This window comes from Porites lutea, chromosome 1 (assembly GCF_958299795.1).
Source record: "Porites lutea chromosome 1, jaPorLute2.1, whole genome shotgun sequence".
Lineage (NCBI taxonomy): Eukaryota > Metazoa > Cnidaria > Anthozoa > Scleractinia > Poritidae > Porites > Porites lutea.
In genome coordinates, this window is record NC_133201.1 from 4,943,671 (window position 1) to 5,015,759 (window position 72,089).

A 72,089-nucleotide genomic window follows, 5' to 3' on the forward strand; every position below is an offset into this window, starting at 1 on the left:
CGTATATAGGTCTTTCTTAGAATGATTACAGTCCCCAATAAGACACTCTACATAGAAAATAAGGCAAATACCTAGAACTCTATACAGAGTTATTGGAATGAAGATTTTTAATCGTCAAGCTGTATGTTTACACTGGTGAAGGTATAGTCTTTTTTTGGGGGGGGGAGGGGAAGAAGTTATGGGGAATTTGAGATAGCGCTTCTTATACTGTTCAGAGTTAGAAAGAGAATTGTTAAGGTTGCATTCCTGAACTGATGCGTGCGATGTCTAACAAGGCATTATATAATGTATATTTCAAGAAACTTTTCCCATGCGCGTTACGATTACGATACTGGAGTTAACTCAAGCCGACTCAAGTTCTAACCTTGCTTTGCTTCGTGCACGACATTGGTTTTCAATGACGGAAGACGTGACGTCATACTAGAAGTCTGAAATTCCTTTGAGACGTATAATCCCTCCTGGTTTCCATGGAAATTACTCGAGCGAATGTAATCCACAGTAAGCTGTAGAATCTTTGCCTGTCTTAACCGCTGGCCTTCCGATAACTGATGACGTAAATGTTCAGGTCAATGACCATAGGTTCTTATACTACCAGGCGTGTCTAAAAGCCCTACCCCTACTGAATTCTAAAATTAACCTTCAGTTGTACCCGAATCCTGCAACTGCAAATTAAACCATGCGGCAAAGAAGGACATAGGTTATATTATTACTGATAGGAAAGGCCGAGGCTATGTTAAAACATAGTTCCCGCAGCCGCAAACACCTAATTTAAGATCAATGACAATACGTACTTTTCTATACACATTACCGGAGCGTTAAAAATTTGTTTGTGGTTGTGACTAAAGGTCCCGTTACTCGATCCGATCCTTAATGAACCCTAAAACTTTCAGTTCCGCCTGCACCTGCCAATTAAACCCTGCGTAATTTACGAGGCATAATCTAACTAGTAGGAAAGTCTGAGATTCGTCGAACCCCCCCCCCCCCACCCCTGCCACAACCCCCTTGTTTCGTAAAAGAACATTTTCTCACTTCCCCTACTTTTAACTCGCCTCCCTCCCCCTGCTTGTTCCCTTGTTCCCTCTCCTGCCTCCTCTTTCCCACTAATAGAATCCCCTCACTCTTATTTAAATGCAAAATGACCTTATAAGAAACTCGGACCGGTACGGAAGATGAAAGAGTGTAACGAAAAGTCAGAGTTAAGTTTCATACTACATTCGATTACCAGCCGCTGTTCGGGAAATGAGCCCGCGCTCCTCCCCCAAACAGTCTCTTCTTCTCATGCTTCTCGGGGAAGACCGAGAAGGTGCCAGAAATCGAGCCTAGTTTCTAATCTGGTACCCAGATCTCCCACGGCCAAGGGAGACACTTTTCAGAATAAGACAGAGTGAGATCTGGGTACGAGATAAACAAGGTCGTTGCTTGTGTCTTAACGCACGACGACACAAAGAATGGATCGACTATGTAGTAGGCTATCTGTTTTCCATGATCTTCTTGTTTTTCCATATCCTGGATCTGCCTTCACTGTACGTGGTTTAACAAGAGAATTCGGAAAAGCTAAGCTGAGGTTGTTACTTTCACTTATTCAAACACTAATATAAAGTTACAGTTACGATCGAGTTGCCTGCTGCTTTTTGGAAGAAATGGTATCTGATCTGTGTAAGGCGAAGCAAAAGAAAAGAAAATAGTTTAAAGCTAGCTAAAGCTCTTCTCTTTGAGTATAATTAACCATTCTTTTTGAAGGGAAAATTCAAATGATTATATTAATTCACGCAAGTTTTCATTATTACCGGGGCCCAGCCGAAGGCTGGCACCGGTCTTAAAATGCAGACGGTTTCTGTCTTTTTTTCAACGTTACATTGTTAGGGATATATCGCTGACTGAGATATATCGCTGGCTCACTGAAATCTTATCCGCCATTTTGAAAAGCACAAGGCATGGAGGACAGTCAAGAGAAAGATTATAGAAACCTTTACGATGCACTAGTTTATGAGCGAAAGTTTAAGAGTGAATATTTGGAGAGACAAATTTACGAGCGATCACTTAAGAGTTAATCACTTATCAAAGCTATCTACATTGAGTGAACCTTCCATCGTGAAATTTATCGAGAATCAAAGCGAACACTTATCAAAGCTAACTTTATATCATCTTAAAAAAACGTGCTACAAGGCGATGTAGACGTGCTCGTGAACCGAGCAGAATTCCACTGCTATTTCTTAGAGGTCTCAACAAGAAGATTAGCATGTTGAAGAAATTTGTCTTCAAAAAGATTTCAACGATTGACATACCGAAGTCTTCAAAGCTCCATCGCTATGTTAATAAGGTGAGAAAACTTTATCGTGCACGATATAAATGTAATAACAAATGCGATCCAAAGATAATTAACTTAAATAAAATGGCTATACCCAAGAAAGCTTATTTGTTGTCTTTCTTTAGCAGACATTATCAGAGGATAATGAAAAAATGTAAAGCACGTCGATATTTATCATTGTTTTCTTGCAATTGTGTGAGTCATATGACCAATTATTTGATTTCAAACTAAGTAAAGATGTTGAGAAGAATGCCAGGACCTACTCAATACAACACTGATCATCCTGAAGTAATAATTAGACCTTTTATGCAAAATCACAGCTCAACAATGCAGTTGATCTCTCCTATTTCCTCTGAGAATTTGATGCAGTCAAGATTAGGTGAACTTGCTTTACAATCAATAGATGTTGACAGTGCAGATGATTGTTTCTGTAGATCTGTATCACATCAATTATATGGCAATAGCAACCATCATATGCATATACGTACTGCAGGGGTTCAATTTATGAGAGACAACCCAGAGAGATTTATTGGAAGCAATACCGAAAATTCATGGCTAAGATATCTGAATAATATGTGTATTCAAGGTACATGGGCTGATGCACTTATCATTCAAGCAGTTGCAGATGCATTAAATGTTACTATACAAATAGTAGAATCTAATCAAGGCCAGTTTGCACCACTTACTACTGCTTACCCAGTTCAGGAAAGAAATACTTCATCTACAATTACTATAGGTCATATTGATGAATGTCACTATGTATCAACCACTGCCTTACAATCAAATGCCTCCATTTCAATGTGCAGTGAATTAACAAATGATACTTAGTCATCAATAAATAAGAATTTTATTATGTCCATATATCCAGTTTGTTTCTCTGTCATCAAATCATGCACTTACTGGGATTCTTCAACACTAAAGGCTCTCCATGAACATGCATGTTTGTTCTATGAGAAGTGTAATGCAGACCGTGTAGGCAAAATTGTGATAATTCTGTAACAAACTTCTTTGCAAACTTTGTCATTACCATTCAACCCAAAACTGTCAGTGATTTTTGCTCTTTCACTCAAACTTAAAAACAAATAAAAACCTTATACAGATCACACTTATTGACATCACAGTGTAAAAACAGTACTATAACACAGACCGTTATAACAACATCCTCCTTTCTCATGCATTTTGTTGCTTTTCTTCTGCATGAGTTAATTCAGACTAAGTATTAGCCTCCACAGAGGAGGGGGGAGGGGTGCGAGAGGTAAACTATGCAGTCCCGTGTCCCACTGGGCCCCGGTAAGTTCCACGTAGTGGTTCTAGTTTTGTACGGAAAAAGAGAGAGATCTGTAACCTGTTTTCTAGCTTCCGGAACAAGAAGGGATAGTTCATCCAAACTTTTCTTGATCTTGTCTCTTCGTCGTTTTTCTACGCCTTGCTTTCTCTTCTTTTGCTTTGCAGCCTTCTGTATCTCCTAAATTAAGCAAAACAAAGACTTTTCATTCAAAAGTAAGTTCTTCGGACGAGTGAAAAATGACACATTGCACAAATTAAAATAGATATGGGTGATTTTGCTGATCGTACCTACCTCAAATAGGGTGTTTTCCATTTTCAAAGGTTGAAGCAGACAACGAATTCACTGCAGATTGGGGAGTATATTGATATGTTCACCTGAAGTGGCAGTGTTATTAAACTTTAACAGGTTAAACGTCAACTTCATTCATTTCAACTTGCGCACGCCTCTCGGCGGAAAGCAGAAACAAGAGATACCCGTGGGAAATTCGGTTCGCATTGCTTAAAAAGGGACTCCTTAGTGTATTTCATATTCTAACTCTAAAAACGTGTGACAGGCAATCAGAAGCCAATATATAACGAGGTGAGAAAGTCGCTAACAGATAAGAGAAAACGTAAATGTAGGTGTATGATTGAGTTTCGACAATAAACTTGAAACCTTACGCGTGCGAGAATTTAACATGAACGACTGGTTTTACATCGGCAGTGGCAGTAGACAACTGTAAACGATCTCAAGCCTCTTCACGCAAACTAAAGTGTTGCGTTTGTACTTGTGAACACAGTTGCGTGTTATGGTGGTGGTGGGGGGGGGGGGGAGGGACGGGGTGAAAGGATGAATATAAATAATAAAATAGCTACAAGCCCTGGATTATTTCAAAGATCAGTATCCTTCATTTTTGCGTTTCAATGGAACTATAGGAATGGAGGATTTTTGTGTACATTTTTTGCGCATTGGCGAACGCTTCTCTTTTTCTAAAAGAGTAACAAAAAATTACCGTTTCTCTCAGTCGGATATACCAGATACTCTTGCAGCATGCGATGCCAGTTAAAATCTCTAAATTTTACGAAGTATGTACAGACTTATTAACACTTCTGCTACCCAGAAGTTTCTCATTTTTTGATGACTGATTTTTCTCAAAGTATTACTTGCAGAGCTGAATATTGCACAAGTTGCTAAGTTTAACAACCTCTCTCAGACATTGAAGTCAATTTTTCTGCACCGTTTCCTTTTCTCTATGAAATAAATGCAAGGTATACCGGTAAAGCAAAATGTACACAATAACGTCATCAAAGATTCGCCCTAAATACAGAATTTATACATTTTGAAATTTTGTAAGTAGTAAGTCGATTGCGTTTAGTATTGCCTCAACCAACTTTTATTTCCCACGTGCTATAAAGCACGCGCCAAGTAAGAGCAATGGTAACACCTGTTTACAATCTGCTGAAAAGTAAACGACGACCTAAATAAAACAGAAAAGAAATAGCTGTATACAGAGGTGCAAATTGATGTTAAGGTAGGGTGGGTTTTGACCTCGAGAGTCTACAAATGGGACATTTCTTTAGACACTACCAGTAAGAACGGTTTCTTGAACTGGTTTCCCAAAACTGTAGGATCTACGTCCAGTCTCCACAGATGAATGCGATTACCTTAACTAGACTCAAGCCCTTATACATTAAATCCTGTACATAAACTTCAATTACAAACCAAATAAATTACAATTTCCTTGCTGTACGTCTTGCGCACACCAGGGGGAACCTAGTTCTCCATCCGGGACCATTTGCTCAGAGGAAAAAAGAGTTGATTAATGGAGCTGTATGTGACACGGCTGTACAGTTATTTTGTTAAAATTTCCAATTATGCTTCAGCTCTTTATAGGCTATGGAACTTAATGATGTAAACGAAGAAATTAATTCCAAACGACAAAATCACATCTTCTTTCCCAACTAGTTATTTCCCAAGCATTACATCAAACGTTACACACACCAAAAACGAACCTTGAGAAACTGCTAGGCTAGCACGTTTTCAAAAACCCACTATTTCAATCTGTTTTAATTAATCTTCTTCAAGTTTGTTCATCCGCGCCTTCTTTTGTCCTAGTTTGTTGTGTTATCTAAACCTTCTTTTAATGTCTTGAGCATTTTTTTTTTATTTCACTCAGTTTGGTGGCAGTTGCCACTGTTAGAATTTTGTCAAGATTCTTAACACAGCTCCTTAAAGAACTTGTGTTTACTCACTACGTAGGGATGTTTGCTTGTAAAGGCTATGAACGATTGGAGTCAGCTATCGAGGAAAGAACTGCCGAGGAATTAATTGTGTTTTTTGTTAATAGAAACCTCACCAATATAAAGGCAGAACATAGGGAAAATAATATTGCTTTTTATAGCTAAAATCAGGTTAGCTGCAAGGCAGTGTTTACTTACTCGCGAATTCAAGCGCAAAATCCTCCTTCTACAGCGCAGTAGATGGTAAAAACGCAATACCTTTTATAATCCATAGAAAGCAAGTCATAATTAGCTGGCTCCAGTCGTTTAAAGGGTCCAAGATAACGTGATCCACTGGATAATGCATATTGGTTTCCCTCATATTTACATACTGGCTGGTAATTTATCTAGTTCAAGGATAGCGGTTTACATCTTTTGAACAAATGGGGCTGGGACTTCATCATAAATAGTATCACAGAAAAATAAAGGTCCGTCCAAGGACACGATAGTTAGAAATATAGTGTACCTTGAACAGTTCAATACTGAAAATGCACCACAGTTAAGTACTACTCATAACGTAGCTTCACCCTACACCAAAATAAATGTTAAAAGTCAAGCGTAAGCTCCGGAATTTAATTTTTGCGCTTTGAAAATATAGAAAGACTCGCACGTTTACGTCTTACACCTTTCCTTTTATAGAATGGTTTATTATATATATATGATACTCTAAAATTCCGTACTTAATTACCTGAAGAAGGAATTTTACGTATTGAAGATTACACCAACCACAAATATGATAATAAATCACTGGCTGAAACGTATCCTTCAGCTTCAACTTGAACAGCCAAGTATTCAGCGTGTACAAATGAAGGCGTGATTGTTTCGTTTGATAATTACGTTAATAGCTTTACAATGTCCGCAACAACATGTACAATCACTAGGTGGCTTCGTCTTATGTTCTAACCACAAAACTCCACAACAAATCGAGATCCAAAGAGAGAGAACATGTGAAAAAAATCTCCGATCTTTGCTCCATTGTAGCACCTTCGCTATAACTTTCCTACTTTTCATTGTTTAAAGACTCTATAAATTGTTCCAAACTTTCCTGAATGTGTCTCACACGTTCTGAAAATGAAACCAGAAACAAATATCATCGATTTTAAAGCAGGAGACTAAAAGTTGAATACATTAGACAGAGGTACATTAAAAACTACATTGGGGGCATTAAAACTATACTGTTACACAGGAAACATATTTTTTTCTAAACTGCTAGAAATACAAACGTTCAATAGCATTCCTATCATTTTGAACTTACTGACCAATAGAAACATCGCATTAATTTATTCAATCACAATTTGAGAACAAAAAATAAAGGACTATGCACGGTCAGGGAGATTTCAACATAAACTACAGTACCATTGTTTTCAACTTTGATGTTTGCCGGCTTTCCTAACCAGTCTCCTCTACTAACTATGGTGTCACTCAGGAAAGGAAAGAATTTTCTTTTCGCGAGAAGAGACCTGAAATGGCCAAATCTTCATTTTTAGGTTCTATAAATTTTTAGCTCTCTGTGACGTCACACTGCACGAACAGACCAATTCCGATATATTAAAATTCATACTTGGCTGCGAGGCTTGGGGAATTAAACAAAAGAAATCATCTTGAGGCTCAGCAATGAATAATCCATTTTGTTTTGTTTTATTCCCCCAAGCCAAGGAGCCAAGTATGAATTTTAATATATCGAAAATGGTCTATTGCCACAACGTGCGCGCGACGACTGCATTTGCATTTTACTCACTTAATTCTTCAGCTAGATCAACTTGTCTTCCACGAATAAGTTTTTCTTTAGCTGCCGAGTCGTAACTTATTTCATCTAGAACTTGTTTCACCTCTTTTTCTAATCGGCGAGCTAAAACAAAGAGTGAAATATTTGAGATCAACGGAGGTTAATAAAACATTTACTGCTAGCAGGTAAGAATTTTTGAATAAAGAAAATAATGGAATCCCTTCCGAAAAAAGAAAACGTTGGAACGATAATCCTTCACAGGGTAGGCACTCTTTTGACCTCTTAGAATTCTATGACTTTCAATGACTTTTTTCATGAGCCTTTCAAAGTTTTCCATTTTGAAAGTTTGAAAGTTAACTATTCTTTTTTTTTCAGAATATTTTTTGACCTAACTCTTTTCAACAGGCAAACTCTGATATTCACTAAAATGCGTGCCCTTCGCGCAGTGTAATTACTTGTCTCTATTTTACTTTGTCTTTGATTTGACATCAGTAACTAATCTACCAAACGTAGTTTCCATGACTTTCCAAGACAGACTACTAAATTCCATGATTTTCCAGGGGTCCATTTAATAAAACTTTTACAAGTGTAATTTACAAGTGTAGCCATTGTTTTAGGGTCTCAAAACAATAGCTACAAGGCTGTAAATTACACTTGTAGAAGTTTTATTAAATTAACCCCAGCCTTGGAAATTGAAATTCGTACATTTCAAGAATTTCCAGGTTTTCCATGACCCGTACGAACCCGTACGAACCCTGTCCGATCCCAGAAGCATCCATGGAGGGAATACTGAACAATACTCTAAGCAAAGGCAGCTGGCACGGCGTTTTCCCGCCACTACCGGTGGCACCTCAAGGATTAAATTTTCCTGCCACTGGCATTCGCACGCTGAATGCGGCAGAGAAATGATTGGCTGCGCCCGTTCAGTAAAAAAATTGCAAATGATCGCTGACAGGACTAAATTTTCGGTTGGTTGTTAGAATCTTTAGTAACTTCAGTGCAGATTAACGTTTTACCTTCATGATTCATTACTTGTTGCCTGATGGCGTTGCTCGTCGTTTGAAGCATTTTCTGAATTCTCCAGAAAAGGACCACGTCGTTGCAGCCCAGCTGAACAGAGAAGGAAAATACAAATAAGGGGCTATGTCACGCTGTCCGCTACCCTTTAAGCCCTAATATCCACATACAAATTCTCCAAACTGATCTCCATACATTTCCTTTAAGAATCAGTTGTGAGAATTTAATAAAAGACCTGGCATTTTCTCTTTGGTGATCATTTTATTAATTCTCATAACCCCATCTCTTGTCAATGTATGGATACCGTTAGGAGAAAATTGATGTCGGTCACTATTGGGAATAAGGGGGTTAAAAAGCTAAAACCTGTCTTTCGTCCCATGTAAGCTTATCCGGATTTGGGAATCCGGGAAAATTTTGCTTGTGCAGTCAGGAATCAGGAAAATTTGCTTTGTAAAATCCGGAATCCTGGGCTTTAGATTCCGGAATACAGCTCAAGGAATCCAGAATCCCACTAGCGATTGAACGGAATCCCAATTCCACTGACAAAGAATATAGAATCCAGTATCTGGAATCAAGAATATAGGGTGAGGAATCCAGAATCCAAGACAGTCTTGGATTCTGGAATCCAGGAAGTTTTTGCTTGTGGAATCCAGAATCCTGGAAATATTTGTGGATTTTGGAATCTTGGGCTTTGGAATACGGAATACAAATGAAGGAATCCGGAATCTCACTACTGATTGGAATCTGGAATCCAGTGCCTTGAATCCTGGATTCAAGGGGTGGAATCCAGAATCCAAGACTGTCTTGGATTCCCTTTCAAGGGGCGATGTCTCCACATTAATTGAATTCTGAAAATAATGGTCCAGTTTAGTGATTTAAGACTATGATTAGGCATGGACCCTTTTAATGTCCTCTGTTGGGGCGGATGGCAAGGATGAATATGGATTCAGAAACTTGAAATAGTGGGGCCAACTTTTTCAAGTTTTAATGATATGCCAGCAAAAACTATCAGCAAGAAATTATGGTTAGTGCTTCCTGATGAAATTCGTTCGATATCTTCTTCCTAACTCCACAGCAGCTTAAATTTTGTGAACAGCTGAAGGCATTAATTAATGACTTCAGCACAGAACTGACCCAGAACAGCAATATCCCCTTTAACCCGTTGTTATTTGGGCGATTCACTAACAAAGACGCATTTTAAAGTGCTCAGATTAGAGAGTTTACCTCGTTCTTAACTAGATCTCGTCTGTAGAAAGCATTTCTGCACTCTTGAACATTATTTAACGACTGCTTTAGAAAATGCTCGCGGTACAATTGACTCCAAGTTTCATTAACCTACGAGGTAGAAAAAAGTAATTTCAGCTCACACCACCACCACCAACAAAAACCTTTACTTAATATTAGTGATAAATCTCCTAGAAGCGTAGCAAACTGGCCATTCTGCATTCAAAATAGCCCTTGTCTCATTTTTTTGTATAACGTTTTCAATGGCGACAAACTGCCATAATCCTCCACCGCGGACAACCGTACAAGGCGTCAAACGGTAACCACAACGTACCAAAACAAAGGTATGACGCAGACTGGGCCCCCCTAGCCTCCCACGCAGGCGTTTTTAGGGGCGCTCGTATTTCGTTCCTCCCTGCGTGGAGGGACGAAATACCAGCTCCCCTAAAAACCCCTGCGTGGGAGGCTAGGGCCCCCTGGCCGGGGGGGGAGTATGACAGGGATCTTTAGTTAGGTCGTCAGCTGCGCAAATTACCTTACTGTGGACACAGTTAGTAAAGGAGACTGGTTATGAATGCCGGCAAACATCAAAGTTGAAAACAATGGTGCTGTAGTTTATGTTGGAAGCTTCCTGACCGTGTACAATGCTCTGTTTTTTGTTCATAAATTGTGACTGAATAAATTGATGCGATGTTTCTATTCAATTGGTCAGTAAGTTTAAATGATAGGAATGCTATTGAACGTTGCGCACGGTCAGGTTCAAAAAGCTAACAAAAACATATAACAAAGGAATCTAACGGGTTTCATAACCAGCCATTCCACTTAAATAACTATACTTTGGCAAACTCCATCCTTATCGTACCCACAAAAGTCGTTAAATAAATGGGAGCACACATGAGGAAGGATAATTTACAGTTACGGATTACAAAGATAAATCTACGCACCAGATCTGAGGAAACCTCCACGTTAATCGTTTCTAGATTTTTCCGGACGGTGGTCAGTTCATCATCGGCAAGAGTGGGTCCGTGATGCTGTGGGGAAATTTAAACAAACACATAAATAAAAGCGACACAGTTCTCTCACAATAACATCCATTTTCTTACTTCACTCAGATGTGCATAAACAACAATCCTAACGCAGAGAAAACTACCTAGACTATTGAAAGCCTATGCTGAAACATCTTACTTACATCGTTTGCTTGAAGCAATCGTTGAAGCTCGTCTTTAATATAACAGCGACATTGCTAAAAGAACAAGAAAAAAAAAAGAAAACAGGAAAAGAGTTTCCAAAAGGTAGCAAAAAGACTTCTTTGTATATCATTGTTTCTATTTCTCTGTCCCTCGCCATAAATCAACCAAAGCCTGCCACACAGAATCAAGATACCAAGGAAAAAAAGGTTTTAAGTAATGTTTAGAACACTGCGTTGTTGAGTTAAATTTTCATGAAATTTCTGTATGGAAACCAATGAATATAGTTGACGAAAAATATTTCGAAGAAGATATTTAAAGTGAACGGAGACAAAAAACAGCGTTTTTTCCCCGAAGTTAAAAGATAAACTTACTTGCTCTCTTGTTCTTGATCTCCAGTATAGCCATCTTTCAGCTGCCCCGGGTCCAAGCAACTCGTACATTTTCTGGGAGGCTAAAATATCAGAAAAGTTATCAAGCATATTAGTTAGTGTGCTTCATTTTTCAACAGCAAACTTCTGACATTTCACAACTTTCCTCTGGAAGTATTTATTTTCCTGTAGACGGTGGTTGGAAGTTTTGCCTGCGTGGACGAAATCCGACAGTGTGTCACGATTCGAATTACTGAGCAGTACTTTCCTGTGGTACTGTTTATTATGCTGTACAAGGTGGTTTTAACTTTTGAGTCTGTGGATGAAATCCTATGGTGTGACCATTCAAGTGAAGCTACTGAGCAGTACTTTCCTGTGGTACGGTGTCACCATTCACATGAAAGCTACTACTAGCCTTTTGCTAAATAAATGTTCCCCCCCTTCCGTCCCTCCTATTCAATATTCGAATGTTGGCAAATAACAGAACAATTACGCTCACAAACACTTAGTTTTGTACAACATTGGGTCGGGTACGGGAGGGGAAGGGGGGGCGGTGAAGAAGGACAAAAAGAGGTTAACAGTGGTAGCCTTCCCAACACTGTTGACTATCAGTAGTGACTTTACTACGCTCAGTAATATGTTGTTTCAAACTCAAGGAAATTTAAGTCTCCATTTTGATCTAGGACCCCTTGAGAGCTAATGATGTTAGTATATTAGTATTCCAACAAATCGTTATTACCTTTATCCAATTCTCCCTGCAGGGTATTTTCCATGAATTTCACTGCAGAGTCCCATTGCTGTTTTTCACTTACAGACCAGTCTTCAAGCGCCGTCAGTTGAATTACACGCTATGTACATTAAAAAGGTAGTAAATTCGGCGTAAATAAAACCTTTATACACAAAATCTACAAAGTCAAGGCTTAAAAATAGAATAATAAGTTAACAGAATATTGCCAGGGCAGATTCACCAATATCAAATTGAATCATTATTTTTTTTCTTTGTTTGTAGGCCTTGCAGGAATAAAGTCTGTAAGTTTATCATAGTTTTGATCTTCAGCATAAAAAAAAACAACAACAACAACACCAAAAGTTATTTACACTCGTTTTAATCTTACCAGGCTGTCGACTGCTTTGGGCTGCCACACATGACTCTTTTTACATTCATCAGATAGTTCGGATTTCAACTCTTCAAACAAATGACTGTGTCCATTCTCATTCTTTTGCTCCTAAACCATGACAACAAACAACTGAGTTACTTTTCGAAAAAAAGCCTGTCCCCCTCCTACCCGGAGGCTCCCACTGGGTATTCCAACAAAAATAACAATAATCCATTTGTCCAGCCTCCCTAGGACACCAAAGGGAGCTTAAGCAAAGACGACGGCGACGGCAACGAGAACGGCAAAAAACCAATAGGTTGATATTAGCAAAACAACAACTTTGCACGTGCATCACGCATTTTTGTACATTTCTAAGCCGTCGTTGCACGATTACAACGTGAAAGTGTGTAATTTCACGCTTTGTCGAGGACGGGAACACAAGACAACAACCTTCTTTTTTTTTCTTGAACTTTGATACAGTCTTAGAATTCAACTCCACAAAAATTTGCCAACATTTGACGAATTCAACGAGTTGAAATATGCGCGATAAAGTTTGAGGCAGCACGAATTCAGTTTTTAAGTGACGTTTTCGTAACCGTCGCCGTCGCCGCCGTTGTTGCTTAAACTCCCTAAAGAGGCCTCTGTGGGGGAATGAGGGCCCGCCTTGGGCAGCTTAGCAACATATTTCACTTCCAGTCTTAATACATTACGGCCACAACAACAAATGAAGTGTAAAATCTAATAAAATCCAATATAATCTCTTCACCCTTTTCTTCCGGCAAGATTTGTGAGAGGGCAGAGGTAAAAACTATTTCCTATATTTTCAACGAATCTCCACAGAACTAACAATAACAGGACCAAAACAATTTAACAAACGTCTACCTGCATCGCCTTGTAGAACTCCCCGAACAACGTTTCCCAACCAACCTACAAGAGAAGAAACAACCTTTTAATACAAGTGTGTTGTACGTATAAGCCGCGCTTCGGAATAAGCATCCAAAGAAGAAGAAGAAGAAGAAGACTTTTATTTTTACAGGAAAATGATAAAACCAACAAGCTTGTGGGGTTGGGTGTAATATAAGGAAATGTATTGACTAAAACAGAAAATAAAACAGCTAACATCAGATATGTGCAATATTTACCGTAAAAAATGATCAATTATTGTAAAATAAAATCATCATTTTGATACCGGACAGTTTAAGGTGACACAACATTGAATTCAGTCAATGGCACATCTCATTCTGGTTTCTATTGGAGACTCCATGCTCATTCAAACTGATAGTTTTCCACAAGATTGCACCTCTATAAGCAAGGGAATCCTTCAAGAATGAGAAAATAAATGGGTATTACTTACGCCCTAAACCTAAGTGTGTCACGTTTAGGTCAACAGAAAAGAGGCAAGAATAAAAACAAGGACATTCCACGACGTCCATTAGCTCTAAGAAGATAGGTGCCTGGGACTCAGGGTCAGACAGGTCACGTGGTCATTACGCAGAGATAACGGCCATTTTCCTGTTACGTAACAGGAATAGCACAGAAAATAAGGTAAACAGATGCTAAAGTTAAAATGAATTCAATACGCTTCACATACCTTGACTGAAATATTCGGAAGCGTTCTGTCCGCCCACTGTTTAAGCTTGATGTCCACAGAAGTACTGAAATTACTGGGATTATTCGCTTGCGCCGCGGGAAGGTAAATGTTTTCTATGAAGTGTGAAGCGACCTCTGACCACAGATGCTTAGTGATGATGTCTTCCCACATCTGAGGTGTGATTTCACTGAGTGTAAGCACCTCATCCAGGATTTCATTACGAGCTTTATCAAACAGCTCATTCTGTAAAGAGACCAATATAGAATATCATTATGAAACTAATTCGCTCTGTTAACCCTTTCATTCCCAAAGTGAATGATGCCATCTTGTAAGGTGGAAATTTGGAAATTTTGTTTCAATTGACCCTGGTCACGTTTGAGTGTGAGGCTTCAGGGACACATGTACATGGGTAAACCCCGCTATCAACTTGCTAATTCTACACACTTTTCTACAGATATTCACGGCACTAATTTACTTGAAATCAAAACATAATGTATTGTTCAGTGATGGCCTTTGTCTTTATGATCCTGACGTTTTACTTCAGCAGTGATTTGATAATAAGAAATAAGACAGTGCTCGCTCGTCACACCCAGTTTACAACAAAGTTGAGAGGCAAAGGAGACACAGGACACCCACCTAGCTGAAGCAGAGATGGCTTACTCGACTATAATATTCCCTCGTCACATGGAGTAAGTATGACAGAATATATAACTTACCCTGTCCAATTCTCGTAGCTTTGGAAAGAAGTTTTTCCATTCTGTTTCAAGGTTAAACCTTTTGGCTGAAACAAAAAACACACGCTTTTATTACTACACGCTTATTAACTAACACCGAGTAAACACCCCTTTTACGATGTGTCTTTTGTTTGGCTAATAGTTCATCCCACTTCACATTCTTTAGTGTCATTTTTTTCTTATTGTTACTGCCCTTGTTATAGTCTACGAGCAGTCTCTCTTTTTTTTCTACGTCCATCAAGAAAAACGCGCGAGACACGAAAATGACAACGTGCGTTTAAGGCTCACGCCCTCCTCAGTCATGACAGAAACACTTATCCAATAATTTGATACACAGAACCACCGCTCTAGCAATCCACCAAACTATAGATCTACTGATCCACTGATCTACAGATCCACCGCTCTGGCAATCTACCATAGATCCACTGATCTAGTGATCCACTGATCCTTCGATTTACAGATCTACTGATTCATTGATCTACAGATCCACCGATCTAGCGATCCACAGATCTAATGATCCATTAATCTACAGTTCCACCGATGTAGCATTCCACCGAACTAGAGATCTACTGAACCACTGATCTTCAGATTCACCGATCTACAGATCTACAAATCCACCGATCCATCGATCTACAGAATGAGATCTACTCATCCATTGACCTACACTGAGTTCAACCGATGTAGCGATCAATCCACCGTTTCACAGATCTACTAGGAGGAAGGATTAGCGTAGTTGTTTAGTGCGCGGCCTTCTGTACAGGAAGTCTCGGGTTCGATTCCCAGGTGTGACCTCAAATCCTTCTTTCGACTTCTTTAAGTAGGTTTAAACACCCGTAAAACGAAGCACTGATGGAGAGACAGGGGTAAAACGAGCGAACCGTCGGCCTAAGTGTTGTCAGACAGATGACTATTACGAACTACCAACTACCAACTTTATTCTCTACTGATCCACTGATCTTTAGATCGAGCGATCTAGCGATCTACAGATCCAGCAATCTGCCGATCTACAGATCCTGCGATCTACCGATCTACCGATCCAGCGATCAACAGATCCACCGATCTACAAATCCAGCGATCTATACATCCACTGATCTAGCGATCTACAGATTCAGCGATCTACATACTATATACCAGATATATCGCTATACTGGGTTATTCCAATTTTTTAATCTGTTCCGATCTAGCGATCTATCGATCCAGAGATCTACAGCTCGACCGATCTAGCGATCTACGGATCCAACGATCTAGCGATCCAGCGATCTAGGAATCTACAGATCCATCAATCTCCAGATCCAGCGATCTACTGATCTACACATCCAGCGATCTAGCGATCTAACGATCCAGCGATCTACAAATCCAGCGATCTACAGATCCAGCGATCTATAGATCCAGCGATCTAGCGATCTACAGATCCAGCGATCTACAGATCCAGCGATCTAGCGATCTACAATTGCAGCGATCTACCTATCCAGCGATCTACTGTTCCACCGATCTAGCGATCTACAGATCCAGCGATCTACGTTACAGCGATCTACAGATCCAGCGATCTAGCGATCTACAAATGGAGCGATCTACCTATCCAGCGATCTACTGTTCCACCGATCTAGCGATCTACAGATCCGGCGTTCTACCAATCTAGCGATCTACAAATCCACCATCTACCGATCAACCGATCAACCGACTCAGCGATCTACAGATCAAGGGATCCAGCGATCTATAGATCCACCGATCCAGCGATCTACGTTCCAACGGTCTTCCGATCTAGCGATCTACCGATCCAGAGACCTACAGATCGACCGATCTAGCGATCTACGGATCCAGCGATCTAGTGATCTAACGATCTACATTTCCAGCAATCTACCGATCCACCGGTCTTGCGATCTACCGATCCAGCGATCTACACATCCACCAATCTAGCGATCTACAGATCCAGCGGTCTTCCGATCTAGCGATACACCCATCCAGAGATCTACAGATCGACCGATCTAGCGATCTACGAATCCAGCGATCTAGTGATCTACCGATCCAGCAATCTAAAGATCAACCGATCGAGCGATCTACCGACAACAGCGATCTAGCGATCTAACGACCAAGCGATCTAGCGATCTACAGATCCAGGGATCCAGCGATCTATAGATCCACCGATCTGGCGATCTACATTTATAGCGATCCACCGATCCACCAATCTAGCGATCTACCGACAACAGCGATCTAGCGATCTAACGATCAAGCGATCTAGCGATCTACAGATCCAGGGATCCAGCGATCTATAGATTCACCGATCTGGCGATCTACATTTATAGCGATCCACCGATCCACCAATCTAGCGATCTACCGACAACAGCGATCCAGCGATCTAACGATCAAGCGATCCAGCGATCTACAGATCCAGGGATCCAGCGATCTATAGATCCACCACTCTAGCGATCTACACATCCAGCGATCTACGTTCAAACGGTCTTCCGATCTAGCGATCTACCGATCCAGAGAGATACAGATCGAACGATCTAGCGATCTATTTATCCAGCGATCTATCGATCCAGCGATCTACACATCCAGCAATCTACCGATCCCCCGATCTACCGATCTGCCGCCTCAGCGATCTACACATCCAGCGATCTAGGGATCTATCGGTCAAACGATCCACATATCCATCGACCTAACAATCTACAGATCCAGCGCTCTAGCCATCTATCGATCCAGCGATCTACAGATCCACCGATCTAGCGATCTACCGATCCAGCGATCTACAGATCCACCGCTCTAGCAATCTACCGATCCAGCGATCTACACATCCACCAATCTAGCGATCTAAAGATCCAGCGGTCTTCCGATCTAACGAAATTCCCATCCAGAGATCTACAGATCGACCGATCTATCGATCCAGCGATCTACAGATCAAGCGATCTACGTTACAGCGATCTACAGATCCAGCGATCTAGCGATCTACTGTTCCACCGATCTAGCGATCTACACATCTAGCGATGTAGCGAACTACCGATTCAGCGATCTACAGATCCACTGATCTGGCGATCTACAGATCCAGCGATCTACCGATCTAGCGATCTACCGTTGCAGCGATCTAAAGATCCACCAATGTAGCGATCTACCGATCCAGCGATCTACAGATCCACCCCTCTTGAGATATACCGATGCACCGCTCTTGCGATGTACCGATCCAGCGATCTACAGATCCACCGATCCAACGATCTACAGATCCACCGATCTAGCGATCTACAGATCCACCGATCTACCGATCTACAGATCCAGCGATCTAGCGATCTACAGATCCAGCGATCTACAGATCCACCGCTCTTGAGATGTACCGATGCACCGCTCTCGCGATGTACCGATCTAGCGATCTACAGATCCACCGATCTAGCGATCTACAGATCCACCCATTTAGCGATCTACAGATCCAGCGATCTAGCGATCTACAGATCCAGCGATCCAGCGATCTACAGATACACAGATCTAGCGATCTACAGATCCAGCGATCCAGCGATCTAGCGATCTACAGATCCACCGATCTAGTGATCTACAGATCCAGCGATCCAGCGATCTGGCGATCTAGAGATCCACCGATCTACCGATGTACAGATCCAGCGATCCAGCGATCAACAGATCCAGCGATCTAGTGATCTACAGATCCAGCGATCTACAGATCCACCGATCTACCGATCTACAGATCCACCGATCTAACGATCTAACGATCTACAGGTCCAGCGATCTAGCGATCTACAGATGCACCGATCTAGCGATCTACAGATCCAGCGATCCAGCGATCTACAGATCCACCGATCTAGCGATCTACAGATCCACCGATCTAGCGATCTACAGATCCAGCGATCTAGCGATCTACATATCCACCGATCTAGCGAACTACAGATCCACCGATCTAGCGATCTACAGATCCAGCGATCCAGCGATGTACAGATACAGCGAACTAGCGATCTACAGATCCAGCGATCTAGCGATCTACAGATCCAGCGATCTAGCGATCTACAGATCCAGCGATCCAGCGATCTAGCGATCTACAGATCCACCGATCTAGCGATCTAGAGATCGATGTACAGATACAGCGATGTACAGCGATCCAGCGATGTACAGATACAGCGAACTAGCGATCTACAGATCCAGCGATCTAGCGATCTACAGATCCAGCGATCTAGCGATCTACAGATCCAGCGATCCAGCGATCTGGCGATCTACAGATCCACCGATCTAGCGATCTACAGATCCACCGATCTAGCGATGTACAGATCCAGCGATCCAGCGATCTACCGATCTAGCGATCTACAGATCCAGGAATCCACCGATCTAGCGATCTACAGATCCACCGATCTAGCGATCTACAGATCCAGCGATCCAGCGATCTACAGATACAGCGATCTAGCGATCTACAGATCCACCGATCTAGCGATCTACAGATCCACCGATCTAGCGATCTACCGATCCAGCGATCTAGCAATCTACATATCCAGCGATCTAAAGATCCACCGATCTAGCGATGTACAGATCCAGCGATCCAGTGATCTACCGATCTACAGATCCAATGATCTAGCGATCTACAGTTCCAGCGATCCACCGATCTAGCGATCTACAGATCCACCGATGTACAGATCCAGCAATCCAGCGATCTACAGATCCAGCGATCTAGTGATCTACAGATCCAGCGATCTACAGATCCACCGATCTAGCGATCTACAGATCCACCGATCTAGCGATCTACAGATGCACCGATCTAGCGATCTACATATCCACCGATTTAGCGATCTACAGATCCAGCGATCTAGCGATCTACAGATCCACCGATTTAGCGGTCTACAGATCCAGCGATCTAGCGATCTACATATCCACCGATCCAGCGATCTACAGATCCACCGATCTAGCGATCTACAGATTCAGCGATCCAGCGATCTAGCGATCTAGAGATCAACCGATCTAGCGATCTACAGATCCACCGATCTAGCGATCTACAGATCCACCGATTTAGCGATCTACAGATCCAGTGATCTAGCGATCTACAGATCCAGCGATCTACAGATCCACCGATCTAGCGATCTACAGATCCAGCGTTCCAGCGATCTAGCGATCTAGAGATCAACCGATGTAGCGATCTACAGATCAGGCGATCCAGCGATCTAGCGATCTACAGATCCACCGATCTAGCGATCTACAGATCCACCGATCTAGCGATCTACAGATCCACCGATCTAGCGATCTACAGATCCACCGATTTAGCGATCTACAGATCCAGCGATCTAGCGATCTACAGATCCAGCGATCCAGCGATCTAGCGATCTACAGATCCACCGATCTAGCGATCTAGAGATCGAGCGATCAAGCGATCTGGCGATCTACAGATCCACCGATCTAGCGATCTACAGATCCAGCGATCTAGCGATCTACAGATCCACCGATCTAGCGATCTACAGATCCACCAATTTAGCGATCTACAGATCCAGCGATCTAGCGATCTACAGATCCAGCGATCCAGCGATCTACAGATCCACCGATCCAGCGATCTACAGATCCAGCGATCCAGCGATCTAGCGATCTACAGATCCACCGATCTAGCGATCTAGAGATCGAGCGATCCAGCGATCTGGCGATCTACAGAGCCACCGATCTAGCGATCTACAGATCCAGCGATCCAGCGATCTACAGATCCAACGATCTAGTGATCTACAGATCCAGCGATCTACAGATCCACCGATCTAGCGATCTACAGATCCACCGATCTAGCGATCTACAGATCCATTGATGTAGCGATCTACAGGTCCAGCGATCTAGCGATCTACAGATGCACCGACCTAGCGATCCACAGATCCAGCGATCTAGCGATCTACAGATCCAGCGATCCAGGGATCTACAGATCCACCGATCTAGCGATCTACAGATCCACCGATTTAGCGATCTACAGATCCAGCGATCTAGCGATATACAGATCCACCGATGTAGCGATCTACAGATCGACCGATCTACAGATCCACCGCTCTTGAGATGTACCGATGCACCGCTCTTGCGATGTACCGATCTAGCGATCTACAGATCCACCGATTTAGCGATCTACAGATCCACCGATCCAGCGATCTACAGATCCACCGATGTAGCGATCTACAGATCCACCGATCTAGCGATCTACAGATGCAGCGATCTAGCGATCTACAGATCCAGCGATCCAGCGATCTACAGATCCACCGATCTAGCGATGTAGAGATCCAGCGATCCAGCGATCTAGCGATCTATAGATCCACCGTTCTAGCGAGCTACTGATCCAGCGATCCAGCGATCTAGGGATCTATACATCCACCGATCTAGCGATCTACAGATCCAGCGATCCAGCGATCTACAGATCCAGGGACCTAGCGATCTACATATCCAGGGACCTAGCGATCTACATATCCAGCGATCTACAGATCTACCGATCTAGCGATGTACAGATCCAGCGATCTACCGATCTACAGATCCACCGATCTAGCGATCTACAGATCCAGCGATCCACCGATCTAGCGATCTACAGATCCACCGATCTAGCGATTTACAGATCCAGCGATCTAGCGATCTGAAGATCCAGCGATCTACAGATCCACCGATCTAGCGATCTACAGATCCAGCGATTCAGCGATCTACAGATCCACCGATTTAGCGATCTACAGATCCAGCGATCCAGTGATCTACAGATCCACTGATCTAGCGATCTACAGATCCAGCGATCTAGCGATCTACAGATCCACCGATTTAGCGATCTACAGATCCAGCGATCCAGCGATCTACAGATCCACCGATCCAGCAATCTACAGATCCACCGCTATTGCGATGTACCGATCCACCGCTCTTGCGATGTACCGATCTAGCGATCTACAGATCCAGCGATCCAGCGATCTGCAGATGCACCGATCTAGCGATCTATAGATCCACCGATCTAGCGATCTACAGATCCACCGCTCTTTGGATGTACCGATCCACCGCTCTTGCGATGTACCGATTCACCGCTCTTGCGATGTACCGATCTAGCGATCTACAGATCCATCGATCTAGCGATGTACAGATCCACCGATCTAGCGATCTACAGATCCACCGATCTAGCGATCTACAGATCCACCGATCTAGCGATCTACAGATCCACCGATCTAGCGATCTACAGATCCAGCGATCTACAGATCCACTGATCTAGCAAGCTACAGATCCACCGATCTAGCGATCTACAGATCCAGCGATCCAGCGATCTACAGATTCACCGCTCTAGCGATCTACAGATCCAGCGATCCAGCGATCTACAGATCCAGCGATCCAGCGATCTACAGATCCACCGCTCTATCGATGTACCGATCCACCGCTCTTGCGATGTACCGATCGAGCGATCTACAGATCCACCGATCTAGCGATCTATAGATCCAGCGATCTAGCGATCTACAGATCCACCGATCTAGCGATCTACAGATCCAGCGATCTAGCGATCTACAGATCCACCGATCTAGGGATCTACAGATCCAGCGATCTACAGGTCCACTGATCTAGCAAGCTACAGATCCACCGATCTAGCGATCTACAGATCCAGCGATCCAGCGATCTACAGATCTACCGCTCTAGCGATCTACAGATCCAGCGATTTAGCGATCTACAGATCCAGCGATCCAGCGATCTACAGATCCAGGGATCCAGCGATCTACAGATCCACCGCTCTTGCGATGTACCGATCCACCGCTCTTGCGATGTACCGATCGAGCGATCTACAGATCCACCGACCTAGCGATCTACAGATCCAGCGATCTAGCGATCTACAGATCCACCGATCTAGCGATCTACAGTTCCAGAGATCCAGCGATCTACAGATCCACCGATCTAGCGATCTACAGATCCAGCGATCTAGCGATCTATAGATCCACCGATCTAACGATCTACAGATCCAGCGATCCAGCGATCTACAGACCCAGCGATCCAGCGATCTACAGATCCACCGCTCTTGTGATGTACCGATCCACCGCTCTTGCGATGTACCGATCCACCGCTCCTGCGATGTACCGATCTAGCGATCTACAGATCCACCGATCTAGCGATCTACAGATCCAGCGATCCAGGGATCTACAGATCCACCGATCTAGCGATCTACAGATCCACCGATCTAGCGATCTACAGATCCAGCGATCCAGGGATCTACAGATCCACCGATCTAGCGATCTACAGATGCATCGATCTAGCGATCTACAGATCCACCGATCTACAGATCCACGAATCTACCGATCTAAAGATCGAGCGGTCTTCCGGTCTAGCGAACTACCCATCCAGAGATCTACAGATCGACCGATCTTGCGATCTACGGATTCAGCGATCTAGTGATCTACCGATCCAGCAATCTAATCTACCGATTCACCGATCTCGCGATCTACCGAGAACCGCGATCCAGCGATCTATAGATCTACAGATCCAGCGATCTACGTTGAAGCGATGTACAGATCCACCGATCTAGCGATGTACCTATCCATCAATCTACAGAGGCAGAGATCTAGTGTCCTACACATCCAGCGATCTAGCGATCTACCGATCCGGCGATCTTCCGTTCCAGCGATCTACAGATCCACCGATCTAGCGATCTACCGATCCAGCCATCAAGCCATCTACCGATCCATCGATATACAGATCAACCAATCTAGCGATCTAAAGATCCAGCGATCTTCCGATCTAGCGATCTATCTATCCAGAGATCTACAGGTCGACCGATCTCGCGATCTGCTGATCCAGCGATGTGGTGAACTCTAGGTTCATCGATCTAGTGATCTACAGATTCACCGATCTAGCGATCTACCGAACTAGCGTTTTACAGATCTACTGATCTATTGATCTCCAGATCCAACGATCCACGGATCTGCCGATTGCACCAATCTACAGACCTTCTTACTCGCGCGTCTGCAGTCCCCGGTGTAAATTTTAAGAATAAGACGGACTGGTCGCAGAGTTGTTAGGAATTTAATTTTCAACTGAGTTTTTAAATCTCCCAGAAGTAAAGATCCCTGCTGGCCACGGTCTTTACTACAAACGGTTAAAACAGAGTAGAACACACACCAAATCAGTCAAGCACATTAAAACTTGCCGCTCAGAGGGTGCAAGTTTTGCACTTTGCCAATAGGCAACGAGACGAATATGTAGGTAGCAAACTCGAACGTAGCGAATTTGATAAGTAGCGAAACCGTTGTAAAGCGTCAATACAACAAACCTTTGAAAGAATCTGCTTGCTGCTCAATTGACTCTCGAACCATTTTCCAGAAACAGTGGGAAACGGCAAAGCTTAAATTCTGGGTTGTCATCTGACTGGCTTTGAATACTCCAGACCTAAGAAACAAAAATACAAAAAATAACCATTAACAACTTAATTGAAAGCCTTGTTATCAAAAACGCAGCACCGGTTTGGCGATGTATGTCACCTTATACTTCAATAACTACAATCAAAGTTTGAATTCAGCCAATCAGGTCAACGACAGAGAATCAAAACAACCAATCAGAATTTGAGGCAAATGTAGGTTACCAGTGTTAAGCGCGGGAAAATGCATACGGCAGTTTTTCAATTTTTCCTGGCTCTGATTGGTTGGGAGTGGCGCTGTTGTCATACCTATCTACTTTCCTTTTGACTTGAACACAACTTCGATAAACCTATCATATCTATGACGTATTTTCGACACTCACTTAAAAAGCTTTGATTGTCTGAAAAATTCCTCTTCATAGCTTCGGATAGTATCAATGCCTTCATTTGTGTTTCCTGGCGACACACAGAGAGGAATCAACTCAGATTAGCATATCCTTATGTTAAACGCTCTAGAAATTCACGGACAGACATCAAACTATCAGGCACTTAAAGAGGTTTATTTGTTTACCAGTTCCAGTCACCACAGCAAAGTAGCCCAGAGCCTTCATTGGAAATAACTTGCCTTCCAGTATCTGTTTTATCTACAATATCAGTGTGAAATGCAGGACCATTAATATTAGCAAAAATTGTTATCATGACCAGAATACTAAGATGTAATCGCAGTGTGTTAATACTGCCATGAAATATGAAGGAAACTTTATGCAGGAGCGAAAAATCACATAAGCACTACAGTTGAACCGCCATGTACGACCACTTCTCGTAAGCCTCCACCTGCCATAAGCGACCGCCAATCCAAAATAAAATAATTTTCCCAGTCAAAGCCTTACAGTTGGAACCTCTAGTAAACGATCACCTCCTGTAAGCGACCGCGACTACTTTTTGGACCTGACGGTTAATGATTTTCCATTGTTTTTAACCTCTTGTAACGGACCACTTGACGCATTCTCTGGTCTCTTTTTTTCGCTGTGTAGACTATGCTACTTAGACAACATGGAACTACATATGGCGTTACTTAGAAATTGCATCCAATAAAATTATCTTCCATGAAGTAGATGTGCTCAGACCTCTCCTCGGAAGAGACCCTCTGTGGTTCGATTCTTGAAAACGAGCACCTCCCGTATGCGACCACTCAGTTTTGCATTTTGGGTGGTCGCTTAAGGGCGGTTCGACTGTATTTCGATCTTAGTAAGAGCATACAAAGTCATACCCTGCTTGGGTTAGCATCATTTTGTTCAGCTAAGTCAACTTTAGTCAGCACAAAAATAGTCCTCTTTCCTGCAAACCCAACAAAAATAACGTCCCTTTACACCTGCTAATAAATTTTACAAGTCCAAAAAATCTTGAAATGAAATCTAGGTTACTAAAAAAGACCCTTTCCACGCTCTCAAAGGATTCAAACCCAGAAATTTAGGGGGAGGCAGCGCTGGAATTGTATTCTGGGGCCCATAGTTCAATTCCCGCCTTAACCCAGGGTTGTCGCTAAGATTTTAAGTTGCCGGGTAAATACGAAAAGTAGGTGGGGAATCAAACAGCAAGAGATTTCTTTTGGTTCTATTTTTATTCTACATTCCTTTGAAAGTAGCCGGGGGCCACGTTTATAGTAGCTAGGGGGAAATTCCCGGCTCCCGCCTCTTAATGACAGCCCTGTTAAATAAAATAACCGCTGACTAGATTTGTTCTTGGTATCCCGAGTTCATCTCCTTTCGCAAATGCTTGTAAAATATAAAACTGGTTTGCCTTCTGCCATTTGGAATTCTTGACCTCGTTAAGTTCATTTGAATTATATGGTTCTGTCCTCATTTGGGGGCAACTCAATGAAAACTACTGGGTTACCAGTTACTGTGCTATCCCTATAAAGTGAATTTTTTTCATATGACTCCATCAATGCCAACAGCATGATTTTTATTGAAAGTACAGTTGATTTTCTCTTATTGCACACCTCTATAAGATAAGCACACCTTAGTAAAACCGTCACCTATAGTTGGTCCCTGCCTTTCTTTACTCCCCTTATTTGACTCTCTATAAGATGAAAATCTCTCTATGACAAGCACTTAGTGCCGCCCCAAAGGTATCCACTTTTGAGAGAGTGGACTGTACTCACCTTTGAGGTTCAGTGGATGGAATACAAAATATGAAATTTTCTTACCTGCGGGATCCATGCTGCTCACTAAATCAGTAACATTGCTTCGTTCAGCATCAATGGCACCATCTGTCGACGAAAAATGTTCCCCCTAAACTCATTTTCTAAGAACTGCACACTTAGCACCATGTACCTCTCGCAAGCTTGTTTCCTTTTTTTGACTTAAACAACAGTCAGGGTATCCCCCTTCCCCTTATAATTCCACACAACAGTCAATATATTTTGGCTGCTCGGCATGACCAGCAACAGTCAAAAAATTATTTCACGCCCTGAAGTATCTCTATTATTTGTTTGTGCTGATTACTTGGTTTTTCATTATTATTTTGTTTTGGCATATTATTTTGTTGTGCACAACAAATCGCATACAATATTCACTTTTCTTTTTAGTCATGATCACCATCAGCCAGAAAATACGAGAATTTATTTTCTTACCTTGTATGCACAAGATGATAGCATTTGGATTCTTCATGTACTTTCTAAACAAAAAAATAGGAAATAAAAACCATAAGATTATATCATAAAACTTAATATCAATATCAATACAGTCGAACCTCCCATAAGCGACCATAAACATACAAAGACTGAATGATCACATACAGGATGTGGTCGCTTACAAGAAACGAACCACAGGGGATCTCTTCTAAGAAGAGGTCCAGACACATCTACTTTAGGCTTGGAATGTCTAAGTTACGCCATGTGTAGTTCCATGTTGTCACCACCGTTCTTCTTTATTCTTAGTAGCACAGAGCAAACGGTAACCGGTCAAGTCGCCTGACAGTCATCTCTTCCGGAGTTATGTCGCCCGAAATGCTGAGTCATGTTGCCCGAATTTTATCAGGTGAAGTGCACAGAGAAATAAGGTTAATTTTTGTTAAATAAAGTGTGTGTGTTAATATATCTCGTTCTTTAAAGGTCGGTACACACTAGGCGACAAGTTGCACCAACATGTTGCGCCGACACATCGCGGCGACAAATCGCTTCGCGTGTACTGGAGAAATTTTGTGAAAATCTTTGTTTCTGCAACAGAATTTTGTCGCCGCAACAAGTCGCACAAATTCAGTCCGGTTTGATTTTCCGTGTCTTGTTACTGCGACAAAATTCTGTTGCGGAGACAAAGATTTTCACAAAAATTCTCATGTCTTGCATAATGTTTTCTAGCCTGTAGAGCAGGCGTGTTTTGGGCCGGTGAAAACTATAGTAACTTCTTTATGTTTGTTGTTGTAGCCACCATCTTTGATTTTATGACACAGGAAGGTTGAAAAGAATAGAAATAGCAACCATTAGGGTTGATTTCCAGTGTCGCGTAATTTTTACGTGCGTATGTGCGTAAAATTTACGTTCACAAATAAAATAGAGCCAATGCATGAAAGGTCGCTCGTAAGCGTAAAAGTTGAAACTCGCTCGACTTCTTGTTTAAGCTCAGCACTTTTTATGTTGCCTCTATTTTATTTAGGTGATTAAAATTTACGTGCGTTAACGTGAGTAGCCAAAAACGCGTCAGTGGAAATCAACCTTTAGGGAGCTAAAAGATTCGCACGCTCGAAGAAAACGCCTACACTGCATTTGCGCACCTGCGCATGCAGACGTCTTTTCTTAAAAAAGATGAGAAAAAATATTTGTAACCTCGTCCTCAGTCGCTCGCGATGAATTTTTGGGGATATTTTGAGTTGATTTTTACGGGAAAGCGGGAGGGGACGAAGGGAGTAGTGAGAAGGGGAGAAAAAGCTTGTGCTCTACGCTCGTTCTCATCATCCCCCTCTCGCGCTTCTCGCTTGTCTCCAGCTCTCGCGTGTTCCCCACTGAGCCTTGGGAAGTCCTGCAGAGGAGGCAGTAACCCTGCATGAATATATAAAATATGTACCTGCTCATTTCTACAATATCACCCCTGGTGTTTTCTGCCATCCCAGCCGTGACTGTCTGCAAAAGAAAAATTCTTAAATCAGTTACAGTCGAAGCTTTCAAAAGGGACCGCATGGTAAAATAATTTAGGGTGGTCGGCTACGAGAGCTAAAAAACAAAGGAAAAGTTCCGGTGAGTAATCCCAAAAATGGTCGCAGTCACTTACCAGAGCTTTTCACTACAAAGTTGAAGTCACAGTTCAAACGAGGTTTCACAAAGGTGGTCGTAACTTGAGCTGGTCGCTTACGTGAGTGGTCAAAAGGAGAGCTTCGAATGTATTTTAACAATACAAATGCTTTACTACAAGCAAAAACTTAATCTAGCTTTAAGAGAAAGCCAATCAACTGTATGTACATATATTATTGGAAAACTAACCCCAATAATTCCTGGAAGATCAACTAACACCATCCGATGAAGTCCTGGCCCTTTCACACTAAGTGATATTACCTGGAAGATAAGGATATAAAATAACAAACAATAATTACTCTACCTCACAAATGGGTCTCTAAGCCTCGCAGCAAGACTGTAAGCTTATTAGCAATTACATGAAAAGTTATTTATAAAAAAAACCCTACCTCTCCACTAACTGTTTGTCCACGTTTTACACTGTTCCGCATTCGAATTTCAATTTCTTGTCGGAGGGCTCTAAGCTGAAAGAGTACAAACATTACACAGCTCACATCTACTGGGTGGGTACAAAACAAAGACAAAAGACCAAAGACTCAAAAACAAAGAACCCCTCAAAATCACTTGAAAATAGTTCAAAACAGCTATCTCAGCATATGCTGTGCAAGGAACAACAAGATCTTCAATTATCAACAGATTTGACCGGGGGCTAGTTTTTTACAGAACCCCGAGTAAAGTAGGAAAGATGCCCTTCCCCTCAAAATCAGCTTAACAGTCACTCTAACCACTCTTTGTTTCTAGGTCTTCATTTTCTGCCCACCTTACCATCCATGTGCTAGCGATGAGCACCTCAGTCCTACTTCCGCCCTTTTCCCCTACCATTCTCTTCATTTCTCACAACATTTAACACCACCTTGGTAAATTATAAGTTCAGCCCCTCTCATTTCTAGTGTGCAACCAAAGAAAGTTGTGTCCGATAGCCCGAGGCTAGTGAATTTTGTTATCAGGCTAGTGAATTCTGTTCTTGAATTGCCTTAAGGGAAAGTGAAATTTTTTGGGGAATTCAAATTACTTGCTTCTGTAAGTTGCAACATGTACCTCATCTTCTTGAGTAAGGTCATATCGATGAGAGCTCCCTTTAAACTGAGCCATGTGGTTTGGCCCTTCACTCAATGTTACCTTAAACAAAAGAAGATACAGTTACAAATCTATCTTAAGTAGGTGTTTGCTGTTCATGTGAAAAGAACATATGCTGTGAGTTCTAGGCACCTCTTTCTATTCTTTTTTTTGCATAGTACGCCTGATAGGGGAATTGGAATTTAGTGAGTTATTTTTTAGTTTATTGAACTCAATGTATACTGGATTCTGATGTCTTTACTTACTACTCCAGAAAGTTAAGCGTGAAGAGGGCGTGAAGCGTAAAGTCACTGCATATTTTTATTTATCAGTTGTCTTTGCTTTATTCTGTGCTCTGTGTTTGCTGTAAAACTTATGAAAACACTAATTGATAGACGTAAAACATGACTGACAAAGCCCACAAAAGCCATGCATACATGCGGATGAAAATGGAACATGGCCGTACTAAGCATACCAACGAGAACAAGGCGGAATGGAACATAGCCTTACTAAGGGTACTAACGTACTAAGACTAATTGAATGCCAAAAAACGTAGAACACAGCAGTACTGACCGTCATAACGTACAAAAAACATGGCCGTACTAGGGCCAAATAATTGACCAGCATACATAGAACGTGGCTGAACTAAGTGTACTAACGTACTAAGACCGAATAAAATAACAAGATACATAGAACATGGCCGTACTAAGCGTACGAACGAAGGTCAAATAAAATACAAACATATGTAGAACACGACTGTACTAAGCGCGCAAACAGAGTAAGGCCAAATTTAATACCAACATATGTAAAACATGGCCGTATTAAGTATACTAACGTACTAACTCCGAAAAATAAATGCCACCTTTTTGAGAACATGGCCGTATTTAGGGTATCAATAACGTTTTCAAGGCTAAAAAATGCTAACTTATATCGCGAATATGGCCACGTTAACAAAATATCCACTGTCAGCACACTTGCGGTCAAGAGCTTTCAAATCCCCTGTTTAAGCTATTTCGATACAGTTTTCCCTAATATGTCGCTGCCGCAGCCTAAAAGGGTTAATAAGAAAAAAAATTACAACCCTTTTTCGGTCAAAAATGTTACATTGCTAGCCAATTATGGCCACAGGCCAAAATCGTTTTCATAGCACTGAAAGAATTTGAACCAAACCTTGAGGGGAAACGGTGTTTTGGTGTTTTTATCAACACAATCTTGACCTTCTGTTGTCCTTTACTAGCGATGCACGAGAAGAGTTTCAACAACGTAAACTGAATACTCTAAAAGGTTTCCACCAAGGAGTCATTTCATAAGTGGGTTGAGCATGATTATAAGGGCGAACATACTCCCACTTGGTGCAGATTGGTGCAATTTGGTGCAGTTTGGTGCAACTTTTTTTTTTTTTTTTAAATATAATTCTTTATTGAATTAAATTGATATTAATACAGCAAATAAGCTACTTACCTACATAATTATAATGTTACAACTAATATTACTAATACTAATAATATAATACAAAAAAAACCAATATCACTAACAATAGACGGTAACCAAAAAAAAAAAAGAAAAAGAATAAAATTCAAACAAACTAGAAATGTGGATGCTTATTAAAACCTTTAAATAGTTAAGCATTTACAAGAGGCGACACTATCCATTTAGCTTCAAAGAAATCCTTTGCTTTTTTACTATGCAGACTTATATATTTTTCCGTTTCATATTTTACAGCAATTTTCTTTTTAAATCCATATATATTCGGAAGAAGTTTGGTGCAACTTGCTGCACTTTTATGCAACTTGCTGCAGACCGGTGCAACTTGTTGCAGTTTGGTGCATATTGGTCGCTTGGTTCGCAGGTTAATGCAGGTGACGCAAGAGAAGAGTATGAGCAACATAAACTGAATACTCTAAAAGCTTGCACTAAGTTGCACCACTCAGTACAAAGTTGCACCAATCTGCACCAAACTCCACCAAGTTGAACCTATCTCCACCAAGGTGTACCAGACTGCATCAAGTTGCACCAAACCAAACCACGTTCCAACAAACTGAACCAAAATGCACCAAACTGCACCAATCTGCACCAATCTGCACCAAGTTCCACCAAACTGCACCGATATGCACCAATCTGCACCAAGTTGCACCACTCTGTACCAAGTCGCACAAAGCTGCAGCAAATTGCACCTAGTTGCACCAATCTGCAAAAAGTTGCCCCAAATTGCACCAAGTTGCACTAATCTCCAACAAATTCCATCAAACTGCACCAAATTGCAACACTGTGTACCAAGTTGCAGCAATCTGCACCAAACTGCACCAAGTTGCACAAAATTCTCCCAATCTGCACCAAGTTGCACCAAAATGCACCAATGCGAACTAAATTGCACACAAAATGCACCAAACTGCACCAAGTTACACCAAACTGCACCAAGTTGCACCAATCTGAACCAAGTTGCACCAAATTGCACCAAACTGCACCAAGTTACACCAAACTGCACCAAGTTGCACCAATCTGAACCAAGTTGCACCAAATTGCACCAAACTGCACCAAGTTGCACCAAACTGCACCAAGTTGCACCACACTGCACCAAGTTGCACTAATCTGCACCAAGTTGCACCAATGTGCACCAAACTGCACCAAGTTGCACCAAACTGTACAAAGTTGCACCAATCTGCACCAAGTTGCACCACACTTCACCAAGTTGCACCAATCTGCACCAAGTTGCACCACACTTCACCAAGTTGCACCAATCTGCACCAAGTTGCGCCAATGTGCACCAAACTGCACCAAGTTACACCAAGGTGCACCAAACTGTACCAACTTGCACCAATCTGCACCAATTTGCACCAAGTTACACCAAACTGCACCAAGAGTCACCAGTCTGCACCAAGTTGCACCAGTCTGCACCAAGTTGCACCAAACTGTACCAAGTTGCACCAAACTGCACCAAGTTGCACCAAATTGCACCAAGTTGCACCACTTGCGCCAAGTTGTACCAATCCGCACCAAGTTGCACCAAACTACACCAAGTTGCACCAAACTACACCAAGTTGCACCAAATTGCACCACTCTACACCAAGTTGCACCAATCTGCACCAAGTTACACCAATCTCCACCAAGTTACACCAATCTGCACCAAGTTGCACCCCATTGTACCAAGTTGCACCAGTCTGCACCAAGTTGCACCAAACTGAACCAATCTGCACCAAGTTGCACCACTCCGCACCAAGTTGCACCAATCTGCACCAAGTTGCACCAATCTGCACCAAGTTGGACCAAACTGCACCGAGTTGCACCACATTGTACCAAGTTGCACCAAACTGCACCAACTTGCACCACACTGTACCAAGTTGCACAATCTGGACCAAGTTGCACCAAACTGCACCAAGTTGCACCAGTCTGCACCAAGTTGCACCAAATTGTACCAATCTGCATTAAGTTGCACCAAACTGCACCACGTTTTACCAACTTGCACCAAGTTGCACCACACTGCACCAAGTTGCACCAATGTGCAGCAAGTTGCACAAAACTGCACCAAACTGCACCAAGTTACACCAAGTTGCACCAAACTGTACCAAATTGCACCAATCTGCACCAAGTTGCACCAAACTGCACTAACTTGCACCAATCTGCACCAAATTGCACCAATTTGCACCAAGTTACACCAATCTGCACCAAGTTGCACCAAACTGCACCAAGTTGCACCACATTGTACCAAGTTGCACCAATCAGCACCAAACTGAACCAATCTGCACCAAGTTGCACCAAATTGCACCACTCCGCATAAAGTCGCACCAATCTGCACCAAACTGCACCAAGTTGCACAATCTGCATCAAGTTGCGCCAATCTGCACCAAGTTGCACCAAACTGCACCAAGTTGCACCACATTGTACCAAGTTGCACCAAACTGCACCAACTTGCACCACACTGTACCAAGTTGCACAATCTGGACCAAAATACACCAAACTGCACCAAGTTGCACCAAATTGTACCAATCTGCATTAAGTTGCACCAAACTGCACCACGTTTTACCAACTTGCACCAAGTTGCACCACACTGCACCAAGTTGCACCAATGTGCAGCAAGTTGCACAAAACTGCACCAAACTGCACCAAGTTACACCAAGTTGCACCAAACTGCACCAATCTGCACCAAGTTGCACCAAACTGCACTAAGTTGCACCAGTCTGCACCAAATTGCACCAATTTGCACCAAGTTACACCAATCTGCACCAAGTTACACCAAACTACACCAAGTTGCACCAAACTGCATCAAGTTGCACCAAACTACACCAAGTTGCACCACTCTGTACCAAGTTGCACCAATCAGCACCAAACTGAACCAATCTGCACCAAGTTGCACCAAATTGCACCACTCCGCATAAAGTTGCACCAATCTGCACCAAACTGCACCAAGTTGCACAATCTGCATCAAGTTGCGCCAATCTGCACCAAGTTGCACCAAACTGCACCAAGTTGCACCACATTGTACCAAGTTGCACCAAACTGCACCAACTTGCACCACACTGTACCAAATTGCACAATCTGGACCAAGTTGCACCAAACTGCACCAAGTTGCACCAATCTGCACCAAGTTGCACCAAATTGTACCAATCTGCATTAAGTTGCACCAAACTGCACCACGTTTTACCAACTTGCACCAAGTTGCACCACACTGCACCAAGTTGCACCAATGTGCAGCAAGTTGCACAAAACTGCACCAAACTGCACCAAGTTACACCAAGTTGCACCAAACTGTACCAAATTGCACCAATCTGCACCAAGTTGCACCAAACTGCACTAACTTGCACCAATCTGCACCAAATTGCACCAATTTGCACCAATTTGCACCAAGTTACACCAATCTGCACCAAGTTGCACCAAACTGCACCAAGTTGCACCACATTGTACCAAGTTGCACCAATCAGCACCAAACTAAACCAATCTGCACCAAGTTGCACCAAATTGCACCACTCCGCATAAAGTTGCACCAATCTGCACCAAACTGCACCAAGTTGCACAATCTGCATCAAGTTGCGCCAATCTGCACCAAGTTGCACCAAACTGCACCAAGTTGCACCACATTGTACCAAGTTGCACCAAACTGCACCAACTTGCACCACACTGTACCAAGTTGCACCAATCTGGACCGAGTTTCACCAAACTGCACCAAGTTGCACCAAACTGTACCAAGTTGCACCAAACTGGCCAAGTTGCACGAAGTTGCACCAAATTGCACCAAGTTGCACCAAACTGCACCAAGTTGCACCAAATTGTACCACTCTGCACCAAGTTGCACCAATCTGCACCAAGTTGCACAATCTGCATCAAGTTGCACCAATCTGCACCAAGTTGCACCAAACTGCACCAAGTTGCACCACATTGTACCAAGTTGCACCAAACTGCACCAACTTGCACCACACTGTACCAAGTTGCACCAACCTGGACCGAGTTGCACCAAACTGCACCAAGTTACACCAAACTACACCAAGTTGCACCAAACTGCATCAAGTTGCACCAAACTACACCAAGTTGCACCACTCTGTACCAAGTTGCACCAATCTGCACCAGAATGCACCAATCTGCACCAAAGTTCACTAAATTGCACCAAGCTGCACCAAACTACACGAAGTTGCACCAAATTGCACCAGACTGCACCAAGAGGCACCGTGCCCTACTGACGTTAGTATGCTTAGTGCGCCCATGTTCTATGTATGTTGGCAGTTTATTCTGCCTTACTCACGTTAGTACAGTCGGTACGGCTGTGTTCTACGTTCCTAGTTCAATTTGGTCTTAGTAGGTTAGTACACTTAGTACGGCCATGTTCTACATTTGTTGCCATTTTATTCCGCCTTATAAATACCTTGATTCGCCTATTACAGACGGGGCCAAGAGTTCTACATGTTGCAAACAAATGAGCTCGAAATTCAGTTCTTCAATAGACCTAGGTTATGTCCTTTCCGGTTTTTAATAGCAAATAACAAATGATCTTGTCAGCAAGCTATGTCAGTTTGTCAGACTTATAAAGCGTCCATCTCAAAGTCGTAATCCAATACAAGCTAAGAAGCTAAGTACGTTGTTCAGGCGTACTAAAAAAATATAGAACATTCATTTCTACACTTGGCATGGCATAATATTTTTTAGCTGCTCTATCTCTTCTTTTAATTTTTTTCATAACTGTGACATCCAGGACTTCCTCACAACTTTGGTTTAGATTATTAAGAAATACGATTACTTGTTTTATTGTTTTGTTTTACAAGCTTTTCTGGACACAGGCCTACCCAGACGGAACAGGCACGAACAGGACTCATAGGTCCCATGCAAGGTGCCATCCCTACCCAATCCCACAACCCATAAAGGTTGGCCACACCACCGGGGTCTCTGTCCCTTACTCTTTTCGAACAGTAGTGTGGGTTCTTTTACGTCCCACAAGAACAGATCAGTGAAAGTGCTGTGAAACAGGACCTACGGTTTTTCGTCCTTATCCGAGAAGACTAGAAAGTCTAACCATTTGCAGATGACATTACAAAGGCAGCACTTTCTTCTAAAGAAAGACCCTAAGTGTTGGTCCGGCCGGGGTTTGAACCCGCGACCTCCAGCTCAGCAGACCGGCACTCTCCCAACTGAGCTAATCAGGCGGCAGTTAAAAATTATGGATGACCAATGAGATACAGTGGAACCCCGCCTTATGGCCACCTCATTACTATGGCCCTTTTTTTTTGCTGCCTGGCAAAAACCACCATACATTTTCTTGTAAAAAAGCCCTCATTAATACGGCCACCACGTAAATACAGCCAATTTTTTTTGGGCCCAATGGTGGCCGTATTAACGGGGTTTCACTGTTATCTACTGGGCTGACACTAAGGTCCAGGGGATAGGTACCTGCCCAGCTACTATAAGCACCACGCATGGTTACTTTAATAGGCAACAAAAGGAACATAAGACCAAAAGAACTTCCTAGTTGTTCAATTCTCCAGTAAGTTGAAATCTTAGTGACAGTCCTGCCTCACAAAAAATGGAAACAATTATTTACCATAACAGGTGCTCGAGTCATCATCTGCCCTGAACCTCTGCAAATGAATTTATACCATCTATAAATAAACTGGTTTAAGTATTACTGCCACGTTACTAGCAAGAAACACAAAGATAGCCTGAATGTCATCTGATTACTTAGAGTCGTTATTACTCCCTCAGTAACATCTGAATCGACCGGCCGTTAATGCTGTCCAGTGACGTCACTACTCCTTGACCTTTGCTTTAATTCATGCAAAAAGTAAAACACGATTTTCAAGAGGCAAACCGAGAAATATCGTTTGGAAATGTCTGCATGATACAGAACTGCTTTATTTTTTCCGAACCGTTTGTACTAAATTCTACAATCAAACTCGGTCGCAATCACGCAATGAAATAAACACACACACGGAACACTTAGTTCAAAAACACAATGATTTGCTTTAATTGAAAAGAAGCTATATGGTCCTTAACGAAGAAAAAAACAAGGAGATAAGAAAGAAAAGCTAACAGAATCATTACACTTGACGGTAAAAATAGCAAGAAGGTCGAATTATAACATTGATCTCAGAAAACTTTGCGTAAACAAAATCCCCGGCTGCCGAAACCACAAAGCGGCTCTAAATGAAAAACTACCGACTCTCCACAATGATTCTTCATTCGCAGTTCAATTTAGCATTTCAGTTTCGAAGACAAGGGCAATTTTGCTGTTTAAGATAAAGATTAAGGTTATCAAAATGTTTGAACTAAACGAAAGAATGCCAGGCATGCGATCCGCTGAATAGCAAGCGACAATCCCGCTAAAATTTTTCACAATTATACATAATTATGCAAATGTTTAGACAACCAATCAATCGGTTTTCGGGTAGTGAGTGATGTCACTGGATGGCATTAACGGCCAGTCGATTCAGACGTTGGTAAGAGGAGAAAACAACTCGAAGCAATCGGATGAATTTCAGGCCAACACAAAGAGTTATAAAAGCATAAGGGAATGTATTGTTAGATAGATTTCTGTATTTTATATTATTTTCCTTAAGCAAGTGTGATAGCACAAAATAAATTGATGGGTGGGGTAAATCACTGAACATAAGAAATAAAAACCACTTTGTAAATTCAACCACAAGGAGATGAAAAAAGATGCTAATTTACAGTTGCTGAGAAAGACTTGAGAGCACTTCTCTGTAACAAACAAGCAAAGTGGGAAATGAAAAATTTGACCCCCCCCCCCTCCCTAAAATTTTGTAAGCAATTAGATATTGTGAGGGGGGGGATGTTTAAAAATGCACTTTGTTCGGGTCACTACTTTATTGTTGACAACAATAAAGTAGCAACCCGAACAAAGTGCATTTTTAAACATGCCCCCACAATATCTAATTGCATGCAAAATTTGAGGGGAGAGGGGTCAAAATTTTTTATTTCCCACTTTGCTCGAATGTTACAGAACTTAAGAAGTTCTTAAGGATAGTAACATGTAATTTGTAAGGCTGCATTCTATTGTGGTTTAAATAATGAAAAATTTGCACAACCCATTTTGGGAAGGAATCTTGCCACAAATGCAGACAAAAAACATGACAAACATACAATAATGATGATGATACGATGATGATAATGATGATGATTGAAATATTGATTATGATGATGGCGATGATAATGGCGAAGAGGAGGACAATGACAATGGTAATGATGATGATAATGATGATGAGCGTTATGGCGAGAATGATGCAATAGGGAGTTTTAGCAACAAGGACAGTGACAGCTACAAGAACGTCAAAACAGCTATGGGTTTATTAAACGAAACATCAAGTTTGCACCTGCATCACGCTTTTTTGTACATTTCTTTCCCATTGCTCCATGACTAGGACGTGAAAATGCCTAATTTCACGTTTTATGGAGGAAATAAACAAGAGACAGGAAATTTTCTTTCTCTTTCTAAACTTAAGTGGGTCCCCAAGAAATCAACTCCAGAGAAATTTACCTACATTAGACATTTTCAGTGAATTGGAATTAATGCGATAAAGTTTGAAAAACGCTAAGTCATTTTAAAAGTGATGATTTTGCTGTCGTAGCCATTGTCGATGCTAAAACTCCCTAATGACTATAGTGATGACAGCGACAGTGGTGTATCCAGAGGCAGATCAAGTCGCAAAGCCATCTCCAGCAACTGACCTTGGAAAGATTCTAGCCTGCGCAATCATCTCTAAAACACTTGTTTTACCAGCACTCTGATCACCAACTACTACAACCTGAAAAAAAGATACCACGAAAATTGCAATGAATTGTGACTAAAATTTTTAGAATTGGTGGACAAAATTATTTGCCCCCTGCCTTTCAATCAGTATTAATTTCTTTGTTTTTATTTTTTAATGAAGTTATTGAACTTGTTGTGGCCAAATATTTTACTTCAAGGCTGTTTAAACCCATCAACAATAAATGAGCTTGGGGAATGGCGCCTGAAAGGAAGGTGGAGCCAAAAATCACACCAAGCCGAATGTGTAGGGTATCCATGACAACCCTGTGAGCGGCAGCCACCAGGCACTGAAAAAACAGTGGAAACTAAGATACTTACCACACACTTACCAAGCTAAGAGGGATGGGAAGGCTGGGGGTAAAAAACTAGCGAAAAACTGCCCGATAGCGAGACATGAATGCAAAATGACTTGACATCTGAAGCCAAGCTGTAAAGCATGTGAAGCCCCTGCAGGCACCCCCCCCCCCTCCCCCTCACACACACACCAGCCCTGGGAGAAACCTCTGGCCAGCATTGTTTCGTGTTTAACTTAGCCTAAACTCCATTTAGCCACATTAAGAGATAAGGTGCAGTCGTTCCAAAGCTTACATCCATGCTCAAGCACTATAAACATACCCTTGGGAGATGATCAGTCGTGTTGTAACTTGCATCATACTCTGATAGAAGGTCCAACACATCAGAATACATGTCAATCAAAGATTTCTAAGGAAAACAATAAAATTTTGTTACACATCAAACAGTGATTTTGAAAAAGTTTCACATTCTCATTTTTCACTTCAGTCTAATCGGCAAAATATTGACTCCTTTTAAAATTATGCTGCAGTTTTAAGTTTTTTATGGGACTACATGAAAAAGACAATCCTCCATTTAAGGCTCAATGAAGAGTAAAACTGGTGATGAAAATCACATAATTACCCAAATTAAGTTTGCTCAATGTACATAAATGCAAAAAAGGGTTTTTCCTGATTAAGAAAATGAATTAGAATGGCAGACTTCCATGACAGCTTACATATTTTTATGATAGCTACATAGCTTGTATTAATTTAAAAAGCACATGACAAGATTTAAGGTAGCAAATTGTTCATCTTTCAGGATTCAGGTTTCAGGGTGTGGTCAAGGCTAGAAAGGAGATTTCAATTTACCTTAATCTTGCGTGGTGTTGGCACACTGTCACCCTTAAGAATGATGACTTGCTTTCTTAGTTCACGGTTGTCACGTTCAAGCTTTTCTATCTCTCGTTGATATCTTTGCTATATCAAGGAAAACATTGTAGACTTACTTTTATTACAGTGTAACTGTTATTATGGTTTATACATGTAGAATCAATGTAAAAGCTTGTAAATTTATTTATTACGTCAAATAACATAAATTATTATACATTGTACTCACTATCTGTCTCCTCATTGCCTAAGATCCTATAGAAAATTTTAGAAATAAGCACAACCTACATGTACAGATTAGTTAGTTATCTGCTCACAGATAACTGACTAATCTGTAGGTTGTGCGTGCAATGCATAATTTCCAACAGCAACGTCAAATTGGTTCCTTGCGATGGTGTATCAGCCAGGCTGAAGGCCAAGGCAGATAAGGCTTACCTTGACCTTGATTATTCCCAAAATATCACAAAAACCTCATCCAAAAATTGTTTAATAGATCTCAAATGTAACAAAAAATTAATTATCTTACCTGCATTTCAATTAGCTCTTCTTGAGATTTCTCCAGTCGTTCTTGCATCTGTAAAAAGGAAGAGCCAAATAATATTCTTTAACCAATGATCTAACAATACCTATAGTCATTAGATTAGAAATACAATACATTCTGCAAGTAACAGCAAAGATAGAGTTGTACGAACTTTTTCCATTGGTGTTTTTCTTGGTGTGGACAACTTCTCACCATTTTCTGCTTTAATAGCCGCTGACACCACAGGAGGGCTGACTTCTGGGACAAAGATGAAAAAGAGGTTTACTAATTTATAATGAATTCAAACCATCACTAGGCAGACACAAAGAGCAACATCATATTGCTTTCTTTAAAATAAAAGCAACTGCAAAACTACCAGTGGTCTCAAATGAGTTCAGTTTTTACATTGAAACATGCGTGAATATTCTGTAAATTATTACGAGAAAGGCTTACTGTACCTGAATTCCAAAAACTATCCACAAATTCTTTCAAATTGTCAACAAGACCACGAGTAGCTTCTGTGCCTAAAGTGTAGTTAATGTTTAAATTAATTGAAAAACAAGCAAAGCAAAAGAAAATAAACCCAAAAAAAGCCTGACAGCAAAATAATAAATAATATATTTACTTATACAAAAAGCAATAATAAGCAAAAAAGAAAAAAAAAAAAAGAAAACAACAACAAAAAATTCAGAATAAATTACATTATCATAGGTAGACAAACAAAAACAGTCAGATTATTTAGCATGCATATATTCCTTTAAAGTGAAAAAAAATATGGAAAGAAGGGTCATGTTACAGATTGTTTTGCTGTCCGAATGTTGGGGCCTGGGGCCTTCATCAGTGGAAGTATAAGTTGCACAAAAGAGCATTCAGGCAATTATTTTCTGTGATCAGGAAGGACTTTTCTTGCAAAACTTCAGGCTAAGTTTACTTTATCTCCTGTTGCCATTGCCATGCTATCTACAGTTCTGGGTCGGGTTGTTCAAAGCTGAGTTAAGATAACCTAGGGTTAGTGCGAAATTTGAATTCAGATAACAAAGCTTGAAAAGTAAATTCAGTTTAATTCTTTTTATCAAGAAGTTGATGATTGAATGCTCTTCAAAATAACAGAAAAAACTACCAAGAAAATGTTTTTGAACAAAAGAAAAAGAAACCCGGGTTAAATTTAACCCTGGGTTAAGCACTAATCGGCCTTCGAACAACTGGGCCCTGTACATCGGTGAAACTGGGTGTACATGTTCAGGTCAAAATTAAATTCAGGTTAAAATTTTGTAGCCTGGGTTGATCTTTATTTTCCTTTGTCTCATGGCCCTAATTATTCAAGGATTAGGGCTAGGAGACAAAAAAAATGAAGATTAACCAACAGTGTATGTTAAGAAATCTTAACCTGAATATAAGTTTGACCTGTAACATACACAGAGACAATGATTTGGCGAGCTTGAGGTGTTAAGAAACTTGCACTGGGTTCCCTGTTGCTAAGCATTTTAACACAGCTGGTCACTCCATCAATGATGCTTTTCCACCAAATTTTGGGGGCGGTTCCTGGAGATGCACCAGATCTTCAACCTCAGTACCAGTCAACACGGCTTTTAATTCCAACTTCTGGTTCCTTTTGCTATGCCGTACATGCACCACAAAACTTTTAAAATCATTTAATCCATGGCATATATAAACCTTGCACCAGTTCTAACATACTTGTACTTCCACCAGTGAAGCGCCAGGCCTTTTTGCCGACCACAAGGTAAACTATGGAGTTACCACTATTTCCCCATATAAGGTTTTAACCAGAAGGGTGTTCTGCTATTCTATGGATGACCATTTTTGGAAGAAATACACGGAAAATTAACTTAATCTCATAATTTTATGGGTAAACATGCCTTCTGGATGGCCAGTTTTCAATGTCTGACTGAAAGCCTGTCCCAATAGACAGTTGTACAGGTATTTTTCTTTTATTGGAACCACAAAAATCAAGAACCTTTAAATACCCATCTACACTCTGGTCTACTATGTATAATAAAGTAAGTTTGAAGTTTGGGTATCATCAAAAATAGTTCTTTTTCTGGATTTCTCTACTATGTACTTGGTTTAGATAGCTTTGTCTGGTGTGTACTACAGCTGTATAGCTAGTAAAGTAAATGCAACACATGATACTTAAAAACTAGTAAGATACATGTAGTACTACAGTAAGGTAACATATGACATGGGTTTTAGTATAGGATAGTACGTAACGGATTCCTTTGATTTTCAGTTATTTATATTGTCATCTTAAATAAATGCCGTACCTCCTGCAAAAGTGTTGGAAAAATCTGGCAAACTGTCTCTTAATTCTTTTAGCCAACTAAATTCTGGTAAAGCTTCTTGAAATCGCAGCCATTTGTCCTTCCATGAATCATATGTCTGAAGAAAATGATGCCAATAATTATTATCTGAGCAATTTGATATTATCTCAATCAACTGAAAAAACAGTATTAACCATTATTTAGTCTTTTTATCATTTTTGAGCTATTTTGAAAAAATAGCTCATATGTCAGTGGTGTGAGCGTATGTATCTTTGTGGCTTTGTATCTTTGTGGCTTTGTATGTTGGGATGTTTGTTGCAAGAGCCAATTAGGTTGAAGGTACAATGAGTTGATGCTTACAAACCAATGAGATCTTGGCATCTATTTAAACATGGCATTGGTAAAGGTCGAACAAGGGCACTTTGAGACCGCCATCTTGATCCTTCACAATTTTTTCGTCTTTTATTGTGGGTACAGGTGTTTGGAAGCATTACATAAAATATCTTCATGATTTAAACGCTGTGAACAGTGATGCAGCTGTTTAAGGGTTCATATTTAAGTGTGGATGCTGCTTCGAGGCATTTCTGACCTAATTCAGCTATCGGTACAACGCACGTCAGTGTGAGTTCTGTTTCACCTGCTACAACTGGGTAGAGTATAAAAGATCATATATTTTCAAATCTCTTCCAATGAAGCCAAAATTGATATTTAGATATAGACTTTAATTCGAAAGTATGCGCCCTATAAAATGTGGTTTTAGAAGTTTAAAAGGCAGCTTATTTTTTTGAAAGCTGTATCGAGTATTGTTAATCCTGTAAACAAGCTTTAAAAATATTATTTTCTCGGTTACAAAGTTCAACCGACCTTTTTCGTTCTATTTAGTAAAGATACGTAACTTAAGTAGAAACAGTGGCGTTAGGAAATAAAATTGGAGGAAGCCAGCTGACACAATAATCATGATATAAGTAGAAATATATTTCGGCAGTTTGATAATTTTCTTGGAAGTTAATAAATGTTAGGCTATCAACCTTGACCTTGTATGAAACATAATTTCATTGCCGATGTTGTAATAAAGCCGAGGTGATTTCTTAAAATTGTTTAAGAAAATTTTGTAGTAAAACAATTTGCCTCTTTTTTACGTACGAATTGTGAAAGCGCCAAAGACCAACATCGTCAGATGCAAATTGTGTTCATGAGTTATTTTTATAATTCTGTTTACTAGATTACTGTGTGATAACTCGAATTCCCTCACGTACGAACCACGAAAGGGGGCAAAGTCCAACACTTTCACGTGCCAGCTGTGTGACTGTACATCACATGCAGATTGGCTTTTCACAATAATAATAGTAACTTGGACGTATGAAGACCTGTTTCATTTAGTAACCAATGCCTTAAAAAAGGCTCTTGTCTTTTAAGAAGCAATAGCTTTTAAAATATGACGAAATAAGTTGTCGGAGTTAAAGACTGTTTCACAAATGTTAATAAATGTTAGGTTATCAACCTTGACGTTGCATGAAACATAATTTAATTGCAGATGTTATAATGAAGCCGAGGTGATTTCTTAAAATCGTTTGACAAAATTTTGTAGTAAAGAATTTGCCTTTTTTTAACGTACGAATTGTAAAAGGGCGAAAGACCAACATCTTCACGTGCAAATTGTGTGCGTGAGTTATTTTTATAATTCTGTTTACTCAGCTAGTTTACTGTGTGATAACTCGAATTCCCTCACGTACGAACAACGAAAGGGGGCAAAGTCCAACACTTTCACATGCCAGCTGTGTGATTGTACATCTCATGCAGATTGGCTTTTCACAATGATAAATAGTAACTTGGACGTATGAAGATCTGTTTCGTTTTGTAACCAATGCCTTAAAAAAGGCTCTTGTCTTTTGAGAAGCAATAGCTTTTAAAACATGAAGAAATAAGTTGTCGGAGTTAAAGACTGTTTCACTGAGCAGAATTGCACGTGAAAACCTCGTGAATTATGATGATGCAATCATCTACCACAATGATAAAAATCCTGGTATTTCGTAACTATTCAGTATTCGATGAGTCACATTTTGGCTTAAGAAACTCCGAGGAAACCTTCGAGTTTTCTTTCTAATCAACGTTTGGTGAGTAGAAATTTATTTCACTTTAACGATTTGTTTAACTTGCACCAGATGTAACAGGGAAAGACAGAGGAAAGTGAATATATAGCTTGAGGATCGACTCAGCTGAGCGTTTCGCGTTTTCATTTATGTACCGCAATACGCAATTTCGCACAAAAACCCAAGCTACATTTAGGATGAAAGAGGTAGATTCATCACTCTTGGTAAAGTTAAACAGAAACATTAAAGTTACACTGAAGCATTCAAAATAGCTCATGCACGTTTAACGTGCCTATGTTTAATTACCTACCTGCTCATTACAGTGCACCTCAAAATAATAAGCAACCACACAATGCATTTTGGAAAAGATTATTGTAAGCTAGAAAATAAATTGCATTCTAAGTACGGAGTAAGTAGTGTAAACCTAGCATGCTTCAAAATTGACCTCGCAGCAAGTTTCATACATGTAGTGACATTGTATTATTTACATTAAAATAATAGTTTTTTAAGGTATAATAACACTTTAAATAAGTCTATTAAAACACAGTGCATATATGTCTGGGTTGTGTTTTCTGCATGACGTGTATATATAGAGGATATTACACAGTGGCGTGAAGATATGAATTTTACTTTCGAGTGGCAAAACAATATTAATTTTTACGAATCTTCAAGCCACCGTGTAATGTTCTTTTTATTATATAGACAAAAAGACATCAATAAAATAATAGATTTTTATTCGCCAAAAAGTAATTGTGACGGCTCAAATTTACAGTACAACGATATAAGACATTGTTCACAATAATCTTGAGAAATAACACTGAGCTGAATAGGGCTGTACATTGACAAAATATAAGCAAAGCTTTGAAAAATGTGAAATTAAAATTCGAAGGATGCAAGACGCCTACAAATTTTGGAGGGAAATTACCGAAATTACGTCATCGATAAACTCACGTGTGAGATTATGGAAAATAAACCACTCGGGTTCCGGATGTAGTTTTTATGAATTTTACGAGTGGTATATTTTCCAGTAAAACACTCATGTCTATATAATAAAAAGAGAAAATTAAACTACATCTCAAAATAAAACTTACCACTTTAGCAGCAACACCACCAGCCCCAGCAGCTCCAAGAAGAAAATATCTAAGTCTTGCTACCCGCATTACTGCCCGAACAATATTGGTAGTGAACATTCGCTCACTATACATATTCTTGTTAATGAGTATCCGAGTAACACCAGGAAATACTCCATGTGGTGTCTTGGTGAATGTTCTAATGTTCCTTTGTCTAAGAAATAATAAACTGTGAATATGACATCTTTGAAAAATGGGTTTGGAGCTTGCTGAGAACGAAAGGGATGATTTTCTAGGGATCCAATTGCCAGCTTTCTCCACTGCATTTCTCCTTAGACAGTGTTCACAGTGAGGGCTGCAATTCAACAAATGTTCAGACATACGTCAGACAGATACAAAAAAAAGGAATACACACAACATGCACACAAGCACTCATAGCTTGAGGAAATACAAACAGAGGAAACTGAACTCAGCTGGCTATAAGAATTCTCTCTCAAATTAAGACAGTTTCCAACAAAGCTGCCACAATTGCTTCATTCTTAAAAAACATAGTTACCAAATTTATAAATATTTCTCGAGGACAACATTATTTTTGATTTATTAGAGTGGGGCTTTAAGTATTTAAATCAATTAATTTAATTAACAATTGACACTGGGATCAACACAAAGGTAAAAATGTTATGACCCTTTTTTGCCATCATAGAGAAATCCCTGGTGGGGGAGGGAGGGGGGTACTTCTAGGAATTCTTGGTGGGGGTGTGCCACCTGGCTCTCCATATCCTGACCCTACTTCAGACCAAAAAATGCCATTTTTCACACCCATTTTCAGACCTGGCCTCTAAGAAATTATGTCATCATTACTTAGATAAGAATGCCAACAAGAAAGATTTCTTAAAATCCATTTCGAATTCCCATGTTTCTTTTTCTTTCTTATTCATTTGAAATTGAAATGACAGATACAATCATACATTCCGGTGTTTCTTTGTAAACCATACCTGTTCTCAGACCAAAACGGTGCAAAAACCGTACCCTTTGGGGCAGCACATACCTATATGGCTTACATAAAGGAGAGAAATGTACCTCCAGTTTCAAACACTTTGAAAATCAGCCCCTCCACCAACTCTAACCTTCAAGCTCCCAGTACTATTTTTGGCAACCATCCCTCAGCAGTGCTGTCAACTCTCCTGGATAATCTGGGAGACTCCAGATTTGGACAGTATCTCCAAGTCTCCAGATTAGAGAATAAAAAGCTCCACAATAATCGCCGAAGTTTGCCATTTCTTCAGTAGACTTGACTTTCCAACAAGAAGATTTTCACTATAATTTTTGCATTTTTTGAGCTGTTTTTAATGTTAACATTGAACATTTCCTCATCAACTGTGGTATGCCACTGTAATATAATAATCTGATTGGTTTTCATGCGTTTAGTGTTATTGCAAAATTGAAACGATCAGAGTCATCAAGTATTTTTTGCACAAATGACATCATGTGCCATGCGTTACGACATCATTTATCTTCCCTTCCCAATCAATTCTCAATACTTGAAGACATGGGGAAGGGGGGGGGGGGGAGTGACAGCCCCGCCTGAGGGATTGTTTTTGTAAATTGCTGTCTTATACAAACAAACAATCCAACCTTGTATTTGAATTATCTCAACAAATTTTTGAGAACAATTATTGTGATATTTTTATAGGCTTTACATAGAGTTACAGTCTCTGTGCTCTGTGATTGGCATAAAACTTTTATTAAACTTATTATCAATTTTAAAATTTTATGTTCCTACTTTCTTATATTTTCTCGCCAGAGGTTAGGGGATTCGTTTATTAATCTCAATATAATACGTCAAGCTTTCATCAAAGTAACCATAAGCAGAATTATTAAAATCAGCGAGTTTAATGAGCTAATATTGCCTTGTGAAAAGTAGACGCCTGTACAAACTTAGTGTACTGTCAATCAAAGCACGTCATCGAGAATGATCTGACAGCACTGACAATGTTCACAGAAAAAGGGCCAATTTTAGTCTTCTTGCCATATGAATGAAACAAGTCATCCATCACATCTTTTTGTAAACACAGCCTCGGCCCACCTCGTTAAAATATCATCGCAATGATGACCTTTGGGATCAAGCAAGAAAAAGGGTTTATTTCGCACTTCACTCACCTGAAAACACCTACAGCTCTCAGCATTTTGGTGTCTAATTAATTGACAAAGCGATCATTATGTTTTCAATAAATGAGCAAACTTCATCATCTTGTGAAGAGTGAAAACCCCGAGGAAATTTCAACCAACACATCCGCCATATTTGAGAATGAAAGTGAAGCACGAAGAGCATAGTGGGAGTCCTGTCACCAGTCCACTGCTCGATCTTCGCCTGGAAGAAAATTTTGGACGTGACATTTTGCATTGCGTACCTGCTGTGTACGGTGATGGCTGCAGCAGAAGTGATGCCAGGTTTTGCAAGTTTTTAGGTTTTCTTGCTCCAATTTTAAAACCTCCACATGGATGCAAACACAAGAACTCCTCTTCTCAGAGATCGCGAGATGATTTATACGGTAGACGAAAGGGATCGTGAAGACAGTAGTCGAGTTAGCACTGCGGACTCGCAATTGACAGCTCTCGCAGAAGAGCTCGGCATGAAAGCAGATGCTTTGAGCGGTGCAAGTTCTGAAAGAGACAAAGATGGTGTCTCAAGCAGAAGGAGAAATGGACCCGCTGAAGCAGTGGTTACGATCACTCGTGAACAACTTGAGGAACTGCAAACAGCGTTAGAAACAACAAGTGACTTGATAAGACAGGTTGGAATGAACTCTGTGGAATTCGACGCGTTAAATAGACGAAGAAGGTGATCAGTTGTTTTTTGTGCAATCCCGTGGGGTTTTACACGGTTTATATGCGGGCAATCGGGTGATAATTTCATCTCAAACTGTCTTTGTTTGTACATGTACGTGCCAAAGGGGAATTTTCGAAAAGTAAACAATTACTTGGCGATCGGAGGTAAAGTTCTCGACAGGCTTAAGTTAAGCTTAAAACTCACATGAATTGCGTGCATATGAGCCAGAAACTGTTTAGCTTGAATCTTGACTGAAATTCCTCGTTGATCAGATACACCATTGTTGTACTAGCTGTAGTCATCAACATTTGAGTACACGATATTTTACTTTACAAGAGCGCCAAAGGGTCACTAGACTGTCATGAATAATATATTAGGGACCTACAGACTGGACTATGAGTACGAGATTCAAACCAGTTTCATGTGCCCTAAATGAATACTTGTCAGAGCAATTTTATCTCTTATGTTTGTTAATATTCTGGTTAGCCAGAGGACAGAGCAAAACTGTTTGGAAAGTGCTTTAAGGTTGGTTGGCTTCCGTTCTGACTACTTACTCCCCCACTTGATAGAAATCTCGCCTCTCAAGTTTTGATTTCACCCACTCAATTAACAAGGAAAAGTCTTTTTTTGGCTATGGTCTCTCTCTCTCTCTTCCTAATTAGCATACATGTACCTTTCATCCTAATGCCACTGGATTCTGTTTAAAGGCATTACAAGATACCAAAATGCATCACAAGGAATCTATTACTCTTGACAGTCTTTTGGCAGGTGAGTATACTGTTCAAATCAATATCACACTCATACATGTATGATAACATTGTGATGGTGGTTGTTGGTTATGATCTCTTAGTGGTGCCAGACTTACCTTAAATTATGTGCACAACCTACATCCCATAAAAATTGGAATGGCTCTATGGACTTAGTCTGGAATGGCATACAGTGTAAATGGAGACCGATTTAACACTGATACTCTGGGGCACTGTTTTTGTAATACAGTGTATGTGACTAGTGCTAAATACTATTTCGTGTAGTTCTATGATGGCAGTCATGGGCTGCTGCTTGCTATCAACATTACTGACCTCTTCCAGAATACCTAGACATTGCCTTACAGCATGTTTAACAAGAAACATATACTTATAATTGTAACTAGAATACAGTAAAAACCCGCGTGTAAGAACCTACATTTTTCCAAGTTTGGCAAAACAGGTTCTTATATTTGGGGGTAGTTATTGGCAATTTAGGCTAAAGTAGGTTCTTAGTTAGGTTCGTAAGTTTTCATTAGAAACCATTCCTGTACAAGCAGAAAAAATAGGTTTGGTCCTTTATGATACAGCATTTATTTATAACTGTTTTGTCATGAGCCTTTTGCAAGACTAACAGTATTTACTAGAAGTGAAGAAATGCACCTGACTAATGTTTCAAATGGCTGAACTTCAAGGAACACAAGGTCCAAAGAAAACAAACAATTACAGACTTCACTTCACAAAGTCACCAAAGTTATACTTCTTAGTGAAAAATGCTTATGAAAATATCCCATAACTCACATATAAGAACCTAATAAATTTTGCTTGGCTAAACAGGTTCTTATATTTTGGGGTATAAAAATGGGAATTTCTGCCAGCAGGTTCTTAAACCGCTAGGTTCTTGTTCATTTACAGGCTGTAGAAACAAGAGTTATTTTCTTTCCTCTGCAGGTTCTAAACATTGCAGCTGTCAGTGTTGTCGAGGCATTTGAAAGTCGGTCAAGTAAAGACAAGCAAGAAGAGACAAGCATCTTCCTAGCAGTAAGGACATAAAAGGATACACTTCTTATAAACTGAGAGTGAGGTCATTACAGGGAAATCTCAGACCCAGGCCTTGACGTACATGCATTGACTAAGCGATAGCAAGAGGTCATTCAAGGTCGTGTTCACTGAACCAAAACGAACCTAGGGATGCGATGGAAACCGCAACACATAGTTTCTTTGACAATGAGAAATTTTGGACTGGAGCCTGCAAGTAAAAACCAACTTAGTTAAACACAGATTGTGTATGCCTTGGACACCTCACTAGTAATGCCCCATTACAGAAACAAGCCCATTGGAAAACATCGCCTGTGAAAAGTGGGGTACCCATTAGACTTTGCGAGTGTAAATGAGGTTTCAAAGGTTACCGCCGTTTTCGGCCTCTTATGAACTTTATAGCGACTAACTGTTCTCACACTTTCAACAGACAATGCAGAAACAATAGGAGTAGGGTGCCATTGTTTTAAGTGTTAGAATGTCTTTGTCATCGCTACAGAGAAGAAAACATTTATGCAACCAGAAGCATTTTCTTTTATGTGCACTAACATTAAATTCTGCGAAATACAGTAGTCTTGTGCAAATCAACTCGATGGCAAAACTGGGGATTTCTTGATTGACACTCTTTCTTTGTCCTCTTTCACTCATTTGCATTTTCACAATCAATGTTTTTCAATGAGCATGACTTTCTGTAATGTGGTCATCAAGAAAATGATGCCCGTTTAGCAACCAATCAGAGTGAGCATACTATAATAATAAGTAGCCATATAATAATAAACAATTATGGAGAGATCAAAAAACATTATTACAAATAATATTGTGGCATCAGTTTCTAAACTGCATTTAACTTTTTTATTAATTTTGTTTTGTTATACAATCTTGGTCCACAGAGTGTTATTGTCATTGTGGTGTTTCAGGCACTAAATCTGATTTTGGTTGCATTTACAACAAGTAAGTGAAGATGGCATAGACTAATATCAATTTCGGCCTCCTCCTAACAATATCATTACAATCATCATCAAGAGAAATAGGTTATGAAAATTAAGTGATCACCAAGATGAAAATGTATTGATCTTTTTTCAAATTCTTAACTATTTCGTCAAGGAATATACGGAGATCAGACTGAATAATAATGTCTGTACATACTGAGGCTGAAAAGGTTAATGAGTTTGGATGCTCTTGGTCAAACTCTGTACGATAACATGCTCATTAGTAATCAGTTGATTTTTTCGAAAAAGTTCAACTGAAGATTGTGATGAATTTAAGCGGATAAACATCTCTTCAAAATACAATGTACTATGCCAGATATTAAATTATTTTTTGTTGATTATTAGATTATTAATTATAATCATAAATTATTAAATCATTGCTAACTAGTACAAAAAAACTGCTTCTGGTAGTATGATCTGCTAAAGCTGAAAGAAAACCAAAAGCAAAAGCACTTGTGTATGCACAATGATCCACTTAACAGTTGATCAAAAATAGTGTTGGTTGATGATAATTATTCCACAGTTTGGCCAATGAAGTTTCTGCTTTTTTTATTGCAGTTAAACTGACAAAGCAAATGATGCATCAAACCATAACCAAGTCATTCCTTGGGCAGTCATTTCTTTCCACAACACTACTGTATGCTGGTTTATACACGCTGGTCTACAAAATTGATGTAAGTACTTTGAAAACCCAGTATGGACTCGTTTAGAGGCCAGATAAAGCCTGGGCTAAGCCCAGATTAGTCTTCTTTAGGTATTGCTGTTCCTAATTTTCTGACTAGTATCCCCTCTTCTGTTTATCGGAGGTTGAGCTGAGCTCTTATTCAGCCAACGATCATCTCTTTGTGTTCCCAGTCATTATCATTACTATTTACCTCATTAATACGATTAGGTGTAACTGGGTTGGCAAATGTTTGGTGGTTTTGTTTGGTAGAACTTGTGTTCTTTGGTCTTGAAGTAGCTGTTTTTTCCTTCCCCTCTTAGAAAACTGCATTTGATAATATATCAGGAGACAATGCTGCCCTAAAAACACCACTAATGTTTTTCAAAATGGTTTTCTTCTCCATTTCCACTGGGACACTCTGTGGTAAGTTTACTTGAGGTAGTACCAGGTAGGCTAAGAGAGGTTGTTTCTACTTGGCCTATTACGGTTTGGGTAAACGATGAAAAAATCTACTTTATTTAAGTGTGAATGTATTTTAGCACAGAAAGTACTACCAACTGCAGAGGGGTCCACCATAGTCATCTGAACCATCCATGGGATCATTATACATTTTCTGGGAAACTGCCCACCTACCCCTCCCCAAAGCCAACAGCTTGCCCTAAGTGGGAAGTAAGTGATAATGTTGACTTAGGGGAGGGGTGGGTGGTCAGTTTAAGACTTGGAGTATTGGCCCAGACCTGGGAATAAAACTTACGACCTACCACTCTTTGGGCCAGCGTGCTACTGACTTATCTAACCATTCCACTTGTAAGGTGGTCATGTCTGTTATGTGATGTATTCTCTCCTGGACATGTTTTCCCAAACATATGTAATGAAATTTATCTCATCTAATTCTAACTTTTTCAGCTTTAATAGTGTTTTCAGGTTATGTTCACACTTCACACTCCACACTTACCAGACAACTTTTTGTGCTGACATGAAAAGACATCCAGCACAGTGCGAATGGTAACAGCACTGAACTGGAAACAAGTTGTTCACACACATCAAACATCTTACCAAAGCACAGTGTTTGTACAGAGTCTTGAATTCTTGAAAAAGTCTTGATATTTGCCCAGCTATTTTCCAGACATGGAAAACGTATGGAAAATACAGATACCTTAAGTCTGGAATAATGGTAAAAAGTCTTGGATCTAAAATCTGTATTAACCTACCAAATCCTAATCCTCAATTCTGAATATTTACCTCCATCTTTAGTGGGTTTCAGTCCTTTCTCCTACTCATTTATGTTGGCTAAACGTAGTACAAAAAAAAAACTGCAACAAGGAATGGCATAAACATATCTGATATGTGTGAACATATGCCGTATCCGATATGGTTTCATGTCAGCCCAAGAGCTATCCAGTACAGACTGAACATGGCCTTTATGTTATGTTAGAGTTTCCTAATAATCCTTCTGTAGTGCTCTTTACCTGTATGTTTAACTCTTGCTTGGTAAATATCCTGTAACAGACTCTGGTGTGTTTTGTATTTTTGGTTGTTGTAACCGAGAAGGTGATTAATTCTGACATCTATCTAACTGACCGTTTGCAGGACTCGCCTCTGTGGTTCCAGTTCTGTGGCCTGCACAGCTTATTGCTTCGACACAGGTGTTGTGATTGGTTAACTTTGTATTACAGTACTTACTGGAGAGCTAAAGTGTGAGGGGAGGGAAGGGGAGGGGAGGGGAGGGAGGAATAAAATATTTTGATTCTTATTGTCTTCTGCCCCCCTCCCCCACCACACACCTTGCAGGCTCTCTTGATTTTTTAATTTAATTTTTAATTCTTATCTTAAAAGATAAAGTTATGCAAAGGCCAAAAGTAGCTCACTCGCCAAGACCTTGTAGCCACTCCCGGGAATTGCATAGTGCGACACGCTTGGTTTTAGCATCAGAAACATGCGACGAAACATTTGGCAATCAGCATGTAAAACTGGAGAAGTAATAGTTTAACAACTATCTGTGGTTTATCTTAGTTTATTTATTCGCTTGTCAGATTACTTTGATTCTTGCGCTATATATTTTTGAAAGCTTGATTTCCAGCCCCCCAACCTCGTGCAGAAAATGGGACCTCCCCTTCCATTTTCTAAGGTAAAACCCTCAGGACGAGGTTATCTGCCACCCTCTCAGGTCAGGGGCCCATTTCTCGAAAGACCCGGAAACTTTTCGGGCCCGAAGGCAATAGAATCAAAACCTGTTGAATATTAGCACAGTTCCTAGCCCACAAACTGCTCCAAATTGTTTCGATAATTGATAGTTCCATTTTTTTATTTTCAAAATTATTGAAACTTTGATCTTGAATGCAAACACAAAACAGCTTTCTGGGCGCGGAAAGTTACTGGGACTTTGGAGAAACAGGCCGAAGGTCTTGTTAGCGCAGGCTCCCTGCCCAAACAGCGGCAGGTAATCAAACCCACCCCCCTCCTCCCTAATTTTTTTCTTGTTGTCTTTTTCAGATGTTATTGAGTTACGTGTACTTTGCATCTGTGCTGTATATGGCTGTTCAACCTCACAAGTCAGATTTAAAATGGAGAATTATCAGTAGAAGTTTGAACAGTTCGCAGGGAAATTACCGCAGCATAAATCCACAGCGAGTGGTCTGATAATTTAACCTGCAAGATTGGTCAGTAACCCTTTAAGGCCTAATATAAAAAATTGAATACTCATTTGTTGCCCCTATTTATTTCCTACAGAAGTAGTGGGGAGAAGTTGATAAAATGTCAAGCAATTTCATCTTGTGTGATCATGTCCCTAATTCTCATGACCACTCTGTTTTACAAAACATTGATATCACAAGGAGAAATTTGATGCTGATCACTCTTAGAGCTTTAAGGGTTAATGATTACATCTGTGAAACACCAGAAAACTGTTAGGACTATCGAAATGTATTCCTGAAGAGGTTATATTTGAATCTTCACACTACAAGATTTGGGCCACAGATTGAAAAGTTATGACCTGCCCTTAAATATCTGCCAGAACTCTCTTTTTTTCCCTGTCGCACTAATGCCACTGAGGTTTAACCAACGATAACCGTTAATTGAACGGCAAAAACCCGTACGACATTCAGGAATGGTACTTGTATTAGAAGAGATTTTTATAATATCTTAAACATGTTACATCGTGTTCATTGCAACCTGGTTTCATGTCGTTTTTTTCTTAAGTGTCTGGGGTATGTTTGGCAATGGTTGCCACACCACGTCTGTAAATCAAAGAACTTTTAAAAAAACAGGCATCAATGGTTACTTTTTAAGTACTTTTAACTTTAGCTAAGGACTCTGTACACCTCCTCGGATCGGAATATCGTATCCCACGATTAATAGATTTTTAATCGTAAAAAAAAACTATTAAAAAGTGAAGTTGATTCAAAAACGTTAGTGAGACGTAAGAGCGTATATATAATTGTTACAGGTCAAAATTAAATTCAGATTAAAATCTTTAAACCTACTTTGATACTCAATTTTCTTTGTCTCCTAGGCCAAATTATTCATGATGAATTAGGGCTAGAAGATAAAATATTAAAAATTATAACCTGGATTCAATTTTGACCTGTAACATATACAGTATAGGGAAACATGATGAAAAAGTTACAAAATGAAAATTTCGTAAACAATTTTTTATAGACTTACACTGAAAATATCGCATAATGCAGTCATACATGTACTTTTGATAACTATATTATTTCAAATTATGTAATGATATCTTTATTTTCGAAGAGATTTTGGTAATATAAGAAATGAAAAAATCGTAATAAAAAGAAAGCCTACTGACTCCAGGTTATTTTAGTGATTTCTTTCCCCGAAAACGAATAAGAGATTCGGCCACAAGATTAGACTGCAAAACAGTCGCTTTTTCTCTCAAAATCGGTTTAGCATAGCTGAAGTCTAACATGCGCGAGAAAATGTTTTGTTTTTAACGTCCCTCCCCAGTCTCGCTCTCCGTTTTGAGCCTCGCTCCAGACCTTTTTGTTTGACTGCTCGCGCTTTTAATCAGTACGCAATTGCAGTCTACTACAAGATAGGCCCCTTGTTCTTCTGGTAAATCGGGAAGAGGAAGGTGATTTTCCTGACTTAGCTTAGACTACAGGCGTACTATTCGAACGAACAAGACAGTCTGTTTTTTCCGTCTTAATTTTTAAAGCAAATGCATCGTTCTCAAGGCTTTCCTTCAAGTCTACAGAAGCGAAGACGGGACGAATGTGAAGGGACCCTAAGAACGGGGAACGTTGAAGTTAGCCTGTGTATAGACGTCTGTACACAGGCTAACTTGAAGAAGGAAAAAGAGGAAAATTGGCGGGAGCAGAGGGTGCAGTTGGACTCTATTTAGCTCGTCCATTCAACCTGACCAAACGGACTGAAGAAACAATCGTATAACTTAGCTTTGCCCAAAGGCAAAGAATTGGCATCTTTTTTTTTAGGAGCCCATAGCCCTAACAGAACAGAAAATCTTTTTCCTGAATTCTGACTTGATCAACTTGCTGTCTAGATCCACCCCTGCAGTGTGGTAGGTCATGCGTTTGGGCCGAAAATTTCCAGGAAAATCGTGTGGACCCTGTTTAGCTCGTCCATGTCATAGCCTTACAGGGTAAACTTATCTTGGATCGATCGACGGACTTTACTAATGGACACCGTTCTCGCATGCATCAATTCATTGTATTTCCTATCAGCTGCGTTCGTGCAGACACCGTCGCTATACAGCTAAAATACACGGTCTTCTTGGGGCAATCGAAAAGTAACCGCAGAATTTATTTGCGTTGTTACAGCGACAGAGAATCGATGCCTACGATAAGAGTTAGCTCGCCCTGTCCGAGACGTTCCTCATGTTTGTTTTACACGTATTTGTTTTTAAGCACGGATCGGACACATTAGCAAACATGCCGGGGTTGCTGTCACTGGTTCAATCCTGGGTCAGTCTACTGAGGGAAGGAGTGGGGGATTGGGAAGTGTAAATCTTAGTTTTCGGTGTTCTGCGGAAGACAAGGTGACTTTCTGCTGTTTGAACATCCTTCTTCTTTCCCCTAAAACGTCTGATTTATATAATCTGTTACACACTGTCAGGAAATACCACGCCTTTCGCACCCCTGCAACGTTTTGGCTTTGACTGTAGCCTTCTACGCCCCATCTGCTGCGTACTAGTCTGCTAGCAGACTCCTTCTCCTTGCTGCTGCTTGTTTTGTATTTTTCATAAAGCAATTTTGGCATAAATTATCGTTTCAACCTGACCAGACGGAGTGAAGAAATAATTGTATAATTTAGCTTTGCCCGAAGGCAAAGATTGGGCATCACTTTTTTTTTTCAGAAGCCCATAACCCTAACAGAAAAGACAGTCTTTTTCATGAATTCTGATTTGATCAACTTGCTGACTGGTTTGGTTTGTTCGTTGGCCCTCAGCATTCATACATTGTAACAGTAATGGAAGAACATTCTCTTGGTTTTGAATTATCATTTTTGGCCTTACTCCAAAAAGTGAAAGAGTTATCTATATAATGTATTTGTGTTTATTCTTCGATGGACGATAAAGGAATATGCTATTATCTCGTTTAACTGGAGTGCAAACAAGTTGACCACATGCCGTGATGAACTCTGAAACGGGGTCACGGAAGCTGTGCAGCTGTTCGTCGAGTTAGTTGAACTATTATTAGATGAAGTAATTAGATGGACAAGTCAGCAAACTGTTGACTCCTCAAGGGTGGCACAGGATATTATGTGAATTTTAAAGAACTTGGTTTCCCCAAAAGTCTGCGATGAAACACGCGTGTTTTGAATCGAAAGTATTTAGTTTACAGTACGTGCAAAAGAAAGCACTGCCACTTTAATATTTCCCATACTTAAAATACTGTATAAACAATTGATTCGACCACATGCCGTGATTAAAACCGACCGAAAGCGAGTCACGAATACTCGCACATGTGCGCAAGATTTTCTGGTTGAATTGAGAAGAACATAGAAAAAACTGGTTTGTAAACAGTTTATGCAATGTTACTTGCGTATTTTACTGCAAAGAAACGAGGCTCATAGTACAAATGGAAAACACTCTTACCTTAAGTTTTGTACAGTATTAAACGTATCCTTACTTACATTGCTGTATAAACAATTTAACCACATGCTAAACGAGTCACGGAAGGTGAACAGCTGCCCCACCGTTACCCCTTCCCTCCCCGCTTTACGCCTACCACCATCAAACCCCCCAAGGAAGCTTGAAACGTCCGGCGACTTGCCTTTACTTATGGGAATTTAATGTATAACTTGATATATATTTCTATATTTCTATATTTTATACATTTCTCTTTTTTTATCTAATTCATTGTATTATATCTTCTCATAATTGCAAGACCCAGTCCATTTTGAACACGATGTAATTAGTTTAAATTAATTTCTTTTCGATTGATATCTATATCTTTGTAAAATAATTTCGCGATTCGCTTATTTCTAAGCGCGACGATTTTATTAATAAACCCGACTTACTTACAGTTCCTTCTTTTTAGCCTTTAGGGTAACAAGTTCTGAAAAAGCCGAGAGAGAGTTCGCAGACATTCATGCCATGTGGCTCGGTGGTGCTCGAACGAGTTTGCATGATTTGGAGTATATGTGGAACATTTAAAGTGCTTTAATCAATTTGAAATCACTTAGTGAATAGCTAGCTGCTCAACTTGTCGGTCGCATTTTATGCCGTATTTATTGATGGAAGTAACAAAAGTTAGCGTTGTGTAAGGGAGAAATTGACTAGGTTTCGAATCATTGCTTTCGACATTTATTCACTTTTCCTTTTAAATTTTCTTTTGCCATATTTGCCGGGTGAATATACAACTTAGCTATCTGAAACTTTGCTAGCAGATTTTACGGCGATGTTTCAAAAGCTTGAATTCCGGCTTTAAAATTCACATTTGTTTTGGGTAAAGAAATTTTGTCGGGAGCCCCCGGGGAGAAGTGAAAAAGGAAGAAAAAGGGACAGTGACTTCCTTGATAGGTGGTATGGTGGTTTCATAGCGATAACATAACAAAAAAATCAGTTTTTCATGCTGGCTCGACTGCAGCACGGCTTCACTTGATTAAAACGTCGACTAATATAATTCAACTGAATAAAATAAAGCATTTGCCGAAAACACAGAAGAAATCAATTTAGCCAACTAATATAATGTGTAACGCGTAAAGCACGACGGTTGAAACAAGTCGTGGTCTTAAGGTGATGTTACACTAGACGATTCGCAACGACGATTTTTAGCGCAACACAGGGGTTGCAACATTGTTGCGACATTGTTTCGAATGGGGACAACATTGTTGTGTTGCGCTAAAAATCGTCGTTGCGAATCGTTCCGTGTAACATTTAAGTCGAATTAAATTAAATCAATTGGAGCTCGAGTTCTGCCGGCAGTGGTAAGCGGCCAACCTGCCCTCTCAGTGATACACACAACGGAAATTTTATGAAAAAATAAGGCATGTGCCGAGCCATCCTAAGTAAAGCCATGCAAACTAACAATCTGGGCATGCTCAGTCAAGGCACCTTCGCAAACCACTCACATCACCTGATCGATCACGTCATTGTCATCATGCGCACGAATGTGCTTTAATTGTCATTGAGACAAATGTTCAAGTTGTTCCTTCTTTAAATACTAGTATCAGATCGATGAAGTGTGGCACAATTAGCAATCTTTCCAATGTTCAAATAACTCTGATTATATTTGGTAATGCTTTGTAACGGCTGGAGCATAACACCAATCGCGATTTTCTTATATTGATTTCTGAGTGTACGAAGATCAAATAAGCATAGATTTAAATTCGTTCTTTTATGCATCATTCCATTGATTTCATAATATTTGCGGCTCCATAGTCATCACTTCATTAATTCGTCTTCGGAAAAAAATAAACAGAGTGGTTACCGATATAATTGAACAGTTGCCAATGATCTTATCTTATTATTAAAATGAGACGAGATAATTAGAAGTCGCTTAGTTAAACGAGCCCCTCGAAGTCCACACCTTTTTAAAAATGCGATCCTTTCCTTTTCGGCCAGGTCTTGTGAAGTTTACCCCGGTTGTCTTTAGGTGAACTAGGATCTGTTTCTATCAGCAGGAATTTACTAGGAATTATTTCAATAGACCAAATCAGTCTTATAATCTAAATGGATAAACTCCTTTGTCAGAACGAAACAAAAGCTTCAGACAACATAGTTGGCGTTAAAATGATAATTGTGAAATCACTGTCAGCATTGCGTGCATAATGACACTGTTCAACTAAAGAAATTCAGTCTTATTCATTGAGAGTTTAAAAGGTTTGTTTCAGCACGTCTGATACTATTTGAAGGATCTATTGTGATATTATATTCTGTTTCGAGTAAAAGCAAACATGTCCTCCTTTTTGATTGGAGGGGTTTTAAGTTAACGATTGTTAAAGTAACAACCGAGGCCATTTTTTCTCTGAGTGTAGTCATTAAGATCAATTGCATGATAGATGTTTCACATATTTTTTCTGTTGATTTGGGACTCAACGGATACTGAAAACGCCATTTAAAACTTTTCAGTCCTTGTTAATATTATAAAGTAGAATCCTTCAAACCTCCAAGGAAAATGAGAAAACTTAGTTCGAAGTTTTGGATTCAAAAAAAATTCGAGGGTTAACAGGGAGTTTGGTTAAGGAGTGGAGGTTAGTGTTGATTCGACTGAGCATCGACGGAGAGGTTCGAAAACTCGAGATTTTACTACATAACAGAAGGCGAAACAAAACCACGACTGACAAAAGAGCCGTAGGTGATCTAATCATACACAAAGAACAAAGTAGAATAGTGGAGCCAGACGATATAAACTCCGACAAAATATGCCTCCAGCATGAGTATCGCAATTTTCGTGTTGGTTGTTTGACTGGCACATGTCAGCTGTAAGTTGTAGTGAAGAACAAAAGAGTTCTACTATGAAGTTTCTTTCTAGCCGACATTTTATACACCGGAAATCGTAAGAATACAATAGTGATTACTATATACAGTAACCCGGAAGAGGGATACTCAAGGACCTCTGCAGAACCCGATGCAAAGCTATTTGGAACGCAAGGGCAAACATGGGCGACACACACTTCTACGAGAAAATTGATGCCGAAATGAAAACTTTTCCCTGGAACTACCCAGAACAGTACATGATATCTGAGTTTTTACCCAGTCCTGGAGCGGGTCCTACAAGCTTTACGGGGTAAGCTTAACCGTGCATATTCAATTTTTTGGGTTCTTATTAATTCGCGCAGAGTTTGGGGGTCTCTGTCTTATGAAGTTCTGCACGTTGCAAAGCTCAAAAAAACTTTTAAAGTTCCCAAGTTTGTATTTTCCGCAAAGTAACGACGAATAGTAATGAAAGAGACTGTCCAATTCTTTCTTTTCGGTGCTCATTTTTAGGGTTCGTCAAAAGACCACATTGATCACATCATGCGTGAGACGAATATTTATTGTTGCCCCATTCAGCCTCTGCAGCTTTTGTACCAAAAGTCTTCGGTTATCTGATCTGTGAAATTGTTTTCTTTCTGCTCCAGAGAGATCGATGGAAATATGAAGTTTGAAGTGACTGGTAAGTCTCTGTGAAAGTTATTTTTAGTTTTCGCCACTAAACCAAAACCAAAAGTTAATTTACTTTAATTCTGCCACGATTTCAAGGGTGTGTCGGAGTTCAGAATTTTTAAGTAACGCGCATTACCAATGTATATCTTTTGTAAAAAAAGATCTAAACAAACTTTCCAGGGTTGCAATTTTCGCCGAAAATAAGAAATAGCCAATGACAATGCTATATAAAAAAGGCTCTCGGATGGGGTCTGCAGATATTTGGATCTGTAACTTGAATAAAAGACTGCGAAAAGATTTAGTTTCAATTTGTATGCAGACACGAGTCCGATTTTATCAGATTACCGTATCATGATCCGCAAATGTCGCGCGTTCTTTAACACACCGTCTTTATTTATGCTACTCTGAGTTCAGGGAATTGTTATGATCACCAGGGTCGGAAAAGAAACATCTTAGCTATATTTACATAAATAGGGAAGTATAATTTTCAAAGGAAGAACTGAGGCTATAAATACTATCCATGACCACAACTCAATGTTGTGTAAAGGAATTAATTGCTTAGCCACACAAAAACACGCGTCCAGCTAAAGCAATTCAGACAATGAATGAAATATATCAGAAGGCTTTTGTCTGTATGAAAACAAGTCCCTTGTGCGTGTCGCGTAGACTAAGTACCAAATGCACCCATCCGTAAGCAATTTTCAAGTCATTTTTATGTACACTTTTTGAGAATTTGAAAGCAATCCGTGACAGGATATATCCTTTTTTGACAACCATTGTTTTCTTTCTTTAATTTCTATATTTGGAACAAAAAGTTTCATTGTACAACTAAGTAAGCGTATCATATTTGAAGGTGTTGTGCTTTTGAACTGCAGAAAAAAACAATCGGCTATCTATAGCGTGTGTATGGAGCATTCACATATGACGTTGGAGTGTCAGCCGCGCCTTAACGTTTAGCTTTAATTGGATGATTCTATGAAAAGTAACAGTAAATGTTTCAAAGAATTAACGGGGCGCGTGTCATCCAAAAAATCAGATAAAAAGAGACAGTCTTGTTATGCTTAAAAGGACTGATTATGTAATCAATTTGTTAGTTAACCTTGTTTCTAGTTTGTTCAGCTAATTATAAAGGCATCTATATCCTTTCAAACCTATCACTCTTTTAATGTGATAAATGTGTGTAATTTTGGGCGTAACACATGAAAAATCACCAACGAATGACCCAAAGCTGAAAATGAAAACAGGATGATAGACTGACTGTTGGTAATTACAGGGTATCATTAAAAACAATTTTTTCACAGGGTAAAAGTGATCCATGAGAATCTTTCAAGTCTCTTATGGGAAGTTCGTCAATTTAAGAATCTCGTCAGTCTTACAGACAGCGAAAGTTGTAAATAACCTCCGAAAGCATTAATTTTTGGTACGGTAAACTTAATTTATATAAGGGCAAGATACTCGGCTTTATTCTTTTCAAAATAGCGATTAAAATGAACACAGCCTTTTCTTCTGACATCAAGGTCTTCCAGGAATGGCAAACTGCGCTTTCAAATCATCGCATGCTTTGGAATAAGTAGAGGCGTTTGATAGAGAAAATGCGGTAAAATAGAGAGCAGTAAGTTTTTTTGGACACATGAAATGAAACAAATGGGCATTTTTTTCGTTTTGAGGAAGTCGGGCTTAGCCGCACGAAAAGCAGAAACCGCAATGTTTTTTGCGTGAGCCTCAGGCCTTGCGCGCCTGTAACATATAGTGCATCTTAAAAATGTTAAGTTTGATTTAGTTAAACGTCGTCTCTAAATTTTGTCATGAATTCTTTCCCTTTCGATTTTTGGAAGTAAGATCAGCCCGAAGTTCAGCTTGGATTTTTGGAAAGGCTGAAGAAACATATCGCAGTATAACTTCAATTGTTTCGGACTCTAAAAGTTTTTGCGGTAACGTTGTATTGTCTACAACTAGAGATTCAGAAGGGTATCATGCTTCATTAAAAGGAAATTCTGTTGTGCATTGGAATAAGCGCTTTACAATTGGTAGAAATAAAGCAGATGTCCACTAAATGCACTGCTATTTATAAAATACGAAACGTTTTAAAGTAACCAACATCAGTTAATAAAGGCTTAAAGTAACGTCACCTGCGAAAGCCAACACAACAAATCTATCTTTTTATGTATTATTTGTTTTCAGAACCTATGCAACCAGAGCAGTTTCACGAGGAGCAAATACACTTCTCTCCTGAACCGGTAATTTAGCCTTTTATATTATTCCTGTAATATTTTCAGCTGTAATTTAGTCCGAAGAAGAAACAATTAAAATTTTCAGGGTGCTATTAAACTCCTTTCGCAACTTTCAAAGTGAGCGCACGCCGTGCAATCGATAATAATGTACATAAGTCGATTTTTATTTCTTTTTTTCGCCATTGCAACATTGCGCCAACATTTTGAAATTTAAGCATATGCGCCACAGAAGGAAATGATTTTTGAGTGCTATTACAGGTCTTATCATCTCACCCTGACATGAATCTTAAAGTTCAAAGGCGTTTAGATACAATATTCCAATCACTGTACACCATTAATCCATACATACAACTTTAAACCTTTTGCCATCTCCCTTGTACGTGGGATTCCCTTGGCAGGTTTTTTTGTAAGTGGGCATCGGCGCTATGTGTACAATTAATCAGAGCAAATTTCTTAATTTTATTGAAGAAAAAATCATGTCAAAATGTATAATTATCAGGAGAAAATTGTCATTAGTTATTAACGAGTCCTACAGTTTGAAACCACTGGTCGATAGGCGAGGAAAATATAAAAGTGTTGAAGCTCTCACTAATGGCAAAATACTACTCAATCAAGAAAATGCAATCACCTGTAAAGTTTAAAATCTTCAAGTAGCACATGTCATTCGTTAACCCCAAACAACGTTCATAAGTAGTGACTATAAGTTAACTCCATTTTTCAGCCAGAAAATTTGCTTATTCCCACCGAAGACGACGTTTTCCCAGAATTCGTTGAGCCTCTAACACCAAACAGCGCCAGGTTCCCGCCACAAACACTTATGAATCTATCACCTCCCCACGTTACGTCACCCAGCATGTAAGTAACCTAGGTAACGTGTACGTACATCACAGGTGCCTGTAAGAAGATGAGTAGCCCTGGATAATTGAATGACATTCAGCAGTGGACATCTGCCATAAACTAACCGCAAATAGTATAATGTAACTTGGTTCCAGAGGAGTTAGAGAGGGCAGATGGATCCCCCAGCCCCTTGGTCTTTTACTGAATATTTCGCAAAGATTAAACGGTTAAAAGAAATCCTGTGCATGTAAGGCGTTCTCCAAGATAATGTACGTATTACGATATGGGACATAACCGGCAGGTGGGGACCAGGGAACCCGTGACGTCATTCTAAACTCGCCCTCTTGGCCACTATCTTAATTTTAACAAAAATTCAGTTGTACACAAAACAGCAGAGTCTTTTCATGATTAAGGTACAAACGCTTCTACATATAATTATAGTTAATGCATATCGAAACCAATGTTTGTTATTGAAGACAGTAGGTTCTGGCTACACGTTTTTCTCGTAAAAGTTGGCCAGAAACCTTTGGGCTTAACCACCCACCCCCCACTCCCCCCCCCCCCCCCCCCAATCTTTTATAAGATTTAAGATTAAGGTCAGGCTCAGAACTTACACTAGACAAGTAAATAATTGAGTACGATGGTTTATTAAGTGCCTCACAGTGACTCTCCTCTTTCCATAACCAGAAACGAGTTCAATGGTGATTACAATTTTAGAATGGTTCTCGAGACCCAGGTAATTTGTCATTAAAATCATTTACCTGTCATGTTCACCAGTGACTTCGCAAGTTAAGTTTAAGGTGACTCGACCCAGTTTTTTTGGGGGAGTACCCTCCTACTTTGAAGCTCTCTGGTATCCCCACCTTTACTTTTATCGTAAGTCTAACACATAGAATGGATAACATATAGATCAATCTACAATATAACATAAAATTTTTGGCGATCGGAGTAAATGTCACGTGGGTATAATGCCACGCCCCTTTGAGGTCTGAGTCGAAAATCTGCTGTTGCAGGCATTTTTTCGTGAAAATCTCTCGGCTACACATAGTGCGCATTAGTGCCTTGCGCTGAACAGAGTTTCACCAAAATCGCAAAGACCCAATTCGAGAAATTCAGCGGTTTCCAAATTTAGGTCATAATTTATGCGAAAATGATAAGCAAACTTTACACGGATTATATCTAATAAACTATGAGATTCATCTCTTTATTTTGAGCATCCTTATAACAGATGGGTCCTTGCAAGTCAGCAAAACGCTTTAGGGCCTTGTAAATGCGCGCGATTTCGAGCAAAGGAAACATATAGAAATTATAGTTTTCGCTATTTGTTGACGTTTGTCAGCGTTTAAGAGTCTTTCTCACGAAAAAAGCATTTTCTTAAAAATTCGTAGTTTTTTTTCCTTCCAATTTTTTCAGGGCCACAATTGATTAACTAACTACCCGGACTCTGAATTTCATGGTCATTGAAAAACTGTGATATTATCTTCTATAAGCCCAAACTTGAGTAAACATTGAAGATTTTTAGCGTTTTGGCTGAGTTTGTGTTTTGGGAGTTGTCTATTGTTTCTAGTCTGTCATTATACAGCATTCTTGTTCAGCACGCGTGCAATGACCGCGCTTGGCTGACTTCCGAATGCTCACCGACATATGATCAGTTTGGTACAGTGAGACAGGCCATGGCTTGATACATACAGGTTTAACTCACAATTTTTAATCAATTCTCGTGCTTCTTATGCCTTTGCAAAAAAATCAAGAAGTGCTACACACCAAATCTACTTACTATTAAAAAAATATCATTTTTTCATATGTTTAATGCAAGCCAATAATCAAACCAACTCGTGACGGGAATATCTCGGTGAGCATTCGGAAGTCAGCCAAGCGTGGTCATTGCACGCGTGCTGAACAAGAATGCTGTATAATGACAGACTAGAAACAATAGACAACTCCCAAAGCACAAACTCAGCCAAAACGCTAAAAATCTTCAATGTTTACTCAAGTTTGGGCTTATAGAAGATAATGTCACAGTTTTTCAATGACCATGAAATTCAGAGTCCGGGTAGTTAGTTAATCAATTGTGGCCCTGAAAAAATTGGAAGGAAAAAAAACTACGAATTTTTAAGAAAATGCTTTTTTCGTGAGAAAGACTCTTAAACGCTGACAAACGTCAACAAATAGCGAAAACTATAATTTCTATATGTTTCCTTTGCTCGAAATCGCGCGCATTTACAAGGCCCTAAAGCGTTTTGCTGACTTGCAAGGACCCATCTGTTATAACGATGCCCAAAATAAAGGGATGAATCTCATAGTTTATTAGATATAATCCGTGTAAAGTTTGCTTATCATTTTCGCATAAATTATGACCTAAATTTGGAAACCGCTGAATTTCTCGAATTGGGTCTTTGCGATTTTGGTGAAACTCTGTTCAGCGCAAGGCACTAATGCGCACTATGTGTAGCCGAGAGATTTTCAAGAAAAAATGCCGGCAACAGCAGATTTTCGACTCAGACTTCAAAGGGGTGTGGCATTATAACCACGTGACATTTACTCCGATCGCCAAAAATTTTATGTTATATTGTAGACTGATCTATATGTTATCCATTCTATGTGTTAGACTTACGATAAAAGTAAAGGTGGGGATACCACAGAGCTTCAAAGTAGGAGGGTACCCCCCCAAAAAAACTGGGTCGAGTCACCTTAAAAACTGAAAAAAAAAGACATTTAGGGCGTGTACAAATTTAAAGTTGGCTTTTTTTTCTTTTCAACAGCCCAAGAAAGTGGCAAATCCAGACTGGATTGTAAGTATAAGCCAACTTGAAGTTTGCCTCTCTTAAATTGTGGCGATTTGCAAGTTTTCCTGAGCATGTTTTTGCAGCAGCTGCATATTTCCTTAAGTTTGGATATATTTCCCCTTGATTGGCATGTCTCTCCCCCTTTAGCACCCGGTGTCTATAGAGGTTTCCCCGCAAATTTTAAATAGCGCTACTGATGTAGATTCAGTATGGCAAGTAAAACAAACGAAATGCCTTCAATAAATTAACCTGTGACCACTTCTTTGACATTTTTAAAACGTCAACAATAAGTTGTTACGTGAAGTGAGCAAGCAGCTTGTACCAACATAAGGAGAAAGAAAAAAAACAATGGGTCATTTCCGAGTTCCAAAAACTCTCAGTTTCAAAACGAGAAATTCAGTTGGCTCCAAGCGTCAAAGAACCACTGATAATCAGCAACATTCACGCGGGAAAGTAAAAACTGTAAGATCAAAAAGCGAACAAAGGGCGGGAAAACATGAAGCCGTTGTTTTGTCTGTGGGATTGTGCAAATTTACTAATTTACATGGCAACTTGTATTTGCAGTACTCCGTTACACAGAAAAAGCTTTACATCAAGTCAAAGACACCTTGCCCGATCAGATTTTTAACGACTGGTCAGTACCTTTTCGTTGTTGTGCATGTCTTTTTTTGTATTCGTGGGGAGCATAAGATAGCGAAAGGCCTCCTTTTAAAAAGGTTTTCGACTTACAAAGCATTTTCTTAAGACCAGGTCATTATTTTAATGAAACAATCACTTAAATTTTCCACATTTGCTTTAATTCAATCTCAGGTCCCCCTCCTTCTGGAGCGTTCATCCGAGCAATGCCCGTGTTCAGGCAGCCGGAACATGCGAAGGATGTTGTGCGCTGTTGTCGTAATCATACTGAAGAATACTCAGGTAAAAATATTAATAAAAAAAACTCTTAAGACCGCACCACAACTTACAACTCAAAATAAAAGATACAATATTTCTAGCCTGAGAAAACTGCTGACATGGCGCAACTCTACCACTGGCTTCACCGAAAAATGACTTCTGAGGAGTGGATTCACTCTATGCATCTTAGTTACCCTCGTCATCCTATCCGATTTACCCAAGCGCCTTCGATGCCAGAGCCTGGAACAACAAACTGACGACGCTTTACTAAACTGTTCTGCTTGCCTTGGATTAAAAGTCTCTACTAGCCGATTTCGTCGACACTACTATTTGGATGATATAATTCTATAGTTGTAATAAAAATTGCAAAGCTTTTTATTGTTTCAACGACGCATGGCTCAAATGATTGACTGTGAAATTTTTGAATAGGCTCCCCAGCTACCGGTCATTTCCTTCGCTGTGACAATCAAGAGGCCTTTTACGAGGAATGTCCCCAAACCACCAGGCACTCTGTGAGGATACCGCTGCGAGCACCACCCACAGGTGAGCCTTCGAGCCTGCCTTCGAATCGCCACATGGGACGTGTTTACGGAAGGATTTTTAGATGAAATTTCCTCGGAAATGCGCCAAGAAATAGAAGAGTGAGATCATTTTGCTGGGTATAAGAAAGTGTACTTATCGCTGTAACATTCAAATTCATTAACACTCATCAACTATGAGAATTTTACAGGACCTGTTGAAATTCAGGCCTTCTCGCTTTTGTGGGCCAGAGCTAGTTTTAGGATAGTATAGATGAGGACAGTGTTTTTGTTTTCTGACACGCGTGCGACTTTCAATGGATGTAAATCTGAGCTATTTATGGAAGACCCAAATGAACAAAGGCGGGGTAATGTATTATTACTATACGTGCCATCTACTACGATAGCTGCAAAAAAAAAAGTTTACCCGCATTGCAAAGGTGCTAACATTTACATGACAAATCGATATTTCTCTTATTACGCATTCATTTCGTCTTCATTTTACAAACAACCAAGTTATTATAAAAGCAGCTTACTTTTAACATAACAACATAACATAATTTATATAGCGCTAACTCCACTAATTGACCAAAGCGCTTTACAATTCATAATATTAAAATAATTAAAAAGATCCCACTGGTAATAAAATATGAATAAATTAAAAACCTATTAGCAGTCTTATTTATAAAAATATCATAATAAATCCTATTCTAAATTATCAAAAAGTTAAACATTATATGCTTTTTTAAAAAGATCAGTCTTTAAGTGTTTCTTGAATAAATTAATTGTAGCTAAACCTTTTAAGATCTAATGGCAGCTCATTCCAGAGTTTAGGTGCAGCAACGGAAAAGGCCCTGTCTCCGTATGTTTTAAGTCTTGACTTCGGAACTGCCAGATGTTTTTGATCAGTAGAGCGTAGCGTACGTGAACATGTACGATAACTAAGTAATTCCGTGATATATAATGGTGCCATACCATTTAGCGCCTTATAAACTAACAATAAAACTTTAAAAAGAATCCGAAAGTGAACAGGTAACCAATGCAGTTGAATCAATACAGGGGTGATATGATCAAATTTCTTGGTTAAAGTTACTTTTCTCAGTCAACTACTGATTTGGCCATTTTTCAATCTTTCTCTTTCTTTTCTTTGTTCATAAACAGCTGAAGCAAATGAGGAACTTGGAGTCCATGAGCTGTTTTACTTCATCTGTAACAATTCATGTGGTGGACTTAACAGACGGCCCATTCAAATCATCTTTACACTGGAAAATCTGTAAGTATATGGTCACTGTAGTGTTTGAACTGCTCACTGCTCTTTCCCGCCATCTTTCTCTCGACCTTGTCTTGCTCTTTTACACTCAAATCTCACCATAGGTACCCTTATTTAAAAGTCTTCTTTACAGCCAGTTTAGGTAATGTTAATGTTAGTGCAACACAGCCTACCAACATTGTTGCGAGATTGTTTCGAATGGTTGCAGCATTGTCCCAACATTGCGGCGCTGTGTTGTGTTAAAAATCATCGTTGTGAATCGTCCCGTGTAACATTACCTTTACGAATTAATGCTTTGATCTCTCGTTACCAGGTCGGGGAGCGCAGTATTGGGAAGGTGCTACGTCAATGTCCGGGTGTGCGCATGCCCTGGCCGGGACTCAAAACAGGAACTGGAAGCCATTAGTCGTCCAGGCAAAAAGAGAAAGAATAAAGGAAGTGAGTTCATATGTTACCATGGAGACCTAGTTACAGGATCTTTCCTCATCTTGTTCCATGACGGAAGGCATGGAAGAAAATGGGCAGTAATTGATATCACTATAAGACAATTTTAATATGATAAAATTTATACTTGGCGCCAAAGCGTGAGGAAATAACACAAGAGAAATAACCTCAAGGTTCAGAGATGAATAAAACAATTTTTTCTTTTTTTCCTCCAAGCCTAGGAGCCAATCATGAATTTTAACATATCGAAATTAGTCTATAGTGATAAGTACGCCGTTTACTTGCATATTATTGGTTCGTTACTCTTTTCTTTTCGCCCCCTCTGACATAGCCAGAAATTTTCTGTAATTAAACACTTACTTTAAGACATCTTTTTAAAATAAATTGACTCGCTTATTTGAGTTTCCTTTCAAATATGCTAATAAAAGATCGCCTACTTCTTTTTTGTCAACGGTCGATGCAACTTTTAGTAGGGCATCACTGGTAAACAAGCCTTAATCGTGGTATGCACAAATCGGTCACCCATCTGAAAATCTCGCGCATAAACATTTAAAAATGGAATTTGACCTTCTAGGGGGAAGGATTCAAAAAGAGAACGAACAGGAGAATTCCATTGCCTCAAACCACAGCCCATATTTTCTACGATGGCGCAAACCCTTTGAATTTCCAGTTGTAATTTCCAATTCCCCATTCTTAACGGCAATTACCGCTGCTGACTTTGGTACAATAATGGTAAAAACAGATAGCGTTAGAATCAACAAATTTTAGGCCCAAGTTAAATTTAACTTGAAAGAAGGGGGAGAAAGGGCAGGCTCAAACGTGGAACTTTACATGAGTCGATTCTAAATTTCGACGTCTAGGGAATTGGTTACAAAGGATGACTAATTTTTGTACTTCATTTTGAAATCGTTCAGTACGGTTATTCCCGCAAAGCCCAGTCGTGAATTCAGCTTTGGAACGACTATGATTTAGACGGAAAAGTGACAATTTTAGGTGTAGCGGCTTAAGACCGTCTAAGAAATTCGGCTAACCAAGATCTGTGTCTAAATCAACGAGCGTACTTTTATTGATATCGGTCGGCTTAAGAAACCAATTTTTCGGGTCGCTGGTAAAGTTAAATGTCGTAGGTAAGGCAGAATGGCGCGAACATGGCGAATAACAAAAAAAAAGAGTGCTTCTAAAATTACTTGTAAAATTAGAATCAAGTTTGACTCACTCATGAAAAGTTTAGCGTCTGACGTTGGCCAAATTTGTTGTTTAGATGATCAAGGCCTGGCTGGTATTGTAGGTGTTCATGACTTACAGTGCTTTGGTCCAAAGATGACAAAAGAAGACAGTACAGTGTATAATCTGAAGGTATGCATTCATAATAAGCCATGATTGCTACACAGTGGTCACACTAGGAAGCTTAAGCCACACCCAGTTTACACGGGTCCGGACAATTTTTTTAGGGTGTCCGTTTTAG

General features: G+C 40.0%; 3 protein-coding genes across 7 annotated transcripts in view; 2 read left to right on the forward strand and 1 right to left on the reverse strand.

Annotated features, from left to right (window-relative positions):
- Nucleotides 1–4,947: 4,947 nt before the first annotated feature.
- Nucleotides 4,948–48,122, reverse strand: LOC140943261 (dynamin-like GTPase OPA1, mitochondrial). 4 transcript variants are annotated; one of them, XM_073392354.1, is made up of 32 exons: nt 47,973–48,122; nt 45,834–46,026; nt 42,656–42,770; nt 40,832–40,897; nt 40,546–40,631; nt 40,380–40,427; nt 39,836–39,943; nt 39,309–39,395; nt 38,612–38,688; nt 36,468–36,504; nt 29,429–29,509; nt 28,780–28,854; nt 28,580–28,651; nt 28,167–28,222; nt 26,738–26,781; nt 26,312–26,374; nt 25,373–25,440; nt 24,674–24,746; nt 24,486–24,558; nt 24,019–24,134; nt 14,784–14,848; nt 14,068–14,310; nt 13,359–13,403; nt 12,495–12,605; nt 12,119–12,227; nt 11,383–11,462; nt 11,011–11,064; nt 10,766–10,852; nt 9,822–9,932; nt 8,597–8,690; nt 7,593–7,703; nt 4,948–6,919 (listed from the first exon to the last, which is right to left on the reverse strand). In XM_073392354.1, exons 1-32 carry the CDS (start codon nt 47,996–47,998, stop codon nt 6,855–6,857), a joined length of 2,739 nt encoding a protein of 912 aa, XP_073248455.1. In that variant the 5' UTR covers nt 47,999–48,122; the 3' UTR covers nt 4,948–6,854. The 4 variants fall into 4 exon arrangements, with proteins under 4 accessions (XP_073248455.1, XP_073248433.1, XP_073248439.1 ...); XM_073392332.1 differs by having other exon boundaries at nt 45,834–46,167; XM_073392338.1 differs by having other exon boundaries at nt 4,949–6,919; nt 40,546–40,628; nt 45,834–46,167.
- Nucleotides 48,123–48,242: 120 nt separating this feature from the next.
- Nucleotides 48,243–55,883, forward strand: LOC140943286 (uncharacterized). The gene is made up of 8 exons (XM_073392366.1): nt 48,243–48,654; nt 49,350–49,410; nt 50,337–50,426; nt 51,314–51,374; nt 51,971–52,086; nt 52,397–52,499; nt 53,667–53,722; nt 54,570–55,883. Exons 1-8 carry the CDS (start codon nt 48,311–48,313, stop codon nt 54,714–54,716), a joined length of 978 nt encoding a protein of 325 aa, XP_073248467.1. The 5' UTR covers nt 48,243–48,310; the 3' UTR covers nt 54,717–55,883.
- Nucleotides 55,884–61,101: 5,218 nt separating this feature from the next.
- Nucleotides 61,102–72,089, forward strand: part of LOC140934409 (cellular tumor antigen p53-like) — a 14,113-nt gene continuing 3,125 nt past the window's right edge. Inside the window, exons 1-12 of one of the 2 annotated variants that reach the window (XM_073384038.1) lie at nt 61,102–61,285; nt 61,620–61,654; nt 63,826–63,881; nt 64,597–64,730; nt 65,400–65,448; nt 67,475–67,504; nt 68,063–68,132; nt 68,309–68,416; nt 68,822–68,935; nt 70,072–70,183; nt 70,494–70,618; nt 71,886–71,980. In XM_073384038.1, coding sequence (XP_073240139.1) covers nt 61,158–61,285; nt 61,620–61,654; nt 63,826–63,881; nt 64,597–64,730; nt 65,400–65,448; nt 67,475–67,504; nt 68,063–68,132; nt 68,309–68,416; nt 68,822–68,935; nt 70,072–70,183; nt 70,494–70,618; nt 71,886–71,980 — 1,056 coding nt within the window. In that variant the 5' untranslated portion in view covers nt 61,102–61,157. The remainder of the gene's footprint in view (nt 61,286–61,619; nt 61,655–63,825; nt 63,882–64,596; nt 64,731–65,399; nt 65,449–67,474; nt 67,505–68,062; nt 68,133–68,308; nt 68,417–68,821; nt 68,936–70,071; nt 70,184–70,493; nt 70,619–71,885; nt 71,981–72,089) is intronic. The other variant, XM_073384045.1, reaches the window with a different exon arrangement.

What these genes read in the sequence shown, in the direction of transcription:
- LOC140943261 (XM_073392332.1), bottom strand. Translation starts at nt 47,998, where the DNA reads ATGCTGAGAGCTGTAGGTGTTTTCAG. An exon ending in TGCTGTGGTGACTGGAACTG is followed by an intron (nt 24,559 to 24,673) that starts GTAAACAAATAA and finishes GTGTGTCGCCAG; the next exon opens with GAAACACAAATGAAGGCATT. An exon ending in GATCAAGAACAAGAGAGCAA is followed by an intron (nt 11,065 to 11,382) that starts GTAAGTTTATCT and finishes TTGTTCTTTTAG; the next exon opens with CAATGTCGCTGTTATATTAA.
- LOC140943286 (XM_073392366.1), top strand. Translation starts at nt 48,311, where the DNA reads ATGGATGCAAACACAAGAACTCCTCTTCTCAGAGATCGCGAGATGATT. An exon ending in GCGTTAAATAGACGAAGAAG is followed by an intron (nt 48,655 to 49,349) that starts GTGATCAGTTGT and finishes TTCTGTTTAAAG; the next exon opens with GCATTACAAGATACCAAAAT. An exon ending in CGCTGGTCTACAAAATTGAT is followed by an intron (nt 52,087 to 52,396) that starts GTAAGTACTTTG and finishes TTCCCCTCTTAG; the next exon opens with AAAACTGCATTTGATAATAT.